The following is a 72,089-nucleotide window of genomic DNA, read 5'->3' on the forward strand; positions in this document are numbered from 1 at the left end:
TCTCCTTTTTGCTCATGTTTGTATCATTAGAGCTATTGGATGCTTATAGTTATTCTAGAATAAATAAATTATAGTGGTTCAGGACCTTTAGGGAAGGCACAGACTGTCCCCCTCTTGGGGCCATAGTGTGCATTAGATTATTTTTAAAAAAATTTTATTTAAATTCAATTTGGTTAACATATGGTGTATTATTAGTTTCAGGGATAGAATTTTGTGATTCGTCTGTTGCCTATAACACCCAGTGCTCATTACATCAAGTGCCCTCCTTAATGTCCATCACCCAAATACCCAATCCCCCCTCCAGCAACCCTCAGTTTGTTTCCTATAGTTAAGAGTCTCTTATAGTTTGCCCCCTCTCTGTTTTTATCTTATTTTTCCTTCCCATCCCCTATGTTCATCTGTTTTGTTTCTTCAATTCCACATATGAGTGAAATCATATGGTATTTGTCTTTCTCTGACTTATTTCACTTAGCATAATACCCTCTAGTTCCATCCATGTCATTGCAAATGGCAAGATTTCATTCTTTTTGATGGCTGAGTAATATTTGATGGCTGAGTAAGTAACATCTTCTTTATTCAATTATCTGTCAATGGACATTTGGGCTCTTTCCATAGTTTGGCTATTGTGGACATTGCTGCTACAAACATTCTGGTGCATGTGCCCCTTTGAATCACTATGTTTGTATCCTTTGGATAAATGCCTAGTAGTGCAATTGCTGTGTCATAGGGTAGTTCTATTTTTAACTTTTTGAGAAACCTCCATACTGTTTTCCAGAGTGACTGACTATTAAGGGCTCTGACTCAGAAGCTCTGTGGTACCTGAGACCCTGTGTCTGACTAGAGTTTCCCAAATGTTTCTTCTGCATGGAACTCTTCTTTTGAAGGACATCTACTACTAGTCAATGAATACACAAATGGAAATGGTGTTCAGTACCAATACTCTCTGAAGCATAAAAAAAGCACAAAATCCATCTTTTTGCTTCCTTATCAGCATTAGCTTCTCTTACATTTGTCCTCTTGTTTCTCTCTTCTCTTCTTCAGAAGTTTTTGCCTCTGAAGGTAGAAAGTGACTCTAGCCACTTTGCTGGAAGCTTATGATGTGAGTGATGGCCCTCAGGGGACTGGTGGCCAGGGTCTATGCTTACAATGTACTGCTTTTGAATCCAGCTGATTCATGGCTTGCTAACAATTTGCAGTGTGGTTAGCTAGTATGCTATGGTGCTATTTCCTTGATTGTATGTGGGTCACCATTTTAATCCATTAGTGACTTAAAAAACACTGTGAATAGATGGCAAACACGTATGTAAGATTCAAGATGCATGAAGATTTTATGGGCTGGAATGAAATGATGTGAGAATTTAATAGGAGCCATTTAAATAAGGATAAATGTTAAAACCTGAACTTGGGACTAAAATAGCAATATAAACACAAGATAGAAAACATGTATTTTGGCAGCAATATGTGTAAGAGACTGTGTGTGTGTGTGTGTTTATGAGCGAGAGAACGAGATAGACGTAATAGCTTAAAATGAGCTGGTCATGTTATATGGTGTCCAAAAAGGTCCATGTAATTTTTTTAAAAAGATTTTATTTATTACTTATTTGAGAGAGAGGAGAGAGGGAGCATGACCGGGGGGAGGGGCAGAGGGAGAGGGAGAAGCAGACTCTCCACAGAACAGGGAGCCTGTTGCGGGGCTTGATCCTAGGACTCTGGGATCATGATCTGAGCTAAAGGCAGATACTTAACTTACTTGAGCCACCCAGGTGCCCCAAGCAGATGCCTGAACAGGGACATGAACCCTGGACCCGCAGATTCAATTTTTGAGCACATTTATAAAAGTATAGTATCTAGACAAAGGAGGTAGTATTCTTTTTCCATTCCACACTAGTAAAACCTTACCTGCAGTGGTGTGTTTAATGGTAGTTGCTGCTTTTTTAAAAAAATATATATTTTATTTAAATTCAATTAATTAACATATAGTGTATCATTAATTTCAGAGGTAGAGTTCAGTTATTCATCAGTTGTGTATAACATCCAGTTCTCATTAATCACATGCCCTCCTTAATGCCCATCACCCAGTTACCCATCCCCTCACCCACCTCCCCTTTAGCAACCCTCAGTTTGTTTCCTTTAGTTAAGAGTCTCTCATGGGTAGCTGCTGCTTTTAAAGAGGGCTGTAGACACTGAAGCATGCTCAGTCTGGATGTCAAAGGTGAGAACAAACACCACAGATGGCAGATAGAGAGCAGGTACAGAGAAGGAACTTACAGAGGTAGGGTGCAAGATACATGTGACCCTGCAGACTTCTGTCACTTGTGAAGAGGCATGCTTGGGCCAGGTGCAGCTGGAGGCACCATATGTTTTACTTCAGGAGGAGAGCTCAATTGCCAGCTGCCTTGCATATTTATGGAGGGGATGGGGGTAGAAAAGGAACAAGGAACTTGCATTTAGAGTTACAGCTCTGGTGGTGTCAGAAGCATCGTGTTTATTGATGCAAATCACCTTGTGAGTGTTGCTGCAGGTGGAAAGAGTCATAAAGAAGAGCTGGAAATCATGAAGGACTCTCCTGCCTCCCTGCCAAGTCCCGGGTGGAGCCATGTTCTGGAGGCATCAGTTCAGTTCTGTGTAATTGAGAGGAATTCAATGTAGGAAAAGAATCTCAGTATCCAGGGGTCATCAGTTCATTCAGAAGCATATTTTGAGGGCCTACCTCATGCAAGACACCAAGCTAGTCATTGGGTTACAAGTGTGAAGAAGACATGGTCTCTGCCCTCAAGGAGTTCATAATCTAATGCAGGGTGTAGACATGCAACAACCACCTGGAATATGAGGTAATGATTCTAATCCAGGTGTTCCCAAATTGCTGTGGAATGACAGATGAGGGAGTAACCCATTCTTCTCAGGAAGATCATGGACCATCTCTCAAGAGGTACCACAGAAGCAGGGCCTTGTTTGCTAGATTCTTCCATTCCTGTGTTTTCAGTGCTTTGCACAATGCTGAACACGAAGAAGTATTCAGTAAATTATCTGTTGATCATGCGTTCTAGGGCAGGGGGAATATCTTGAGGAGGGAAGTGATTCTAATGGTGTTGGTAACTATTGGTAGCCTAGACTGTCAATGGAATGGGAGTGTGGGAGATGTGCAGGTAAGGCCACATGAGAAAGGTCTCAAATGCCATGCTAAGGAATTTGGAGATTATCTGGTACTTCAGAGTGGAACAGGACTTGAAAAACTTTTTTAAAAGATTTTTATTTATTTTAGAGAGAGACAGCACAAGTGGGGGGTGGGGGAGAGGGAGAGGGATAAGCAGACTCCACGCTGAGTGTAGAGCCTGATGAGGGGCTCACAACACTGAGATCATGACTGGAGCCAAAATCAAGGGTCAGATACTCAACCGACTGAGCTACCCAGGTGCCCATTGAAATATATATATAATTTATTTAGTTATTTATTATTTATTTGACAGAGAGAAACACAGTGAGAGAGGGAACACAAGCAGGGGGAGTGGGAGAGGGAGAAGCAGGCTTCCTGCCGAGCAGGGAGCCCGATGCGGGGCTTGATCCCAGGACCTTGGGACCCGTGCCGAAGGCAGATGCTTAACGACTGAGCCACCCAATTGCCCCGAAAAAAATTTTTTTAAGATTTATTTATTTATTTTTAGAGAGAGAAGGAGAGAGAGGGGAGGGGCAGAGGGAAAGGGAGAGAGAGAATCCCAAGCAGACTCCCCGCTGAGCATGGGGCCTGATGCAGAGCTTGATCTCACAACATTGAGGTCATGACCTGAGCTGAAACCAAGAGTCACATGCTTAACTGACTAAGCCACCCAGGTGCCTTAGGACTTGAAATGTTTTTGAAATTAAATTAAACTAAAATCTTTTGAATAAATATATTCTCATGATTCAAAATTTAAAAGGCATAAAAGGATATACAGAGATGTATTTCACTCCTATCCCTATCACTGCTGAGTTTTACTTACCCAAAGGCAATCAGTCATACTGTTTTATCTGTAACCTTCCAGAGATAGTCTATGGACATCCAAGCAAATACTTACATGTAAATATTTTACCATTTTCCCCTACAAATTATGGCATATATAATTTTCTGGAACTTACTTTTCTTACTTGATAACACCTTTTGGAGATTGTACTAGCATGTAAAAAATGTCTTCATTCCTTTTTATCCTGGTTAGTATTCCATCATGTGGGTGTACCATAATTTATTTAACCAGTCCTCTATTAATGGACTCAAAGATTTTTAAAGCAGATAGTGCAGGATCATATTTCTGTTCAGGAAAACTAACTCTAAAAGCAATATGAATAGGGTGCCTGGGTGGCTCAGATGGTTAAGCATCTGCCTTCGGCTCAGGTCATGATCCCAGGGTCCTGGGATCGAGTCCCGCATTGGGTTCCCTGCTCGGCAGGGTGCCTGCTTCTCCCTCTGCCTCTCTCTCTCTCTCTCTCTGTCTCTTATGAATAAATAAATAAAATCTTTAAAAAATATAAAAAAATAAAAGCAATATGAATATTGGGCTGAAATGGGAGAGGCTATAGATGAGGCCCTGGTGGTCAGTCTGGAGGGCATGGAAAATATAAGATTTAGGAGGAATGTCCTATTGATGCATCAGTGTGGGGGTGGGGGGCACAGCAGGTGTGAGTTTAGCTGGGGTTGAGGGGCAGAGGCACCAGAGAAAGTAGACATTGGGTATGTGGGAGTCTGAGGTAAGATGGCTGGCAGCAGCTAGCAGCCCTGTAGGCACTGGACTGGGGAGACTGGCAAGAACAACAGCAAGACCTAATTCATGAGGGCCTAAAGCACATGAAATTAGGCAGAACCCCAATTACTATAGCCAGGGTACAAGGATCAGAGCATGATTAGTGGCAGTGGAAATGTGATGTGGGTGTAGAGACACTTATCCCTAAATAATTCCTGCCTAAGGTCAGAACCTGTCCCAGTTGACTGGGGGCAAGGAGTGGAGTGTCCTTTCATTTTGTTCTGCTTTCTCTGCTTTGACAGAGCCCCCCCCTCCCCCCACCGCCCCATCACTCCTTGTAGGAATCCTCACACTGGATTGTGGTTTTCTGGTCCCCTCTTTTCTTGCCTTTTGGTAGTTTACCATTTTCTCATCCATCATCTTCTACTATCTTTCACTCCGGCCATTCCCAGGACTGTGCCACACATTTTATCCCTAATCTTCAAGATTATTGATCCAGCTTTGCCAGGACTCTGTCTATGCCACGCCGCTCTCACCCAGCTTTGATAGGATTAGTCTGGAGGCCTGAGATAAGTGGAGAGAGGAGGATTATAGAGTTTAGTTGCTAACCTAATGATGACTGTTTTAATTGTGTGACCTTATGTACTTGTATGTGTTTCCAGTAAGAGGGGATCTAAGAATGTGAATGTCTTTTTCAAGGGCTTTTCCTTTAAAGTTTATTTTCCTGGAGACCTCAGGAAGAATGATGCAGTGGGCACAGTGTGATCTGGGTCCTGCCCCATCCTTCCTTCCTTCCTTCCTTCCTCCCTTCTTTCCTTCTTCCATTCCCTTCCCTTCCCTTCCCTTCCCTTTCCCCTTCCCCTTTCTTCCTTCCTTCCTTCCTCCCTCCCTCCCTCCCTTCCTTCCTTCCCTCAAGATTTTATTTATTTGAGAGAGAGAGCCTGAGAGAGAGCATGAGCAGGGGGAGGGGCAGGGGCAGAGGGAGAAGAAAGCTCCCCACTGAGCAGGAAGCCTGATGTGGGGCTCAACTCCAGGACCCTGAGATCATGACCTGAGCTGAAGGCAGATGCTTAACTGATTGAGCCATCCAGGCACCTATCCCCATCCCCTTTCTAAACTTCAAAAATCACCATAGATTTCCATGTCTCTTAGAGCATAGCTTCAGGGAAATTGTGACTTCTGAGTTGAGTTCCTCCAAGTAGTGTGTTGCTTTTAATCTGATTTTCTCTGTATTTCCAGATGCTGTGAATGAAGACCTTACTGGAAAAGCATAGCAAAAGAGCCAAGAACATGGTAAGGAGAAAAGAGTAGAGAAATGGGATGAGGGTGGGGGATGACTATGCTACTAAATGGTTAAAAACCCAAAATTGCATTTGTTCCTTCTTTTTGTCCCTGACTTCAGGTGTCCTATATAATGTGTTCTCCCTCCTCCAAGTGAAACGTGATCTGCTATATCAAGTCACATTGTAAATATTTAGCGAGACTTCATTTTGGGGGCACAGTTGGGTATCTGGCTGGGGTTGTGCGGTCCTATGTATAGGAACTTTTTAGCAGGAGAATGTGTGTCTGTAGGCCCTGGCCCCTGGGAGTCCAGCTCTAGCCAGCACCTGCAGCCTGCTCTGCTCCATGAGTGCTAATCTTCCTTTCTTTCTGCTTTTGGTCTCCAGTTATTCTCTCCTTCTTTTCTTTCAAGACCCTCAGAGGTCAGGGTCCCCAAACCTAATTCGCAAGTGCTTTTTGTCTTTCTTAGCTATCCTACCATCCTGGAGGGTTCCCTCTCATTCCTAAGATTATTTCACGATCTTGCTGGGTTAACTTTATTTTGTGCCTCAAACCTTTTGGCATCTTGAGGTTCTCAGCATTCAGGGCAATGACATTTAATCTTGCCAAGTGGGACTGAAGGCAGAATTAGAAAGTAATTATCAAGGAGTTCTCAAATGGCTACAGGATGTCTAGGAGAGGGTAGCATGGGAAGAATACAAGCTGGCCTTTGGTAGGGATGGCCAGTTGGATAGGGAGAACAGGGAAGAGGAGCAGGGGATTCTACTTTTTGACCTGCTGTCTATATCCTAATCTATTTGCTTCTGAGAGACTTTTATTGTGTGTGTGTATATATGTATATATATATACACACACACACATATATATATTCAAACATACATATGCATATATACAGAAAGGTACACAAATCATCAAGTGTACAAACTGATGAATTTTCTCAAAGTGAACTATCCATGCAACTGACACTCTAAGAAATAGAACATTACCAGCACCCCCAAAAAGCCCCCAGTTATGTCTCCTTCCAGGCACTCCTGACTCCCCAAAAGAGTAACCATCATGCTAACTCCTAACACCATAGATTAATTTGACCTATTTTTATACGTAGCCATTTTTGTTCATTTTCATTGTTCTATCTTATGCATTGTATGAATGTATTACAAATCACATATTCTCTTTATTGTTGGGTATTTGGGTAGCTTCCAGTTTTGTTTTCTTTTGTTTTGCTTCTCATTCCCCCTCACTGGAAGTTTATTTTTATTTATTATTTTATTTTATTATGTAATGTTAGTCACCATACATCATTAGTTTTTCCTTTCTTTTTTTTATTATTATGTTATGTTAATCACCATACATTACACCATTATTTTTTGATGTACTGTTCCATGATTCATTGTTTGCATATAACACCCAGTGCTCCATGCAGAACGTGCCCTCTTTAATACCCATCACCAGGCTAACCCATCCCCCCACACCCCTCTCCTCTAGAACCCTCAGTTTGTTTCTCCGAGTCCATAGTCACTCATGGTTCGTCTCCCCCTCCAATTTCCCCCCCTTAATTTTTCCCCTCCTGCTATCTTCTTCTTCGTCTTTTTTTTAAAACATATAATGTATTATTTGTTTCAGAGGTACAGGTCTGTGATTCAACAGTCTTACACAATTCACAGTGCTCACCATAGCACACACCCTCCCCAATGTCTATCACCTAGCCACCCCATCCCTCCCACCCCCCACCACTCCAGCAACCCTCAGTTTGTTTCCTGAGATTAAGAATTCCTCATATCAATGAGGTCATATGATACATGTCTTTCTCTGGTTGACTTATTGAGCTCAGCATAATACCCTCCAGTTCCATCCACGTCCTTGCAAATGGCAAGATTTCATTCTTTTAACGGCTGCATAATATTCCATTGTATATATACACCACATCTTCCTTATTCATTCAGCTGTTGATGCACATCTTAGGTCTTTCCACAGTTTGGCTATTGTGGACACTGCTGCTATAAACACTGAGTTCCACGTACCCCTTCGGATGCCTACATTACTATCTTTGGGGTAAATATCCAGTAGTGCATTTGCTGGATCTTATGGTAGCTCGATTTGCAACTTTTTGAGGAACCTCCATACTGTTTTCCAGAGTGGCTGCACCAGCTTGCATTCCCACCAACAGTGTAGGAGGGTTCCCCTTTCTCCGCATCCCCGCCAACAACTGTGGTTGCCTGACTTGTTAATTTTAGCCATTCTGACTGGTGTGAGGTGGTATCTCATTGAGGTATTGATTTGGATTTCCCTGATGCCAAGCGATGTTGAACACTTTCTCATGTGTCTGTTGGCCATTTGGATGTCTTCTTTGAAAAACGTCTGTCCATGTCTTCTGCCCATTTCTTGATTGGATCATTTGTTCTTTGGGTGTTGAGTTTGATAAGTTCCTTATAGATTTTGGATACTAGCCCTTTATCTGATATGTCATTTGCAAATATCTTCTCCCATTCTGTTGGTTGTCTTTTGGTTTTGTTGACTGTTTCTTTTGCTGTGCAAAAGCTTTTTGTCTTGATGAAGTCCCAATAGTTCATTTTTGCCCTCCCTTCCTTTGCCTTTGGCGATGTTTCTAGGAAGAAGTTGCAGCAGCTGAGGTCGAGAGATTGCTGCCTGTGTTCTCCTTTAGGATTTTGATGGACTGCTATCTCACATTTAGGTCTTTCAACCATTTTGAGTCTGTTTTTGTGTGTGGTGTAAGGAAATGGTCCAGTTTCATTCTTCTGCATGTGGCTGTCCAATTTTCCCAACACCATTTGTTGAAGAAACTGTCTTTTTTCCATTGGACATTCTTTCCTGTTTTGTCAAAGATTAGTTCACCATAGAGTTGAAGGTCCATTTCCAGGCTCTCTATTCTGTTGCATTGATCTATGTGTCTGTTTTTGTGCCAGTACCATACTGTCTTGATGATGACAGCTTTGTAATAGAGCTTGAAGTCCGGAATTGTGACGCCGCCAGCATTGCTTTTCCTTTTCAATATTCCTCTGGCTATTCGGGGTCTTTTCTGGTTCCATACAAATTTTAGGATTCTTTGTTCCATTTCTTTGAAAAAAGTGGATCGTATTTTGATAGGGATTGCATTGAATGTGTAGACTGCTCTAGGTAGCATTGACATCTTCACAATATTTCTTCCTCCAATCCATGAGCATGGAACGTTTTTACATGTCTTCGTGTCTTCCTCAATTTCTTTCATGAGTATTTTATAGTTTTCTGAATACAGATTCTTTGCCTCTTTGGTTAGATGTATTCCTAGGTATTTTATGGTTTTCGATACAGTTGTAAATGGGATCGACTCCTTAATTTCTCTTTCTTCTATCTTGTGGTTGGTGTATAGGAACGCCACTGATTTCTGTGCATTGATTTTATATCCCGTCACTCATATTCCTGTATGAGTTCTAGCAGTATTGGGGTGGAGTCGTTTGGGTTTTCCACATACAGTATCATATCATCTGCAAAGAGTGAGAGTTTGACTTCTTCTTTGCCGATTTGGATGCCTTTGATTTCTTTTTGTTGTCTGATTGCTGTGGCTAGGACTTCTAATACTAGGTTGAATAGCAGTGGTGAGAGTGGACATCCCTGCCGTGTTCCTGACCTTAGGGGGAAAGGTCTCAGTTTTTCCCCATTGAGAATGATATTTGTTATGGGTTTTTCATAGATGGCTTTTATGATATTGAGGTATGTACCCTCTAACCCTATACTCTGAAGAGTTTTGATCAAGAAAGGATGCTGTACTTTGTCAAATGGTTTTTCTGCATCTATTGAGAGGATCATATGGTTCTTGTTCTTTCTTTTGTTAATGTATTGTATCACATTGACTGTTTTGCAGATGCTGAATCAACCATGCAACCCAGCGATAAATCCTACTTGGTCGTGGTGAATAATCCTTTTAATGTACTGTTGGATACTATTGCTAGTATTTTGGTGAGAAGTTTTGCATCTATGTTCATCAAGGATATTGGTCTGTAGTTCTCCTTTTTGATGGGGTCTTTGACTGGTTTGGGGATCAAGGAAATGGTGGCCTCATAAAACGAGTTTGGAAGTTTTCCTTCCATTTCTATTTTTTGGAATAGTTTCAGAAGAATAGGTATTAATTCTTCTTTAAATGTTTGGTAGAATTTCCCTGGGAAGCCATCTGGTCCTGGGCTCTGGTTTGTTGGGAGATTTCTGATTACTGTTTCAATTTCCTTAGTGGTTATAGGTCTGTTCAGGTTTTCTATTTCTTGCTGGTTCAGTTTTGGTAGTTGATACATCTCTAGGATTGCATCCATTTCTTCCAGGTTATCTAATTTGCTGGCATATAATTGCTCACAATATGTTCTTATAATTGTTTGTATTTCTTTGGTGTTGGTTGTGATCTCTCCTCTTTCATTCATGATTTTATTTATTTGGTCCTTTTTCTTTTCGTTTTCATAAGTCTGGCCAGGGGTTTATCAATCTTGTTAATTCTTTCAAAGAACCAGCCCCTAGTTTCGTTGATCTGTTCTACTGTTCTTTTGGTTTCTATTTCATTGATTTCTGCTCTCATTTTTATTATTTCGCTTCTCCTGCTGGGTTTAGGCTTTATTTGCTGTTCTTTCTCTAGCTCCTTTAGGTGTAGGGTTAGGTTGTGTATTTGAGACCTTTCTTGTTTCTTGAGAAAGTCCTGTATTCCTATATACTTTATTCTTAGGACTGCCTTTGCTGCATCCCAAAGATTTTGAGCAGTTGTGTTTTCATTTTCATTTGTTTCCATGAATTCTTTAAATTCTTCTTTAATTTCCTGGTTGACCCATTCATTCTTTAGTAGGATGCTCTTTAGCCTCCATGTATTTGAGTTCTTTCCGACTTTCCTCTTGTGACTGAGTTCTAGTTTCAAAGCATTGTGTTCCAAAAATACACAGGGAATGATCCCAGTCTTTTGGTACCAGTTGAGACCTGATTTGTGACCTAGGATGTGATCTATTCTGGAGAACGTTCCACGGACACTAGAGAAGAATGTGTATTCTGCTGTTTGGGATGGAATGTTCTGAATATATCTGTGAAGTCCATTTGGTCCAGTGTGTCATTTAAAGTCTTTATTTCCTTGTTGATCTTTTGCTTAGATGATCTGTCCACTTCCGTGTGGGGGGTGTTAAAGTCCCCCACTGTTATTGTATTGTTGTCGATGTGTTTCTTTGCTTTTGTTATTAATTGCCTTATATAATTGGCTGCTCCCATGTTAGGGGCATAGATATTTACAACTGTTAGATCTTCTTGTTGGATAGACCCTTTAAGGAGGATAGAGTGTCCTTCCTCATCTCTTATTACAGTCTTTGGTTTAAAATCTCATTTGTCTGATATAAGGATTGCCACCCCAGTTTTCTTTTGGTGTCCATTAGCATGGTAAATGGTTTTCCACCCCCTCGCTTTCAATCTGGGGGTGTCTTTGGGTCTAAAATGAGTCTCTTGCAGACAGCATATTGATGGGTCTTGTTTTTTAATCCAATCTGATAGCCTGTGTCTTTTGACTGGGGCAGTTAGCCCATTTACATTCAGGGTAACTATTGAAAGATAGGAATTTAGTGCCATTGTATTGTCTGTAAGGTGACTGTTACTGTATATAGTCTGTGTTCCTTTCTGGTCTATATTACTTTTAGGCTCTCTCTTTGCTTAGAGGACCCCTTTCAATATTTCTTGTAGGGCTGGTTTCGTGTTTGCAAATTCCTTTAGTTTTTGTTTGTCCTGGAAGCTTTTTATCTCTCCTTCTAGTTTCAATGACAGCCTAGCTGGATACAGTATTCTTGGCTGCATATTTTTCTCATTTAGTGCTCTGAATATATCATGCCAGTCTTTTCTGGCCTGCCAGGTCTCTGTGGATAGGTCTGTTGCCAATCTAATATTTCTACCATTGTAGGTTACAGATCTCTTCTCCTGAGCTGCTTTCAGGATTTTCTCTTTGTCTCTGAGACTCGTAAGTTTTACTTTTAGATGTCGGGATGTTGACCAATTTTTCTTGATATTGAGAGGGGTTCTCTGTGCCTCCTGGATTTTGCTGCCTGTTTCCTTCCCCAAATTAGGGAAGTTCTCTGCTATAATTTGCTCCAATATACCTTCTGCCCCCCTCTCTCTCTTTCTTCTTCTTCTGGGATCCCAATTATTCTAATGTTTCATCTTACGGTATCGCTTATCTCTCAAATTCTGTCCTCATGATCCAGTAGTTGTTTATCTCTCTTTTTCTCAGCTTCTTTATTTTCCATCATTTGGTCTTCTGTATCACTAATTCTCTCTTCTGCCTCATTTGTCCTAGAAGTTAGAGTCTCCATTTTTTATTGCACCTCATTAATAGCCTTTTTGATTTTGACTTGATTTTAGTTTTCATTTCTCCAGAAAGGGTTTCTCTAATATCTTCCATGCTTTTTTCAAGCTCAGCTAGTATCTTTAAAATCGTCATTCTGAACTCTAGTTCTGATATCTGATATCTGATATCTTACTAACGTCCATATTAATTAGGTCCCTGGCAGTCAGTACTGCCTCTTGTTCTTTTTATTGAGATGAGTTTTTCCATCTTGTCATTTTGTCCTGAGTACAATAGATGAATGAGAGAACAAAATGCTAACAGGGTAACAACAACCCCAGAAAAATATACACTAAACACATCAAAAGAGACCTAAAACTGGGGGAAAAGAAAGGGAAAGAAAGAAAAAAGAGAAAAAAAAGGAAAAGATAAAAACAGACAAACAAAAAAGAACAGAATATGATCAAATATGATCAGGCTGGTGCATAGATCAGTGCCACACTCTAGATTTTGGGCGTATTTTGGTCTGTTAGAAGAAAGTGCCTCCCAAAATTTTAAAGAAAGAAAAACTTATATGTACAAAAATAAGGGTAAATACGATGAAGGGATGGAATATGAATGTAAAGATGAAAATTATAAAAAATTTTATAAAAGGAATTAATAAGATAAGAAGTTGGTTGAAAAAAGAAAGAAGATTTTTAAAAAAGAAAGAAAAGGTTGAGAATATGATCAGGCAGGAGACTAGAACAAAGCCATACACTAGAGATTCAGGGTATATTTTGGTCTGTTAGAAGAAACTGTATCCCAAAATTTTAAAGAGAACAACTTATATATATATACCAAAAATAAGTTTAACTACTATGAAGGGATAGAATATGACTCTAAAAATGAAAACTAAAAAAGATTTTTTAAAAAGTGATTGATAAGATGTTGGTTGAAAAAGGGAAAAAGAAAAATTCAAAAAAAAAAAGAAAGTAAAAAAAAATTAACTTTGAAAGCCTAAAGAATCATGGGGAAAAAAGCCATGAATTCTATGTGCTGTATTCCCCTAGAGCTGGAGTTCTGCCATTCTCATTGATCGGTAAACTTGGGCTTGGCTGGCTGTTCTCGCTGACCTTCTGGGGGAGGGGCCTGTTGCCATGGTTCTCAGATGTTTTTGACAGAGGCGGAATTGCCCCCACCCTTGCAGGGTCAGGCTGAGTAATCTGCTCAGGTTTGCTCTTGGGAGCTTTTTTTTCCCTGCAAGCTTTCCCTTCAGCTTTGGAGGATGAGTGAAAATGGCAGCCTCCCAATCTCCACCCTGGAGGAGCTGATAACTCGGGGCCCCACTCCTCAGTGAGCCCCCAGAGAAAAGCAGTTGATCACTCCCGTCTCCCCTGTCTCCGGCCGCACTTTGTGCTCACCTGGCCTGTGACCGAGCATTTCTATCTCTGGCACATGACCCTGTGTGGAGTCTCCAAACTCAGCAGATTCCTGCGGTGCACTCCTGTGCCACTCCTCCCAGGGGAGGAAGGGGAGTCTCCCCAGATCTGCTGATTGTTGGGTCCCTGCTGGAAGAGCAGTGGCCCAACTGTGCCGTGGATCACAGTTTATGGCAACCCCGAGCTGAGAGCCCACTCCTCAGCTGCGTCTCTGCAGCCAGCTTCCCTGCTCCAATACCTGGGAGCTCTGCCGCACTCAGGCACCCCCAGTCTTTCTGTGACCCCGAGGGTCCTGAGACCACACTGTCCTGCGAGGGTTCCATCCCCCGCTTACCCACTGGAGCAATGTCCCTCAGTGGAGCGGACTTCGAAAAGTTCTAATTTTGTGCTCCACGGCTCTATCACTTGCCAGAAGCGGCCGACGGAGGCTCCCTCCCCCACCGTCTATCCTCCTGAATATCATCTCGGATTCACTTCTCCGCATGTCCTACCTTCCAGAAAGTGGTCGCTTTTCTGCTCAGAGAGTTGCTGCTATTCTTTTCTTCAATCTCCTGTTGAGTTCATAGGCGTTCAGAATGGTTTGATCCCTATCTAGCTGAATTCCCGGGACCAGACAAAATTTAGGTCTCCTACTCCTCTGCCATCTTGCTCCTCTAATCCTATTTATTTATTTTTAATTTTATTTTATTATGTTATGTTAATCACCATACATCATTAGTTTTTGACGTAGTGTTCCATGATTCATTGTTTGCATATAACACCCAGTGCTCCATTCAGTAAGTGCCCTCTTTAATACCCATCACCAGGCTAACCCATCCCCCACCCCCCTCCCCTCTAGAACCCTCAGTTTGTTTCTCCGAGTCCATAGTCACTTGTGGTTCGTCTCCCCCTCCGATTACCCCCCTTCATTTTTCCCTTCCTGCTATCCTTTTTTTTTTTTTTAACATATAATGTATTATTTGTTTCAGAGGTACTGGGTATTCTCTTTTAAACTCTTCATCTCTTAGCTCCACGACTGGGGACACTCACAGCTTGGCCTACCTTCTTTCAAAATACCTACTATTCACAAAATTCTCTGCAAGCTCAGCTTAGAGGGTGATCACTCCATGCCCCTAAGTGCATATGGATCAGTCAAAGCATACACCAATTTTGCTGCAGAGCATGATGCTCTGAACATTGAAATGGCCATCAAGACCACAGGTGTGAATGAGGTCACTACTGTTGACATTTTGACCAACACAGCAATGAACAGAGACAGTATATTGCCTTCACCTATGAACTATGGACCAAAAGGACTTTGGACCAAAAGGAACTTGCATCAGCACTGAAGTCAGCCTTGTCTGGAAACCTGGGGACCATGATTTGGGGCCTATTGAAAACACCTGCTCAGTATGATGCTTCTGAGCTGAAAGCCTCCATGAAGGGGCTGGGGACTGATGAGGACTCCCTCATTGAGACCATCTACTCAAGGACCAACCAGGAGCTTCAGGAAATTAACAGAGTCTACAAGGAAATGTACAAGACTGATCTGGAGAAGGACATCTTTTCTGACACATCTGGTGACTTCTGCAAGCTGATGGTTGCCCTTGCAAAGGGTAGAAGAACAGAGAATGGCTGTCACTGATTATGAACTGATTGACCAGGACACCCAGAAGCTCTATGATGGAGTGAAGAGGAAAGGAACTGATGTGCCCAAGTAGATTAGCATCATGACCAAGCAAAGTGTGTGTCATCTCCAGAAAGTATTTGAAAGGTACAAGAGCTACAGCCCATATAACATACTGAAGAGCATCAAGAAGGAGGTCAAAAGAGACCTGGAAAATGCTTTCCTGAACCTGGTCCAGTGCATTCAGAACAAGCCCCTCTATTTTGCTGACCAAATGTATGACTCCATGAAGGGCAAGGGGACTCACAATAAAGTCCTGATTGAATCATGTTCTGTCCCAGGAAGTGGACATGTTGCAAATTAGGTCTGATTTCAACGGAAAGTATGGCAAGTGACTATACTACTGCATCCAGCAAGACACCACAGGCAACTACCAGAAAGTGCTGATGTACCTGTGTGGTGAGGATGACTGAAGCCCAGGACAGCATGAGCATCCAGGAGTGGTGCTCCTTTGTTTCCAGCTAACAGTTATAGAAAATAGCTTGTGACTAGCAGTCCCCTTGTGCCCGTCCCTGTGAGGATGACATTAGCACTGCCCCCTCCCCATCCTTATTTCAGTTGCCTAAGCATTACCTGCCTCTCATGTCTAGTCTCTCCTTTTAGCCAAAGAAATGAACGTTCCAAGGAGTTGGAAGTGAAATCTATATGTAAAACACTTTGCCTCTTCTGTACTGTGTCATAAACAAATGAATAAACTGAATTTTTACTTTATAAACAAACAAACCAAAAAACCTCTTCATCTCTCTTGGATTTCAGATCTCTCTTGCATGGACCTGTTCTACCACTCTCAGTTCAAGGATCACTGCTATTGAGCAAATATACATCAAGGATCTGTTAAGTCAATATGGAAGACACAAGACAGTTTAAGGGATGATAGATGTACACAAGGAACCAGTGATTGCAAAAAGACCCTTCTCTGAAATTTATTTTACATAGGACTAATGTCAGTTTAAATGTGTAATTTAGGAAACAAAACAAATGAGCGAAGGAAAAAAAGAGAGAGAGACAAACCAACAGACTCTTAACTATAGAGAACAAACTGATGTTTACCAGGGGGAAGGTGGGTGGGGGGGATGGGTTAAAGAGGTGATGGGGATTAAAGAGTACACTCATCATGATAAAAATAAGATAAAATAAAATAAATAAAATTGGAAGTTGCTAACACAAGCAGAAATAAATGCTTGGAAAGGCTGGGAAATAAACAGTAAAGAAAGGTGGAGATTCGATAGATCAGAATATGATTATAAATAAATCAGACCATCTCATGAAAGGTGGCTCCTCCTGAGCATGTCTCTTCAGCTGACTGCTATAATATAATTACTCTCTTGACCTCCAGTATCCTGCCAGATCCACTGGTCCATATCCTACTTGTACCTTTGGTAAACTGGGTAAGAAGGAATTCATCCAACTACTCCTATTCAGTGTAAACCAAGTAGAAATCTAGAAATGTGCTCTAAGGCATAACACTACTAGATGCTTAGATAATTTTTCTTTATTTTAGGTCCTCTATTATCACAAGGTTCTATATAAAGAGGAAATTGGGGACAGAGATATGCCTTCTCTGAGATTGCTCTGTATTCTCTTGCACTGCTGCATTATACAGCCCTAAGACATGGTAGGTCAAAAGAGGGTCAGCATTACTGATAGTGTCTACTATGTTCAGAGAGCTTTATCTAAATATCATATTGCTCTTACTATGGAACAGATGAGTCATACTGCCTCTTGTACTGTTGAATCTAAAGATGCAGTAAATTCTTGTGTCCTCCTACTCCTTTTGGATATATGTTAATTTAGACAAGTCTTCAGTGAGATAGAAGCTGATCTAAGGAGACCAATTCTATGATTCTCCATTATCTAGATTAGTGATGGCCAAATTCTAATCCAGTGATTCACCGAATTCTAATTTAATGATTCCATTTATTCAGGTAATATTTATTGAATTCTACCATTAAGTGCTTTGATACATGCTAGAGACACAAAGATGAATAAGCTGTGGAGATACAGAAATGAATATACTTCCCTCACAAAGATTATTCATCACATGAGATAATCCCATAAATGCCAACTATAATCTAGTATATTCCATGACATATGTAGAACAATGAGCTAAGCATGCAAAGGAAACAATGTGAACAATGTGCTAAGGAAAAATGAGGGACACTTTACAGAGATAAAAATATTCATTTGTTCATTCATGCAACAGATATTAATAAGTGCCTACCTACTATAAACTAGACTTTATTCTAGTTTCTGAGTTTACAGTAGAGGACAAGACAGACAAAATCACTCTCTCAGAGAGCTTACACATTCTGTAAGGGGAGACAGACACTAAACAAATGACAAATGGTAATAAATGCTATAAAGAAAATAAAAGTGTCAGCATGTCTAGGTAGGAAGGAAAGTTACTTGTATGAGGCACCATTTGAGCAGAGACCAGAATTACAAACAGAAGTCAGCAATGCAGAAAACAAAAAACCAACAATCAAGTCAAAGATCAACGTCCTCAGGAAGGTACAGGCTGAACAAACAGGACATTATTTTGAGCTGAAAAGTCAGTGTGTCTACAGCATGATCAACAAGGGGAGTAAAGGTACAAAATAAGATCAAAGAGTTTGATGGAGGTCAAATCACAAAAAGAATAATAGCAAGAAGTTTGTCTGCTATTCTAATACGATGAAAAGCTCCTGGAAAGTTTTGAGCAGAAAAGTAACACTGTTGACTTGCATGTTTAAAACTTCAGGCTGATTGCTGTGTGTACAGCAGATTGTGAGACAAGGCAAGAATAAAAAGGAGACTAATTGCAATAGTCTTTTTTTTTTTCGTTTTTATTTATTTTTTTATTATGTTATGTTAGTCACCATACAGTACATCATTAGTTTCTGATGTAGTGTTCCATGGTTCATTGTTTGTGTATAACACCAGTGCTCCATGCAATACGTGCCCTCCTTAATACCCATCACCAAGCTAACCCATCCCCCGACCCTCCTCTCCTCTAAAACCCTGTTTGTTTCCCAGAGTCCACAGTCTCTCATGGTTCATCTCCCCCTCTGATTCCCCCCCCCACTTTATTTTGCAATAGTCTTGATAACTCAGGGTCTCATGAAAGTCATGCAACTGTTTGTGGAGAGTCTGATTCTTTCTGTGGACTATCAAGATCAAGTATAAGAGAAAGACAAAGATCCTTCCATGAACACACAGGACACAGATCTAGAGACTCGGCCTGGACGTGGACAATCATCATCTGGGTGCAGAGCAAGCAGACATCAAAGATCCAGTTTTGTTCACCCAATCAGGCCAGGAAGAGTGAAGGACAATCAGAAGATTCAGAGAGAGCATCAGCAGCAACTCATGGACAGTGGATGTAGACATGTGAAATATGGGTCTAGCACAGAGGAAGACAAGGAGATAGGGCCATACAGTCAGAATTTAATTGGGGCCAAAAAGTCACTCATGGGCAGTCAGTATTCAACCCAACAAGCAGACAAGCCTCTCACTTGGGGCAGACAGGAAAGTACACTAGATAGTGAGGATCTCATCATGACCAGACATCCACTAAAGGGGTTTGGGTCTACGAATGAGGAATTTAGGTCTGGCACAATAGGAAGACATGTGTCAGCCACCAACAATCAGAAAAGAGCTCCAGACACTCATGGTCAGCTTATAGACAAACTTCATCTACACAGTCTGATCCTAGTAAAAAATAGACAGTGCGGGTACAGTTATTGTCAGTTTAAAGGTAATAAAGGAGATTCAAGTAGAGAGTCAACATCAACCCATGCACAGTCTGAGGAGAGCCACAGATAACTGGAAATTAGTAAAATAAGCCAAAAAGGATCCATCCATGAATATTCTGAAGACAAAGCATTAAATTCAAGGTCTAGTCAAACAGATGATGTCAACACATGGGCAGTCGGAATCCAATACCAAAAGAATAATTTATACAGCAAATTCTCCCCAGGAACAAATTAGTCATAATTATAATCAGACAGGAGATGCCATACTCAGAAGCCAGACAATTCAAACCCAAGAGTAATTTGGGTCTAATAATATCCAGACAGTAGCATAAACAAAAGCGGATTGGGTTATAGCTACAAACATGTTAATTATGAAAGTGCTAGATATGACTATACATGGTGTGAAAACAATAGAAACTCAGCCTTGATTCCAGTCTACTGAAATCTAGGAATAGAAGTACAAATAAGCTTAGTCTTGAACAGTCAAGGTCTACCTCTGATCATGCAGGGTCCAGAGCAAAGATTTAACTTTGGATACTCAAGGATAAGCTATAAATTTAATTTGACACTCATGGTCAGTCTAGATCTAACACAGGTGGAAGACCACCAACTACTTATACCTAGTCCCCTGAATGACAGACAATAAGAATCCTGTCATTTTTTTTTATCTATGTCTTCCTCTCATGGTCCATCATCCATTTCAACTAGAAATCAGGCACCCAGCAATGTACATTCTAGTGACTCTGAAGTTCAGTCAGGCTATTCAAATAGAAAATGCTCATCTACTAGTGGACAGATGACTTCTGGCCATGAAGGACCAGGATTCAACTCAATGATACTGGAAGACAGAAATAAAGTAATATCCACTCAAGTGACTATATATATATACATATATATATATATATATACACACACACACATACACACACACACACACACACATATACATACACACACACATATATATATACATACATACACACACACACATACAATCAGCTCAAGTCCAGTACAGATAGAAAGCCAGGATGATAATGTCCAATGTCTGGGTGACCTTGGTATGAACAAAGGCAATCAAGTTCACAAAAGTGGGGACGCCTGGGTGGCTCAGTCAGTTAAGCATCTGCCTTCGGCTCCGGTCATGATCCCAGGGTCCTGGGATTGAATCCTAAATCAAGCTCCTTGCTGAGTGGGGAGCCTGCTTCTCCCTCTGCCTGCGGCTCCCCCCTGCTTGTGCGCTCGTTCTCTCTCTCTTTCTCTCACTGACATATAAATAAATAGTTAAAAAAAAAAAGTTCACAAAAGTGGCGATCACATCTCCAGTTCTTACCAATCTGGTGACAGCAAAGGCCCAAAAAGAATAGGAGAATACAGCTATTACGAGTCATTTAGTACCAAAACCAAGGGGCTTAGTGGAAGGTGTAGATAGGAATCTGGCCATAGTCAGCTGAGGGACAGTGGAAGGTACCGACAGGATGAGGATATTTATCAAGATGGCAGCTCTGAGACAACAGGTAACAACGAAAGCAAGCAAAAAGCAGGATTTGACTATTTTTGTACCAACATTCCACTTTATAAATACATCCACGAACAAAAGGATCATTATCTTAAGACACCAACAGAAGAGGAACTAAATGAAGACATGAGAAGAAAAACATAAAGCACAGGAATTTATTGTAAAAACTTCTTTTTGAGGACAGTTATCTCTCCTTTTCTTTAAATATGTAAATCTACTTTAATCTTTCTACTTAGTGTTAATCTTCTTTTAAAGGATAGTGTGTATTTGTCCTCCTCAGTTAGCATATGTTAGCAGTGTAAGTTTAAATTTTAATAATATTATTAAAAATGTCGTGTGGGGTTCATTAGAGTGTTAAAGATGAGAGTTCAAGTTCTAATGTTTCTGCAAATTTTGATATTACACATGACTCTTTAAGGAGATGTATTAGGTGTTACAGCATCATCACATAACTGTGACAGAAATTCCTTTGAGTTTATAAACCAAGCGTCCAAGTCTCTGGTTTCAGACTATGCAGATGCGTAAAAATTGCCAATAAAAATTTGTGAACAATATGTCTTGCCTCTTTCCTGCTCCATTACCCAACTTTATAAATGGTAAGACTGGACACTGGTCCAAAAATGCAGAGAACTAATGACAGAGCTCTGGAGAACAAAAACATTTAAGCACTGGCCAAGAAAGAAGAGCCCCCAAAAAAGCCTGAAAGAGGGTGTGAAAATCAGATTGTAATTGAAGAGTTAAAGAAAAATCAGATTGTGTTGAAGAGTAAATGGAAGGTGAAGGACAGGGAGTGCTCAGTGCTCTTTTAAGGAGTTAGGTTATGAAGGAGTGGAAAGAGTTAGATGATGGACATAAATTAGATGACAACTTATCATCACTCCCCTCATCTCAAGCCTTCTCTTTCTCTTTTATTGCTTTTCCTAGTGTGTACACCACCATACACACAGTCATCCAAGCCGGAGCCTTGATTACATCCATTCCCTTGCCTCTCACCTAACTGATCTTCCTTGTTCACCTCATCTCCCTATGGTCAAGCATCACCATAGCAGTGAGTTATATCTTGTCTCTCCTCTACTCAAAACCCTGCAAAATAAATAAGCTGACTATGCAGTGCGTTAGAAGTACATGCGAAATTGAGTGGTCAGGGAAGGTGATACTTGAACAAGCACTTGAAGGACATAAAGGCTAAAACGAAGTGAATATTTGGGAGGAAAGCATTCCTGAAAACAGTCCTAAGGAAAGAGTATGCCTGGAGGTTTTGGTGAATAACAAGGAAGTACTATGGCTTCAGCAGAGTCCATGATGAGAGAGAGAGCTGGAGGAGAGAAAGTCAAAAGGAAACAGGACCTGATCAGTGTCATACTCATCACATTCACACTAAAGTATCCAACCCTCTTGGAAAAAGAGAGAGAGAGAAACCAAGAAACAGAAACAGACTCTTAACTATAGAGAACACACTGGTGGTTACCAGAGGGGAGATGGGTGGGGGGATGGGTGAAATAGGTGATGGGGATTAAGGAGTGCACTTGTCGTGATGAGCACTAGGTGATATATGGAAGTGTTGAATCACCATATTGTACACCTGAAACTAATATTACACTATATGTTAACTAACTAGAATTTAAATAAAAAGTTTTAAAAAGTATCCCTCCCTCTCTCTCTCTCTCTCTGTCTGTCTCTGTCTCTCTCTCTCTCTCTCTCTCTCACACACACACACACACACACACACACACAGGCAAAGGCTCTATATCTGACTCCCAACAACCAAGGGCTCTATATCTTAGCTCTTCCTTCCCCATACCTGAAGCTCAGCTGTCACCCCAATATCACCCATGCTAACCGGTGTTCTGCATCACCTTTATAACACTTGGAGGGTCCTTGAGAACCACTTTCATCACTCTCCTCCAACTGCTTGCTATGATTGACCAGATCTACATGCAGAAAGCCTCAGGTAGGCGCAACAAGAGATACAGACTATGAACGGTCATGCCAACAAGAGCATTAAAAGGCAAATTAAGGAGATGAACACACACTAGAGAAAGATATTGACAGAATAAATAAGAGGATACAAGTAAGAATGAGCTCTGGGTTCTCAGCATCTGAAGCATTTTTTAGAACTTGGAGGAGCAAAGGGAAAATACCAACAGGAGAGAGAGAAACAGCTGAAGAGGAAGACCAATACTCAAGCAGAGTATGTTCCAGGGCCTGGGGCTGGAGCTAAAAGATATATCACCATGCCTGCCCCACTCCCTAGAGAATAGATACTAAGCTATAAAATTATATTACATTTATTTTTTTATTTTTTCAGATAAGAGAAAAATGACCATACCTAGAAAGAACAATATGGAGGGAAATGCCTACCGACCGGTTTTAGCTAATTTCTTTTGACTTCCCTTAACCTAAAGTCATGAGCATCAACATTCTCTGTTTGTTATGTCCCTGGTTTTTATGTAGTTTCCTCATTCATAAAGACTAAGCTATGAAGAATTGCCAGGAAAGGCACGGGAGATGTGAGAGAAGAGTAAAGAAAGAGCAAGGAGGAAAAGAGTTTTCCTAAGACCCAGCAGATGGTGCTATAAGAACATTACCTTCTGGACAAGGGTGAAAGTGAGTGCCCTGGGGCAGGAAGAGAACTTCACTGTTTTGATTCTTGGTTGTTTTTTTGTTTTGTTTTAAGATTTTATTTATTTATTTGACACACACAGAGAGAGAGAGCACAAACAGGGGAAGCAGCAGGCAGAGGGAGAGGGAGAAGCAGGCTCCCCACTGAGCAGGGAGCCCGATGCGGGGTTCCATCCCAGGACCCTGAGATCAGGACCTGAGCCGAAGGCAGACACTTAACGACTGAGCCACCCAGGCGCCCCGTGATTCTTGGTTGTTTTTTCTTGTTGTTTGTTGTTGTTTTAGGTCAAACACTTTATTCTTCAAGAACAGCCCCCCAAACCCTGCCTTTTCTAAGACATGAATAGTCCCGTATTCCCTGGCTATTCCTAGGAAGAAGCAGATTTGAGTGTGAATCCCATCTTTTCCACTTAATAACTAAGTGACTTAAAACAAGTTACATATTTTCTCTGAGCCTCAGTTTTATCATCTGCAAAATGGAGGTAAGAACCCTACGTCATATAGTGGTTGTGAGGATTAATAAAATGATGAACATAAGTGTGCAAAGCACTGTGCTTGGCATAAAGGGGAACGTAATTTTCTTTCTTCTGCCAAAATGCGGAGGTACTAAAAAACCTAGAATGTGGCACATAGCATAAGAAATTTCTTTTCCTGGGGCGCCTGGTGGCTCAGTCATTAAGCGTCTCGTCTGCCTTCAGCTCGGGTCATGATCCCAGGGTCCTGGTATGGAGCTCTTCATCGGGCTCCCTGCTCGGCGGGAAGCCTGCTTTCCCTCTCCCACTCCCCCTGCTTGTGTTCCCTCTCTCACTGTCTCTCTCTCTCTCTGTCAAATAAATAAATTAAATTAAATTAAAAAAAAAGAAATTTCTTTTCCCAAACACTGTCATCTCCAAGGGGAAAACCATGAACCAGACTTATGAGGAGGGAGTCTTCATGCTCACCCTTTTACTGTGGAGTACATACTCTGGTAAAATCATGACTCTCTGTTTGGGAAAGGATTTTTGTGATAATCTAGTCCAACTCTTACATTAGTAATGTTCAAAAGGGAATGAAGATGCCAAAACACACAATAATATGCCTGTTTTCAGGACATGAAGCCCAGAAATAAAGCCCAACAAATCTCTGGTTAGTGACATTGGAGGATATTCAGAAAATGTAGCCCGAAAGGGTTAAAACTGTTTCTATGATACATGGAAATATCTTTAATGCCCATCACAATAAATTCAATTACTTTGCAAAGAGCTCAATGCATTTTCAGTCAATGCAGAGGTTAAAACTTCCTTACATAAAGTCAAAATTTACCTCTCTTTCACAAGTGCACAAAGGTCCCTTGTTCTGTTCCCTTTACCTACCACCTCATGCACACTGACACAAACAGACCTGCACACTTCTCTCTCCCACAGGAATTCATGGTTCTGCTGCGCCACACTTCCCAGCCCTTCTCTTCCCTCTGAGACTCTCCTCTCCTGGGGAATCTTCCTGACAAGCAAATGCAGAGGAGGGTCAGGATTCACATTCATCCATTGTGACATGTGAAAGTAAGAAATTTAAATTGCCTATCATATGATCTCATTGATATGTGGAATTTGAGAAACAAGACAGAGGATTATAGGGGAAGGGAGGGAAAAATGAAACAAGACGAAACCAGAGAGGGAGACAAACCATAAGAGACTCTTAATCTCAGGAAACAAACTGAGGATTGCTGGAGTGGAGGGGGTGGGAGGGATGGGGTGGCTGGGTGATGGACATTGGGGAGGGTATGTACTAGGGTGAGCGCTGTGAATTATGTAAGACTGATGAATCACAGATCTGTACCCCTGAAATAAATAATACATTATATGTTAATAAAAAAAGAAATTTAAATTGTCAATAATTCAGTGTCAATAAATAAGTTTTACTGAAACACAGGTATGCTTATCTGTTTACACATCATCTATGAATGCTTTCATGCTACCAGAGCACAGCTGAGTAGCTGCAAAAAAGACTGTCCCACAAAGCCTAAAAGATACACTATCTGGCCCTTTACAGAAAAATTGTGCTAACCCCTCATTTAGGAGAACACTGGCTCCAAGAGCATGTTTCACCTGGAATAGTCTTTACCAGCAACCCCCTCTTCCCTCTGTGGCAACAACTGTTTCCTACAGGAAATTAGTCTTCACTCAGAAAATTCTACCTCCCCTCCATTCCCACAGTCTCAGTCACACCTTCAAAAAGCTCCCTCCTCTGACAGAAGCATGACAATCTGGCCCAAATTAGGCATCCAGAGGAAACACAGCCACAGAATGGATACTGACTCTGCAGCCCTCTGAGTGTCATAATGGTTGAATTTGGAATCATGCAATTTATCATTTACTAATAGTTGCTACCACTCCTTCCCAAATCCTAATGACTATATTGCACAAGCTTCAAGGCTATGTGACTTCACCCAGCTTCAGTAACATTCGTGCTATACATACAATTCACAATGGATGAAATGCAGAGTAAGGTCGCAGGGATAAGCAGAAAGCCACTTGTTGATTCCCAATGTTAAGATTCAGTTTCTATTTAGGTGAAATCATGTCCTCTGAGGTAAAGATGGCAATAGAGAGGGTAGACCCCAATCCTATGAAAAAGTAGAAGTTGGTCAATGCCAAGTACTATAGTCATGACCCTCACTCTTCTTTCAATTCAATTTGACAAACATTTACTAGGAACTTTTACGTGCCAAGCAATGTGCTGTGTCCCCCAGTGATATAGGTAATAATAATGCCCATTCCCTATTCTCAAGGAACTCACAGGATAGAAGTGATATAAACACATAGACAGATACATATGGTGTGCATACACATCCACTGGTAAGAAAGGATATACACCAAATAACTACTGTTGTAGCTATTTCTGGGTAGTAAGGTTATTTCATTTGCTTTGCTTTGCTTATCTGTATTTTGTAATTTTTTATATTAAACAATTACAATAGTAAAACAATTTTAAAAGATTTTATAATATAGAATGATTGATACTACAATAAAACTATGAATAAGGTACACAATTATAACTCTCTTGAGTAATTCAAGAAGTATTTCCTCCAGGATGTCTAAAGTAGATTTTGAAAAATGAAAATGAACTGCTGTTCACTAGGCAGATAATGAGGAAAGATATTCCAAGAAAAAACATGAAATAGGATGGTATATTCAGGAAGGCTTAAGTAATTAATTACTGGTAAAGCATAAAGAACAGGGAGAGAAGCCACAGTCCAGATCATGAAATACCTTGGATACCATGCTAAAGAACATGGATTTCTTTCTAAGGTTATATAGTGGTTAAAATGAAAGCTACATTGAGGAATGGCCACTAAGGTATAGTAAATAAGATTAAGTAAAGAGACAAGAAGGGCTCTACAGTCATTATCGATTCAAAAGGAATGGTAATAATATCATGGGTAATAATATCATGGATGATACTTTGGCTGGAAATCCATACAAGAAAATGTAGCTCAAAATGAGAGAGTTTGACTGGATGATCCTTAAGGTCCCTTTTAAACATCAGATTCCATGATTCTTGGACATTCGGTCCCTGATATTCCTGCACACATTCCATTCAACTTCAATTAAAGTCCATATAATTGGTTATCAATGCATTATGCTAGATACTTTGTTGAATATGCAAAGAGGTCTTTCTGCAGTGTCCAGAGACTCTGGCAGGTGGGGCTGATACTAGCCCAGATTTGGGAACTGCTAATGCAATCTCAGGTGAACATGTAAGGAAGTAAGAAGGCAAACAGCTGGGAGGTGGAGATGGAGGTGGAGGTGGAGCTGGGCTTATTTGGAAGTGAATCAGAACATCTCAAAGAGGAGCTCCTCCCTAAGATGGACCATTATTTCCCCTATAAAAAGGCCACTCTCCCCAACTAGCAGCACCCTGTAAGCTGCTTCAGTCTCATCCTACTTGTTTCTCTGGTGAACTAGGTAAGTGAACAGGAGTACTTTGGGCTACAAATTACAAGAATCCAGTATGTGCTCTAAGGCAAAAAGGCACTGGATACCAGGCTTCTTTTTAATGTACCTTGGGGACTTTGATATAATTTTAACTTTATTGAGAAGGAAAATAAAGAGATGACTGGGAATGATAGTACCTTCTTTCTTCAGGGTCATTTCCTTAAAGATCATGGGGCTTTAATGATCACTAGGCAGGTTGCTTCCTGAACTACTGAGCTTTTTCTCTCTGTTGTATAATCAGTAAAGCCTGAGAGTCAGTCCCTGTTTGTAGAATGAAAACAGAAGTGGGCCCGATAACACCTGCCTCCAGCTCCATATCACCTAGGCCTGTGTTGCCCACTTTGTGTACTTTCTCTGGCCTACAAGTTTTGAGGGTCTAGCTTAGCCACTGGTATCCCTTGGTTGGAGTCAGACATACCATGTGGATGACAGACCTGTCCCTCTTCAGTGATGGTTGGCACCTAGAGAGGAATTGAGGAAGTGGGTAGATTCGCATACCCAGGATTTCTCTAGCTCCAGAACAATGCTCATAAAATTATCCCTGGTAGAGGTGGGGAGCTCAAAACAGAAAGTCTTTGCTCCTACATTCATTCAGGAATGAAAATAAGAGATATAGATTCTGTTCCTAATTTCATCACTCTCTTGCTACATGGCTTGAACAAGTCTTTCAACTCTAGATTGGTTCTTGATTTCAAAAGATGAAATTAAACATGCTTGATTAATTCTGAACAAATATTACAAATGACTGGAACTATTTATGTATTTAAGCAAGAAAAAGGAATAATAAAAGGTGGGTCTCTCTCCTTTTTTTCCTTTAGGTTAAATTTACAAAAAAATGCCTAAACTCCTAAAAAGTATCGTCACTGTCATTGAGCTTTTCTACCAATATGCCACCCAGGATGGGGATTGTGACATGTTGAACAAGGCAGAACTGAAAGAACTTTTGGAAAATGAGTTTCATCAAATTCTGAAGGTAAGAACTCCAGGTCAGGACTGAAGACAGCTGCAATTCTCTTTTTCACCCCTTTGTACCTTTTTGTCACATGTGTCAAACTCCTATAGGACTCTCTCTACTTGGTGATAGAGAACAGGGTTTGGTAAAGGCTTGAAATATGATCAAAAGTTGACACACATGGTTTCCAAAACATGACCAAGGGATGTGATCCTACTGAACAGACAAAATCCATAGATTATATAATGTCCTATCTGTGTGAGTAATTCTTATGGAATAAAAAATTAAGATGGTTCTCAGGGGGAAAAAAGTACGTAAAGTGCATCTTCTTTCCTTTATTTGTAGTTCTTCAGCCCAGAACATCCTGACCACTGCCCATTTCTGAGACTGTGACACTACAAGTCCTCAGTTCAGGAAGTTAGCATCTTACTCCTAAATCATAAAATATCGTGACCACCATCTTAAAACGTCAGCTCTGAAAATAAATATTTGGGAGCTTAGATCTAGCTCTTGATTGTCAATTCATTATATTCAGCTGCCTACTAAATGTTTCTTATTTGGACTCCTAAGGGTGTAATTCAGTGTGTCAGATATGAAACCATTTTCCCTCCAAACTCTATCCTCCTATTTGCCCAAGGCAGAAATCTGGTTCCATTCATGGCTTCTTCTCTCAGCAAGCACCTCCATCCTCCACCCTCCATCTAATTCATCAATAGTCTCTCAAAACAGCCCATTTCTCTCCATCACTATTGCCAGTCCTCTAGCTCAGGCCACCTTCTATTTCTAATCTCAGCCATAAGTGTAAATCTAATCTTTTCACAGCTCAATTCAAAATCCTTCAAAAGCTCCCACCTTTTTTTTTTTGACAGAGAGAGAGAGTGCTTACGCCAGGGGGTAGGGGGGAAAGGAGAGAGGGGCTGGGCTCCATCTCACAACCCTGAGATCATGACCTGAGCTGAAACCAAGAGTCAGATGCTTAACCAACTGAGCCACCCAGGTGCCCCCAAAGCTCACAGCCTTTAAAATAAATAAAGTCCAAAGTTCCTTTACACAACTTAGAAGGCATGATCTGATCTCTGTTTCTCCAGCAATATCTCTTGACTATTGAGACTCAAAATTTAATAATCCTGAATTTCTTTCAGTTCTTCATATGAGCCATACATCCTCTAACCTCCAGCTTTGTTCATATTGTTCCTTCTGCCTGGAACAATCTTTTGCCCTCTCTCCCTCCTTTCCTACCCCTTCCTTTGGCTAAGTCTAACCCATACTTCAAAATACATCACTTTCTCCCATTAACCTTCCATGAACCCCCACTGGTTCTCCTGTGGTATACTTTCAGAAACATTATCACAATACACTGTAATTTTAAGTTTGTGTGTCTGTGCCACTAAACTTTAACTTCCATTTTGTCATAAAACAAACTTGTTCACTGCTTTATCCCCTGTACCTAACTCAATGCTAAGCAGATAGTAGGTGCACAATAAATCTTTGTTAAATGAATTAATGATAATAGCTAGGAAAATTTAAAAGTCATATATAATTATGCTAATCATATCTGACCTATTCTTTTTTCATTTTTTAAAATTCCTATTTATAAATTAGCTAATCATATCTGACCTATTTCTTACAAAATATAATCGATTTCCTTGTTCCCTAACATCTTCCATTTGCATCTTCTAACAATTTCTCACTGCATTGTTCATTACATATTTCTTTCTTTCTTTCTTTCTGCTCAAGATAGAGCAGTCCTGCCTAAAGGACTAGGTGGCTGAGCTCCACCTAAGTAAGCCAAACTTCACATTTCTACAATCTTCTTTCAAATGGTTAGCTGGGTATGTAGTCCATAGTGACATAGCTGCCCCTTGTACCTTGTTCCTATACAGAATCCAGATGATCCAGACACTATAGATATCATCATGCAAAATCTGGATCAAGACCATGACAAGAAAGTGGATTTTATTGAGTATCTTCTGATGATATTTAAACTGGCTCAGGCTTGTAATAAAATCATCGGCAAAGATTACTGCCAAGCTTCAGGGTCAAAGCAGAGAGACCACCATCACCAGCACCAAGAGGAACAAAGTGAAACAGAAGAGGACAAAAGGCAAAGTCATTCAAGGTCAAGTACAGGAGAGAATAATTCCTATTCCAGGGGCTCCAGAAGAAGCATTAAACACAGGTCTGGGTCCAGCACCAGAGAAAGAGAGCATCAAGGAGGCTTATCTAGTTCAGAGCATAGGCAAAGCTCTGGGGAAAGAAGGAGAGAGTCAAGTTCAGGCCACTTCAAAGACAGTAAGAAAAACAGGCATGGCTCTCATCAACAAGAGAGGTCTGAGAGTCATTCTTCTGGTCAGAGGCAACATAGATCCAATTCAAGCGGTCAATCAGGACTTAGTAGACAACAAAAACAGTCTTCAAGCTATGAGGGATATGGGTCTGAATCAGGCCAGTCCATAAGCAATGGCAAAAATCAATCAAGCTCCTATGAGTCCTCTACTCAGAGAAAACATAGCAGCAACCCTAGTCATCAGTCAGGAGGTTATGGAAGAAAAAATCATGGCTCTGTGTCAGGCCAGTCCTCTAATTATGGAAAATATGGACCTGGTTCTAATCAGTCTTCTAGTGAGAAATACCATGAGTCTAGCTCAAGATCCAGTTTAGGTGAGTCATCAAGCTGTGGACAACATGGATTTAGATCAGGTCAGTCCTCTGGCTATGAACAACATAGATCTGGATCATATCAATCTTCTGGCTTTGGGCAACATGGGTCTGGCTTAGGTCAATCTTCTAGTTATGGACAAAACAGTTCTACCTCAGGACAGTCATCAAGCTGTGGACACTATGGATCTGGCTCAAGTCAATCTTATAGCCATAGCCAACACGGGTCCAGCTCAGGGGAGTCTTCTCGCTATGGACGACATAGGTCTGGCTCAAGTCAATCTTCTGGCCACAGCCAACATGGGTCTGGCGCAAGAGAGTCTTCTAGCTACGGAAAACACAGGTCTGGCTCAAGTCGATCTTCTAGCCCCAGGCAACATGGATCTGGAACAGGCCAGTCTTCTGGCTTTGGGCAACATGGGTCAGGATCAAGTCAGTCTTCTAGCCACAGCCAACATAGGTCTGGATCAGGCCAGCCTTCTGGCTATGGACGACACAGATCTGGCTTAGGTCAGTCCTCTAGAAATGGTCATCACGGGTCTGGATCAGGTCAGTCTTCTGGCTTTGGGCAACATGAGTCTAGCTCAGGAGAGTCTTCTGGCACTGAGCATGGATCTGGCTCAGGTCAATCATCAAGTTCTGGACAGCATAAATCTGGATATGGTCAATCCTCTAGCTATAGACAACATGGTTCTGCTTCTGGACAGTCATCAAGCTGTGGTCAACATGCATCTGGATCAGGACAGTCCTCTAGCTATGGCCAACATAAGTGTGGCTCAGGCCAGTCTTCTGGCTATGATCAACACAAATATGGCTCTGGTCAGTCTTCTGGATATGATCAGCATAGATCTGGATCAAGCCAATCTTCTGGTTTGGGGCAACATGGGCCTAGCTCAGGTCAGTCTTATGGCTTTGGGCAACATGAGTCTAGCTCAGGAGAGTCCTCTGGCACTGAGCATGGATCTGGCTTAAGTCAGTCATCAAGCTCTGGACAGCATGAATCTGGATATGGTCAATCTTCTAGCTATGGACAACACGGTTCTGCTTCTGGACAGTCATCAAGCTGTGGTCAACATGCATCTGGATCAGGACAGTCCTCTAGATATGGTTATCATGAATCTGGATCTGGTCAGTCTTCTAGCTATGGCCATCAAGGGTCTGGATCAGGTCAATCTTCTGGCTTTGGGCAACATGGGTCTGGATCAGGTCAATCTTCTAGCTATGGTCACCATAGGTCTGGATCAGGACAGTCTTCTGGCCATGGTCAGTATGGTTCTGGCTCAGGTCAATCCTCTAGCTATGGACAATACGGTTCTGCTTCAGGACAGACATCAAGCTGTGGTCAACATGAATCTGGATCAGGTCAGTCTTCCAGCCATGGCCTACATAGATCTGGCTCAGGTCAGTCCTCTAGATACGGTTATCATGAGTCTGGATCAGGTCAGTCTTCTGGCTGTGGGCAACATGAGTCTGGATGCAGTCAGTATTCTAGCTATGGCCAGCATGGGTCTGGATCAGGTCAGTCTTCTGGCTATGGCCAACATGGGTCTGGATCCAGTCAGTCTTCTAACTATGGTCAGCATAGGTCTGGCTCAGGTCAGTCTTCTGGCTTTGGGCAACACGGATCTGGTTCAGGTCAGTCTTCTGGCTTTGGGCAACATGAGTCTGGATCTAGTCAGTCTTCTGGCTTTGGGCAACATACGTCTGGCTCAGGTCAGTCTTCTGGCTTTGGGCAACATGGGTCTGGATCTGGTCAGTCTTCTGGCTTTGAGCAACATGGGTCTGGATATGGTCAGTCTTCTGGCTTTGGGCAACATGGGTCTGGATCCAATCAGTCTTCTAGTTATGGCCAACATGGGTCTGGCTTAGGTCAGTCTTCTGGCTTTGGGCAACATGGGTCTGGATCCAGTCAGTCTTCTAGTTATGGCCAACATGGGTCTGGATCTGGTCAGTCTTCTGGTTTTGGGCAACATGGGTCTGGATCTGGTCAGTCTTCTAGTTATAGCCAACATGGATCTGGCTCAGGTCAGTCTTCTGGCCTTGGGCAACATGGGTCTTGCTCATCAGGTCAGTCTTCTGGCTTTGGGCAACATGGGTCTGGATCCAATCAGTCTTGTAGTTATGGCCAACATGGGTCTGGCTCAGGTCAGTCTTTTGGCTGTGGGCAACATGAGTCTGGATGCAGTCAGTATTCTAGCTATGGCCAGCATGGGTCTGGATCAGGTCAGTCTTCTGGCTATGGCCAACATGGGTCTGGATCCAGTCAGTCTTCTAACTATGGTCAGCATAGGTCTAGCTCAGGTCAGTCTTCTGGCTTTGGGCAACACGGATCTGGTTCAGGTCAGTCTTCTGGCTTTGGGCAACATGAGTCTGGATCTAGTCAGTCTTCTGGCTTTGGGCAACATACATCTGGCTTAGGTCAGTCTTCTGGCTTTGAGCAACATGGGTCTGGATCTGGTCAGTCTTCTGGCTTTGAGCAACATGGGTCTGGATCCAATCAGTCTTCTAGTTATGGCCAACATGGGTCTGGCTTAGGTCAGTCTTCTGGCTTTGGGCAACATGGGTCTGAATCCAGTCAGTCTTCTAGTTATGGCCAACATGGGTCTGGATCTGGTCAGTCTTCTGGTTTTGGGCAACATGGGTCTGGATCTGGTCAGTCTTCTAGTTATAGCCAACATGGATCTGGCTCAGGTCAGTCTTCTGGCCTTGGGCAACATGGGTCTTGCTCAGGTCAGTCTTCTGGCTTTGCGCAACATACATCTGGCTCAGGTCAGTCTTCTGGCTTTGGGCAACATGGGTCTGGATCTGGTCAGTCTTCTGGCTTTGGGCAACATGGGTCTGGATCTGGTCAGTCTTCTGGCTTTGAGCAACATGGGTCTGGATCCAATCAGTCTTCTAGTTATGGCCAACATGGGTCTGGCTTAGGTCAGTCTTCTGGCTTTGGGCAACATGGGTCTGGATCCAGTCAGTCTTCTAGTTATGGCCAAAATGGGTCTGGATCTGGTCAGTCTTCTGGTTTTGGGCAACATGGGTCTGGATCTGGTCAGTCTTCTAGTTATAGCCAACATGGATCTGGCTCAGGTCAGTCTTCTGGCCTTGGGCAACATGGGTCTTGCTCAGGTCAGTCTTCTGGCTTTGGGCAACATACATCTGGCTCAGGTCAGTCTTCTGGCTTTGGGCAACATGGGTCTGGATCTGGTCAGTCTTCTGGCTTTGGGCAACATGGGTCTGGATCTGGTCAGTCTTCTAGTTATAGCCAACATGGATCTGGCTCAGGTCAGTCTTCTGGCCTTGGACAACATGGGTCTGGCTCAGGTCAGTCTTCTGGCTTTGGGCAACATGAGTCTGGATCTAGTCAGTCTTCTGTCTTTGGGCAACATACGTCTGGCTCAGGTCAGTCTTCTGGCTTTGGGCAACATGGGTCTGGATCAGCCCAGTCTTCTGGCTTTGGGCAACATGGGTCTGGATCAGGTCAATCTTCTAGCTATGATCACCATAGGTCTGGATCAGGACAGTCTTCTGGCCATGGTCAGTATGGTTCTGGCTCAGGTCAATCCTCTAGCTATGGACAATACGGTTCTGCTTCAGGACAGACATCAAGCTGCACTCAACATGAATCTGGGTCAGGCCAGTCTTCTAGCCATGGCCAACATAGATCTGGCTCAGGTCAGTCCTCTAGAAATGGTTATCATGAGTCTGGATCAGGTCAGTCTTCTGGCTTTGGGCAACATGAGTCTAGATCCAGTCCGTATTCTAGCTATGGCCAGCATGGGTCTGGATCAGGTCAGTCTTCTGGCTATGGCCAACATCGGTCTGGATCAGGTCATTCTTCAAGCTCTGGGCAACATGGGTCTGGATCAGGTCAGTCTTCTAGCTATGGCCGACACAGGTCTGGCTCAAGTAGATCTTCTAGCCATAGCCGACATGTGTCTGGCTCAGGTCAGTGTTCTAGTTCTGAACAATATGGGTCTGGCCCATGCCATTCATCTAGCTCTGAGCAGTGTGGTTCTAGATTTGGTCAGTGTTCTAGCTCTAAGCAATATGGATATGGCTCATGTCACTCATCTACCTCTGGACAATGTGGTTCTGGATCTGGTCAGTATTCTGGCTCTAAACAGTACAGATCTGGTTCATGTCACTCATCTAGCTCTGGGCAATGTGGTTCTGAATCTGGTCAGTGTTCTAGCTATGAGCAACATGAAACACAAGGGAGATGTAGGTCAAGATCAAGTGGAACTCATGAGTACAGCAGACCCAAAATGCACTCAATCCCTAATCAATCAAGAAGCAATAGCCAGGAATGGTTAGAGTGTGGCCAAAAAGAAAGAGGTAGGAGTTATGGCCTACCAGGTAGTGGGCCTGATGGATATGACAGTATTCATGGACAATCAAGAACATGTAGGCAACAAAGCCAAGGATGGAGCCAAGGTCAATGGGAATCTGACTGTATCCATTCAAATTGTAATGAAGGGCAATCAAGATGCAGTTATAGACAAGTAGAAAGCTCCTCAAGTTGTGGCTCTGGACAATTTACACCCTCCTATGGACAGTCTAGATCCAACACTGCAAATACATTGTTAATTTGCAAGGAGGGTAATAGACAAGGTGACTATTGTTGTAAGAGAGGAGGAGATAATTGTGCAAGGGGAAGTACCGGCCCAAGTTCCCAGAGTTTCCCTAGCAGCACGCCACTCTATGAGTACATCCAAGAGCAGAGGTGCCAATTCTAAGGATGAATAAACAGAAGTGAAATTAATTCAAGTAGCCATTTAAGAACTGCAAAACTGTTACAGATAAGCAATCCATTATAAAACTGCTTTTAAAAGTGGGTATATCTATTTCTTCTTCTAAACATGTACTCTATTCCTTGTTATTAATCCCTCAGAAGAATGTAGGGTATGTGGGCATTTTGTTAGGAAACACTGAGTTGAACAAATTATGTGCGGGAGTCACTTTGAAAGAATAATACAAAGCATATGAGAAGCATGGGGTTTAGTTGAGGTATCTTTTTGAGAGCTCATTACTAAAGCTTTCATCTTAAGTCTAAAGAACAAAGTATTAGAAATGCATTACCAGTTCTGGGGCCAAAGCCTCTCTTATAGCAATATGGACCATAATTGTGGTATCCCCCACATTGGACAGTGACAGAATGGGGAATATTCTAAAAGCAAAAATGCAGCATTGATTGTCTCCTTACTTATCAAAACCACCAAGACCCTATTCTTGGGTAAATCTTTAATCAGTAAGTTAACAAGTAGCATTTAAAAAGTGGCCCCAGGAATTTCTCCCTTGCCAGTGAGGAAGAGCATTCTTTCTTAAAGAGCAGGGATGGACGTTTCAGGATTAAAGGATCCAAATGTGGACTCTAACTTGGTTTCAGCAAGAAAGTTCTTGCCCCCTGCTCCTAAGAATTTGCCCCAGGTTAAAAAAGGAAGAGCAAATGGTGAGCACTGTGAATTGTGCAAGACTGTTGAATCACAGACCTCTACCTCTGAAACAAATAATACAATATATGTTTAAAAAAGAAGAAGAAGAAGAAGAAGAAGAAGAAGAAGAAGATAGCAGGAGGGGAAAAATGAAGGGGGGGAAATCGGAGGGGGAGACGAACCATGAGAGACGATGGACTCTGAAAAACAAACTGAGGGTTCTGGGGGGGGGAGGGGGGATGGGTTAGCCTGGTGATGGGTATTAAAGAGGGCACATTCTGCATGGAGCACTGGGTGTTATACATAAACAATGAATCATGGAACACTACATCAAAAACTAATGATGTAATGTATGGTGATTAATATAACAATAAAAAATTTAAAAAAGAAGAGCAATAGCATGGAAATACAATGTCTCCAACTACTTTGGTCTTCCCACATAGGAAAATATCATTTGTGCCCAGATGGAAAGGAAGACTATCTGCCACTGCTATATAGTTCATTGGTTTTACTATAATGTATTTGTTTCAAGTCTTTGGATCTAAATAACTGGATTGCATTAATAATAATAAATAATGGTGATCAAATACTGAGGTCTGTGTCATCTCTGCTTCATTTCACTTCTCACACATAGGTGGTCAGACTAGAAATTAACTCAAAAAGCTTTTCTCCAAGGTCCTATCCTTCACAAACAACCCAGATTATATAGAGAATTTTTAAAATTTAAGGATAAGACAAATAACTCAATTTAAGAATGAGCAAAAGATCTAAATGAACACTTAACCAAAAAAAGCTGTACAGAGGGGCGCCTGGGTGGCTCAGTCGTTAAGCGTCTGCCTTTGGCTGAGGTCATGATCCCAGGATCCTGCTCCGCGGGAAGCCTGCTTCTCCCCCTCCCACTACCCCCACTTGTGTTCCCTATCTCACTGTTCTCTCTCTGTCAAATAAATAAATAAAAAATCTAAAAAAAAAATGATGTATAGATGGCCAACAGGCACATGAAAAGATGCATGATGTCATTGGTCATCAAAGAAATGCAAGTTAAAACATAATGAGATACTACTACACACCATGAGAATGGCCAAAAGTAAAAATGCCAGCAACACCAGGTGTAGATATAACAAGTGGAAAAACAAAATGGCATAGTCACTTTGGAAAATAGTGTGGCAAGTTCTTATAAGGTTAAATATACCTGACTATATTACCCAACAATTCTGCTCCTAGATGGGATGAAAACATATGTTCACATGAAGATTTTTACATGAATGTTCATAGCAGATTTAATAATAAGAGCCTGAAACTAGAAACAACCCAAAAGCAACCAATGAACAGATAAACAAACGTGGTGCAACGATACAATAAAACACTATTTAGGAAGGAAAAAAGAATTAACTATTGATATACATGATGGATGAACCTCAAAAACATTATACTGATCAAAAGAAGCCAGACACAAAAGAGTACATACAATATGATTCCATTTACATGAAGCTTACTAAAGATAAAAACAGAAAGTAGGTTAGTGGTTAACTAGGAATGGGGGTAGAACTTATGATTTATGAATAGGCTAGAAAGAGGAACACAAAGGAGCACAAGAGTGATGGAATTGTTCTACAAATGCACTTTATCATATGAAAGCTATATCTCAATAAAGTTGATTTTGTTTCAAATCTTCACAAGGCTTTTCGTGAAACTTGATACACTAATTCCAATTTTTTTTATATATAGAAGAACAAAGAATTAAAAATGACTTGGGTTGGCTCAGTTGGTTAAGCATCTGCCTTTGGCGCAGGTCATGATCCCAGAGTCCTGGAATCGAGCCCTGCATGAGGATCCTTAATCAGCGGGTAGCCTGCTTCTCCCTCTCCCTCTGCCTGCCGCTCCCCCTGCTTGTGCTCTCTTGCTATCTGTCAAATAAATAAATAAAATATTTTTTTAAAAATGACCAGGACAACGACATGGATGGAACTGGAGGGTGTTATGCTGAGTGAAATAAGTCAATCAGAGAAAGACATGTATCATAGGACCTCACTGATATGAGAAATTCTTAATCTCAGGAAACAAACTGAGTGTTGCTGGAGTGGTGGGGGGTGGGAGGGATGGGGTGGCTGGGTGATGGACATTGGGGAGCGTATGTGCTATGGTGAGCGCTGTGAATTGTGCAAGACTGTTGAATCACAGATCTGTACCTCTGAAACAAATAATGCAACATATGTTAAGAAAAAAGAAAAAGAAGATAGCAGGAGGGGAAGAATTGAAGGGGAGTATGTCAGAGGGGGAGATGAACCATGAGAGACGATGGACTCTGAAAAACAAACTGAGGGTTCTAGAGGGGAGGAGGGTAGGGGGATGGGGTAGCCTGGTGATGGGTATTAAAGAGGGCACATTCTGCATGGAGCACTGGGTGTTATGCACAAACAATGAATCATGGAACACTACATCAAAAACTAATGATGTAATATATGATGATTAACATAACAATAAAAAAATTTTTTAAAAATGACCAGGACAATTATTAAATAAGGAAGAGGAAAGTCATCAGATTTAAAAGATATTACAAAGTTATATTATTTAGGACAGTATGTAATTGTTGTAAGAACAGACACATAGAACAGTGGAATATCCAGAAACAGACCCATACACACCTCATATATAACAGTAATGACTCCACATCTCAGTGGGAAAAGACAAACCTTTCAATAAATAGTGCCACCATCTTTGGTTTTCCATGTGAAAAAAATTATACATCCATTTCATATGCCATACACAAAATCAATTCCAAGTGAATTAAAGACCTAAAGTGTGATAAGCCAAACATTTTTATATGTTAAAGAAAATATAGGATAATATCTTTATGACTTCAAAGTAGATTGAAGTCTTGAACAAGAAATATAAAAACCACAAAGAAAAAATTCATGAATTTTACTACAATTAAATTCTAAATGTCTGTAAAAGACATTTTACAATCAAAAGACACTCTCAAAATATAAAAAAGACAAGACAAGACTAGGATAAAACTTTTGCAATGCCTGTAGACAACTGACTAATAGCCAGATTCTACAAAGAACTTACAAATATCAAATTAAGAAAAAACAGCCAAACTTATAAAAATTCTCCAAAATAGAAATCTGAATGGCCAAGTGGCATTTTTAAAATGATTCTCAGGGGAACAGAAAATTAAAACACAATGAAATACCATTTCATAACCATCAGATTAGAAAAAACTAAATTCTGACCATATCCAGTGTTGGGGATGACATGGAGCAATAAGGTCCAAACTGGTAACCACTTAGGAAGCAATTTGGCAACCACACAAGAGTCACCAAAATGAGAAAGAAGATGTGGTATATATACACAATGGAATATTATGCAGCCATCAAAAGGAATGAGATCTTGCCATTTGCAACAATGTGGATGGAACTGGAGGGTGTTATGCTGAGTGAAATAAGTCAATCAGAGAAAGACATGTATCATATGACCTCACTGATATGAGGAATTCTTAATCTCAGGAAACAAACTGAGGGTTGCTGGAGTGGTGGGGGGTGGGAGGGATTGGGTGGCTGGGTGATAGACATTGGGGAGGGTATGTGCTATGGTGAGCACTGTGAATTGTACAAGACTGATTTATCACGGATCTGTACTTCTGAAACAAATAATGCAACATATGTTAAGAAAAAAAAAGAAGAAGAAGATAGCAGGAGGGGAAGAATGAAGGGGAGTAAGTCAGAGGGGGAGACAAACCATGAGACACGATGGACTCTGAAAAACAAACTGAGGGTTCTAGAGGGGAGGGGAGTGGGGGGATGGGTTAGCCTGGTGATGGGTATTAAAGAGGGCACATTCTGCGTGGAGCACTGGGTGTTATGCACAAACAATGAATCATGGAACACTACATCAAAAACTAATGATATAATGTATGGTGATTAACATAACAATAAAAAATTATTAAAAAAAAAGAGTCACCAAAATGTTGCAAACAACTTAAAAGTTCAACAGAAGAATAGAGAAATAGAGAAATATTTGTATACTAGAATGCTATACAGCAGTTAAAATTGATGGCATGTATATGGAGAGGGCAGAATACAACACCCCAAAATACGCCACTTTGGCATGTGGATGATTTTGAGCTGAAGGTAATCAAGGCCTAGCAGACTCAGGATGAGTTGTTTGTACCTCTCTAACTGTCTAAGAGAATTTAGATGGGAAACCTGTACCAGGGAGACAGCTATTACCAGAGACCACTTTTTGTATCAGAAAGACTTATCTGCATGGCATGGCAACCATTTGCTCTTCTTGTCTTTCCGTGAATTGCCTTCCTCCCCACTGAAGCCCCAGACCTGATCTCCTTAGCTCAGGATGGTATACAAACCTGAACTGCCTGACTGCTTTTGAGTCTCATATTTTTATGGGGCTCCCAAACATAGGAAATTAAATTTTTTTCCTGTTACCCTGTCTTATGTCAACTTAATTATTAGGGCAGCCAAAGAACCTAGAAGGGAAGAAGGGAAAAGTTTTCTGCTTCTACTTGATTATATATATATATGCATATATATATATTTATATTTATATATATACACACACACATACATATATATATCTCAACATGAACAAGTTCCCAAAATAGAATATTTAGTAAAATAGTTGTAAAACATGTATATATAGTGTGATACCATTTACTTAGCTTTACAACATACATAATAATCCCATACATTGTTTGTAGTTATTAACTACATAATTGGTAAATTATAATTTATTAATTTATTTATAATTTATAAATCCTTATGGAAATGTTAAAACACCAAATTCAGGATAGTGGTTACCTCTGGAGAGAGTGGTGATGGGTACTGAGGAGGGCACTTAAGATGAGCACTGGGTATTATATGAATCACTAAATTCTACTCCTGAAACTAATATTACACTGTATATTAACTAACTAGAATTCAAATAAAAACTTGAAACAAAAAAGAAAGGAAGGAAGGAAAAACTTCTTTCAAAAAAAAAGAATAAACAAGGCCAACAGTGTTCTTTTTCTTAAGATTCATTGATTGATTGATTGATTTGAGAGGGAGAGAAAGAATCCACAAGCAGACTCCCTGTTGAGTGCAGAACGCTACATGGGGCTTGATCCCAGGACCCTGAGATTGTGACCTGAGAGGAAACCAAGAGTCAGCCGCTTAACTGACTGAGCCACCCAGGTGCCTCATTAAGCAAAAAGATGTCTATTATATTATTCCCTACACTTATTTGTAAACCTCAAATTATTTCACAAGAAAAAGGAGGACACAAAGATCCATGTTAGAATGCCCATCAAGGACTGCTCAAGGGAGAAAGTACTCTACCAAGCTAGCCCATAGACTATCTGGTCCAGCATGTCCCAGTTGTTGAAATGTATCTATCAGTACATCAGTGCCTGATGATAGTCATCATCTGAATCACACAACCAAAACTGTCTGGCTCGACTTGAAACTCACCAGGGAGCCTTGTAATTTTTGGCTTCCTATAATTTTCCCAAAAAGAAAAGGCATTCACCAGCCATTCGCTAACATAGACACCTAGTGTTTCTGGCAGTGCATTTCTGACTTTCTTACTCTCTCTTGGCATTCTGGTTTTCTTACTTCAGTTCCTGGTGAGTTTAGTTACAAAGAAACAGCTTTCGTGAGTCTAATCAACTCTATGACAGTAGTGCAACCTATCTGAGTCTACAAGGATGATGACCAAACCCTGACCCCTTTTCCAGGCAACAGCCCAAACTTATTCTTTGCCTCTTCCAAATGTTGAGAGTTCTGGAGAAAAAAAATAAAAATTATTCTAGTAAGAGAAAGCAAAGAAATTTCATATAAATGCCTTGTTGTATAGCTAAGCCCATTTTTCATGTGTTTCTCTTCTCTTTGTTATGACTACAGAATCTAAAGGTAGAAGCCAAAGGTCATTGTTTTAGGCAGGATCTTATAGGGTCTCAATTCCTTGTCCAGAATCTGGATCTCACTTTTGAAGGTGAAGAAAATCAACTATTTTTCTGTACACTCAGATGTAACCAAGCTCTGAAAGACAGAGTCATAGTAAGCAAAGTCTTAAGGATCTAATTTACTAACTACAAAATACATGCACATTGGGAACAGGAACCAGTTGTCTACCATGGGGTATTCCCTTCCAATGGATAGATTCATTTAAGAGATATCAGAGGTTGTTAAATGAGCTTTAGAGCAAAAGAGTTTTATTCTCAAAATGTTGCTCTATCATGCTATGATAACCTGACAATTTTAACAATTTGTCCTAAAAGGAAAAGAGAGTATGAAACTAACATCTTTATTGAGTACCATGTGAGCGGGGGAATATTAAATTATGTTTTATATATATTATTTAATATATTATTCATTGCTTAGTTTCATTCTCATAACAACCCTGTGACAAGAGGTGTTTTTATATTCATTTTATTGAAGAGGAAAAGAAGACTCGGAAAGGCTAAGTGACTTCCTTACATTAGTAGAGCCAGGTTGAGACCCAGATCTGTTTGACACTGAAGAACATGAGTTGCTACCAGAAAGGTCTTCCACTCTAGTAATATTTCTCTTTAAACAACTACAGTTAACCCTTAAACAAGATGCAGGTTAGGCGTGCTGACCTCTCCCCTCCATGCACAACTGCAAACCCGCATGTAACTTCTGACTCCTCCAAAAATTGTATTACTAACAGCCTACTGCTGACTGCAAGCCTTACCAATAATATAAACATTCAAATAACACCTACTTTGTATGTTATATGTATAATATACCATATTCTTACAATCAAGTAAGCTAGAGAAAATGTTAAGAAAATCGTAAAGAAAATACATTTACAGTACTGTGCTGTATTTATCCAAAAAAATCCACACGTAAGTGGAGCTGTGCAGTTCAAACCCATGTTGTTCAAGGACCATCTGTACAATTGAACACCTAAAACCAGAGCAGCACCCTCTTCTGGGCACCGCTGGGGACACATCAATTAATATTCCTCTGACTCTCCTTTCCTACCCTCAATACAAGGATACTTAATGTCCTTGAGGGACACTTGAGAAATACCCTAGCTCATTAGCAACACACTTAAGAACAATTTCCAAGGGAGGATCCCTGCTACAGAGAACTCACGTCCTCACATTTTATCTATCTCATCACATTTAATGGTCCTCATTAGCTTCAATTCCAAGGGGTGGCATTTCTGACCTAGTCCTCCTTAGTGCAGGCCTCATTTGAAGTTCACTGTGGACTAATTAAAAACAACAACCCACAGTCTTGCACTCTTTTTTAAAAGACAAAGACCCTATATCCACTGCCCCCAACAGCCAGAATTCCCTGTCTCCGCCCTGCCCCACTACCTATTCCTGTGCTCTCCAACCCCCCCACCCCGTGTGCTCTACCCCATGGATGAAAGATCCCTGAGCAGCCCTCCCAGCTGCTGCTTGGTCCTTATCTACAAAGCCTGAGCTTTCCAGGTATTGAAGATCTTAAATCAGCAGGCACTCTGAGGCACATAGCTGGGACAATCTGCTATGCAATACTGCCAGACTTCACAGCAAAGAAGGGGACTCCGTGTGCAGAGATATGGAGGAAATAGTATATTCAGGGACCAAAGAGAAGGTGTCTCTGGCTGAAGCATGTAGGGCCAAGAAAGAGTATTGGGAACTGTGGCTGGAAAACCAAGCTGGAAACAAGCTCAAAGGGCTCTAAAAGGAGTTGACATAAGCAGAAAAGCCAGTGAAGGACATTGATAAAGATGAATCAAATTTTGTGCTTGAAGACAAGCACAAAAAAAGGGGTGTTCCAGAAACCAAAATGAGAATTCCCGTAAGTAATGGGCATGAACATAAAATGTAGTTAATAAAGTTATAATAAACAAAACCGTAGGGTATTGGTAGAAAAGTACACATCAACATAACTGAATAAGTAGTCCAGTATCATATCCTGATATACATATTTTTTAACTGATATGTGGAGTATCAGCTACACAGTCAATATATGTAAAGCACTTAGAAGCGTCTGGTCCACAGGAATCAACCAGTATATGTTAGTGGCTATCCTTATTACTATTTGTTGTTATGGTGGTTGTAATTATTAAAAATCAGTATGGAAAGGAAAGATTCCTTCAGAGTTCAGTGGTAAAGAGGAGAAGAGCAGGAAAGAAGCAGGCTTTACAAAGAAGGAAATTAAACTATATGCTGGAAACATACAAGACACTAAATTAAAAAAGTTATCAGTGAATAATATTGATAAGCCAAGGGGAAGGAGATTGTGAGACAGTAGGTACCAGAGAAACGGAAGTCCACTGCTGGCTGGAGGACCAAGAAGAAATGACAAAATGCAATCAAGAGCACATAGAGAGAAATCAGCCCTGAAAAGGAATTAGTGTACCTCACACTCTTGAGATAAAAATAAGAGAAAATATAACTAAGTCAGTGTTTCTAAAAAGGGGTCCTTTGGACGAGCTGCATCAGAATCAGCTGAGGTAATTATTTAAAAAGCAAATTCTTGGACTCCACCCCATACCCACTGAATCCAAACTTCTAGGAGATGGGGCCCAGCAACCTGCATTTGAATGCCCTATGATCCAGTGGCTTCCTTAGAGAAAAATGGAATTTAGGAAACTTCACATCCATTGGCCCCTATGGAGAAAACAAAACTGACCCTTTGCCCAGCCACAATTATGACTAAGCCCACCGGGTCCCAGAGTCGGAGAGGAAAAATCTTCTTTATGCCCTGAAATAAGCTAAAAATAAGGAAGAAGCTTCTACCTAGAATTAGTCTCCCCAAATCAATGAAGCCTTGAGCCCTTTCCTGTAAATTACTGTCTCCCTAACATGAAAAGCTTTCTCCCTGACATCTGCAATACTAACTTCTACAAGTATGATAATCATGTGGAGGAACTGCTGTTTTACCCACATGAACACACTAACTGTAACCTTGGTAACCTTGTGGCTCTTTTCCCTTTAAATATCTACGGTGTCATTTATTCAAGGAAACATTCTTCTTGAGACTGGGCTCTTAATGTTTTTTCAATTATTCCACCACCTTAATAAAGGAGAAGTGAAGTGATCTCCTAAAAGGAAGATGGGAAGGGACGGAGGCTTGAAAAAGGCAGAAAAGGTGTGATACACCTGTTGAGGGTCTGAGAAAGGGCACCAACTAGGAATCAGAAAAGAGACTGCCAGGAAGTCTTCAGAGCCTAGATAAGGCTGCACATCATAAATGTGCAGAGAGAAGCTAACCCAACACCCAACAACCTGGCAGAAGCAGCAAAGAAAATGAAGTTAGGTTAACCACAGGTTTGGAATGGGCAGGGCAGGTGCAAGGAAAAGTGAAGGGTTTCAAGGACACTTAATGTACAGGTATGGGAAGACGGGAAAGACACCTGTAGGACCTCTCTTGGGCCCAAACAGTATGTGTGTGAAGAGAGGGATAAAGTTACAGGCAAATTTTCTTCTATATTCCATTTACTGTAGTAAGGATGGGCTTGCTAGTAGCAGCAACTTTTTGGGTAAAGGTAAATAACAATATGTAATATACTAGAAGCTATGTATCGATGTGAGGTTACCTATCCCTTTTTTACCTCACAACTCTTTGGAGCAGAGATCCTTAAACCAAGGTGTGCAAACTGAGATCTTTAAAAGTTGTCATGAGGCCAAGGACACACAATCTACCCATGATATAGTTCAGATTCAAATTCCAGTGTGACTTGACTGCAAAACTTGTTCTCAATCCATCCACTAGCCCACTGACCTCACCAGGAACAGCTAGGCTCCACTTTATAGGATAAAGGGAAACCAAATTTCTGGTAGAACAAGGGGTTGCAGGGAGTATTCTAAGAAAGAATTAAGAATATTGGGACTTTTTTAGCAACAGAAATGAAGAAAATGAGAGAAGCATAATGTGGGAGAATTAGCAGGGAGAGGAAAGCAAATAACACAGGCAGTAAGCAGCTGTTAATAAGAAATGTATCAGACTGTGGGCTGAAGAGTGTGTGCATGGGGAGGTGGGGGTGGAAAGAAGGAAGTGAGAGGAAGAAAATGAGCTCAGACCACTCGCCACTGTTATGTGAGACATCTCTCAAAGGAGGTGGAGGCCCTATCTAGATAAGAAGAGTCCTCATGACTGGCAGAAAGAGGTCACTCTTTTTTTTTTTTTAAGATTTATTTATTCATGAGCAACAGAGAGAGAGAGGCAGAGGGAGAAGCAGGCTCCCTGCAGAGCAGGGAGCCCAATGCAGGATTCAATCCCAGGACCCTGGGATCATGACCTGAGCCGAAGGCAGATGCTTAACCGACTGAGCCACCCAGGCATCCCAGAAGGAGGTCACTCTTACTGCACCCTTAATCCAAGCCTTTCCTTCTGCCCACTTTGGGGAGCAGCCTGGGTGACTTGGTTTGCTCCTCTTTGCGATGCTTTCCCATTGCTCTGAATAATTCCAATTCCCTATAACATGACTGCGGTCCACAGTTTCAAAAGTGTGATTATAGGATCCAGGCTGGATATGAAAGAAAGCAAGAGGGAGACTGATAGACTGAAAAAATAGGGATGGGATAAAGAACAGGTTTATTTCAAAGTGCATACCCTCCCGACCAGCAGCTATAGTCCTGCTGTTATACCATAAAGGAATTTGCACGTGTAAGAAAATAATAATACCTAACATTTATGTAAAACTTACTATATGCTAAATGCTACTATATATAACTTTCTGATTACCCCTACTATACAACCCATGGGAGAGAATTCCATATTCCCATTTTACTGATGAGCACAGTGATGCACAGATTTTAAGCAGTTTGCTATGGTCACAATAGCTAGCATTTAAACCCTCACAGTTTGACTCTAAAGTTTTGTTTTGTCTTAACCCAAGGCACCAAAGATGGCTGTGAAATATGTCCCCTGTCCAGAGGTGCCCACAGGGAGTAAGTCCAAGAAACCCAGTCCACATCCACTTAACAATTCATGCATCCTGAGCACAAAGCTGCATCCACCTGAGAACTTTACTCTTTGCCCAGGCCCCTCCATTTGTCAAGCTGTGTGTTCAGAGGACTAGGTCCATGCAAAGAGGAAGCCTTTCTAATGCACACAAGGGCACCATAGAGTCTAGTCCACTGTAGAGTCTACTAGGGTAGTAGTCCCAACTTGCCACAGAGCTGTACAGACTGTTCTGTGTGGGAAGATATTTACAAGGGTGTTTAATGCAGAACTCTTTGTAGTGATGAACTTGGAAAATGGATAAATTGCACTACATTCTTACATTGGGATACTATGGAGCACTTAGAAGGAACGGACTATTATGTACATGTAGATTTTCTCTTTTTAAGATTTTATTTATTTGTCAGAGAGAGAGAAAGAGCACAAGCAGGGGGAGCGGCGGGCAGAGGGAGAAGCAGGCTCCCCACTGAGCAGGGAGCCCAATGTGGGGCTCGATCCCAGGACCCTGGGATCATGACCTGAGCTGAAGGCAGATGCTTAACCAACTGAGCCACCCAGGCGTCCCTGTTGCACACATTTCTTAAAGATTTTATTTTATTTATTTGACAGAGAGAGCGAGAGAGCACAAACAGGGGGAACAGTAGAGGGAGAGGGAGAGAGAGAAGCAGGCTCCCTGCAGGGCTGGGATCATGGCCTGAGCCGAAGGCAGATGTTTAACTGACTGAGCCACCAGGTGTCCCAGTACATGTAGATTTTCAAAGATAACACTGAGTGAAAATCAAGTTGCAAATTATGTACAGGAACAAAAAAACAAGATTACTTTTTTTTTAAAGATATTCTTTATTTATTTAACAGAGAGGGAGCACAAGCAGACGGAGTGGGAGAGGGAGAAGCAGGCTTCCCCCTGAGCAGGGAGTCCGACGCAGGGCTGGATCCCAGGACCCTGGGATCATGATCTGAGCCAAAGGCAGATGCCTAACCGACTGGGCCACCCAGGTGCCCCAATATTATATTTTATATACACACACATACACATTCACCAAATTCATGATGGTGGTTACTTCTGATGAGGAAGGGAGATTAGAACAGGGGGAAGGGGACACCTGGGTGGCTCAGTCAGTTAAGCGTCTGCCTTCGGCTCAGGTCGTGATCCCAGGGTCCTGGGATTGAGTCCCGCATTGGATTCCCTGCTCAGTGGCGAGCCTGCTTCTCCCTCTGCCTGCTGCTCTCCCTGCTTGTGTTCCCTCTCTGACAAATAAATAAAATCATTTTAGAACCTGGGAAAGAGCACAGGAAAGAGACTTAAGTGTACCTTTAATGTTTTATTCACTTGAATAAGACTTGAAACAAATATTACAAAAAATGCTTATTGGTATTAATTCTGGGAGGCAGGCATGCAATTACTCAAAATAAAAATACAGATTATTTTTTAATAACAGACTTAGTGGGAACCTAGGAGTCACAGAGTTAGAAAGCTGTGCTGTGAGATCAGTAATTGGAATTTCATGGGGCACCTGAGTGGCTCAGTCAGTTAAGCATCCAACTCTTGGTCTCAGCTCAGGTCTTGATCTCAGGGTTGTGAGTTCAAGCCCTGCACTGGGCTCCACACTAGGCGTGGAGCCTACTTAAAAAAATAATAATAATAATTGAAATTTCAGGTTCATGGCTTTAGAGGTGGAACAATCGTGGGCGGCAGCAAGGTGTGGGGTGTGGCTGTTTGGGTGGCTGACGCAGAGTGGAGGTGGGAATCAATGGGGTAGAAGAAATTAAGGATCCAGATGTGTCATCAACATGGTTGTTGAAGTTTTCCAGAATGATGACAAAAGCCAGGGTGGAAAGAGACAGGTGCCAAAGTTCTCATTGAATATGGTTATAGGGCAAGGAGATTACTTGAGCTAAAAATGAGGATGGTAAGAGGGTGGAGTGTATGTGCGTCAGTGGAGGAGTGGCTGTTGAAAGAAGACACACGGTGCGCAGAAAGCATGCTTAGCCCACCTCCAGGCCGTACACAGTGCAGGGAGAAGGAGTGCCCTATACAGGAACTGCTGGAAAGCAGCGTCATTCAGGAACAGCCCGGTTTTAGTTAGGTGAGGAGATAAGTTACCTCAGAAATCCCACTGAAATTCTAATGGTATAATTCCATGATCCAAAACTATGAGTTCAACCAAAGAGTAATGGCAGGTTTTACTGGCAAACAAATAAGCAAAGAACTGGGTATGCTGTGTATTGGAAATAAAGCCACCAAGCACATCAAGGAGGAGGGAATGCTGAAGGAAATCACCAAAAAGCCAAAGGCCAGACAATCAGTGAAACTGTCAGGAAATCAGGTCAGCACTGAATGAATGAAAGGACCTGAGGGAGCAGGCAGAGAGATTCCAGAACATTGTCAGTGAAGAGGTGACTGGTTCAATGATGACTGTGACTCTGGAAACAGGTCTGCAGATGTATCAAGGAATGAATGGAGAGCGGGGCCTACCCAAGAAGAAACTTGAGGGTTAGAGTCCAGAATGGCCCCATGTGATGGGGAAAAACCAATATATGAGACTTAAATCCTCTTAGAGATAGAATTAGAAAAGTGACTAGACCAGAGTGTTGAAAAGGAAGACAGGCAAGAGCCCAGGAGGGGGACAGGGCTCGCTGGACACCCACGAATGCCCTCTCAGGCCATTTTCAGGCTAAGGCAAACTCAGCGGCTGAGTTTCTGCAACACTCATGCCAAGACATGCCTTCTACTCCACAGCACCAAAGCAACTCTCTACAGGGCTTGCAGGCACTGTGGGGACAGTAAGACAGGGAGGCACGTGTCCTCTCAGCTCCGGCATGCCCACATTTACCGAGTGGACTGTTCACTGATACTGGACATACTCATTTACAGAGACTCCTTTACCTATGGGCAGTATAAAATGTGCTATAAAGAGAGTTGGCCACCCTGATCAAGGCCTTATTCAGAAATACATCAATCCCTTTCTTTTTTTTACTATTATTATGTTCAGTTAGCCAACATATAGTGCATGATTAGTTTTTGATGTCATGTTCAACGATTCATCAGTTGCATATAACACCCAGTGCTCATCACCACATATGCCCTCCATCGATCCCTTTCTGGGAAAAAAAAAAATCACCATCCCTCACACTCAGTCTGGGGCAAGGGAGAGCTGAGCCTCACATGCTATATCCTACTCTTTATTTTTTCTCCAAACTCCCCTCCATCTGGGTTCAGGCAATCTTTTTCTATTCTGGATGGAAGTGTCCCATAGCATCTTCTCACAGACTTTTGTGTCTCACACCTGCTAATTGCCTTTGGCATTTAGAAGAGAAGAATGCTTGTGTCTGCACCCTCAGTTCCCTCAGTTTGGACTGAGGGGCCCCTAGAGGACACCTGTAGGAAGCCCAGAGGGCCTGGGAGAGACCTCATCAACACTGCACAGATCTGCCACAGTTGTTTCTGTAGCTCTTAAATGTTTCACCTCCAAGTATCTCAAAATTCAGCAAAAGAAAATCACTCTAAAGTGTAAAATAATTGGTTATCAAATCCACTGTTGCTGTTTGTTAGAGGAGGTGGTAAGAATACTGAGTACCTGAAATGGTGGGGCACAGGGACTCGGGGTGAAAAGGAACTTTTTTGGGGTAACCAGTTTGATAAAACCTCCAAACCCTCCTGTCCACCACGACTCTTGGAATGAAACATCCGATTATGTTCACTGAGGCAGACAGCCATAGTGAAGAGAGAAGATGGGAACGTAAAAGAGGGCTTTGACAAGGCACCAACCACCATGATCATAATTGGCCTGGCTTCAAACACAGCTGCTTTCTCCTCCTACAAAGCAAAAACAGGGTAGAAGCAGAGTTCTTTTAGATTTCTGTGCAGCCCGGCATATAGAGAGCTAAGTGGTAATATTTCCTTCGTTGTGTCAGGGAATTCATGTGCACGTTCTACCCAAAATAATCCCATCCAGACCTGGTGCTCTCCCTGGCCACTGCCTCTCCTGCAGAAACTCAGTCCTCACTCAACAAATTCCAATGTCCCTTCACTACCACACCCTTGGGCACATCTTGTAAAGATCATTCCCTGATGAAATGTGGCTGCCTGTTTCAGATCAGCAGCTCAAAATGGCAATAGATCATATATTAGCTTAAATGCTCAGTGAATGTTAATAGCTAACAATACCTATCCCTTGTTGAGCATTTACTATGTGCTAGCACTGCTCTAAGAACTTAATCACAATAATTCTGTGAAGTATTATTCTTGCTTGTATTTTGTGGATGAGAAAACAGAGCCACAAAGAGGTTAAAGCAGATTTTCCAAAGACACACGGCGAGTAAGTGGCAGAAGCAAGATCTGAGCCCAGGCAACCTAACATAAGCCAATACTATTATTAAACCACTATGTAATTCTGCCCCTTGAAGAGATCAGAATAATTAATATCATGGTTAGAAAAGACGTGATTTACGATTTGCCATTGGCCCTGCTTCCCAGTGAATTCTAACTTCTTTTCCCTCAATGTTTACATTTGATGCTTTCAGCCTTTGCATCTAAAATGCAACAGGGGGCGTTGTTATCTTATCATACTGGAGTCTGAAACAAGGTCTCAGTGGGACTACAGCCCATGTTCAGTTCAGGAGCAGTCAGGTTCTGTGTTCATGTCTGCATCAAGGCTGACTCCAAGTTCCCAACTGTGCAGACCACACAGATGGTGTTAGCACTAAGAGAATTCAAGTATCCAGAAGGTAGAGCAAGGTTTGAGAAACAGATATTTAGTTTAGAGTATTCATTCAGTCAACAATTATTTTTAGAGCCTTTAGTAGCTGATACTATGCTGCATCCTGGGGATACAAAAGGGAACCAGATGGATTCCCTGCTGTGGCAGCATTCATTAGAGGACACTCTAGAGGAGACTGAGAATAAACAAGCAAAGAATAAGAAACAGGAAACCATGACAAAATAACCAATGGGACCTCTTTTATACGGGGCATTCAAGAACGTAGTAAATTTAAGATGCTCAAAGATAAGCAGGTGGATATAGAGGTCCTAATGACATGTTGTCCTTAAGGCCTTTGGACCAGCTTCCCAGGAACTTCCATATTTAAGAATAGTTTATGATGTTGTAATACAAACTTCTTAACCTGGGTGCTCCAAGCCCTGCTCCAGCCCTGCCCTATCTACCATCTTCCCACAGCACTCCCAAACACACCCTCTCTGTTCTATTCAGGCTAATCTCTCGTTGTCCCACAACACCCCAAGTTCACCCCCACCCTGTTCTCTCCCCTACACATCTTAATTCTACCCATTCTTCAATACCAGGCTTCCTCATTCTTATCCTCTACAGGCTTACCAAGCTCCGCTCTCCTCCAAACTACTAGTTCTCAATTAATTACCTAAATACAGCTTTCTGTCCTTCATTGCTGTTCCACAAGCACCATAACCCAGGACTTTACCACCAAGTAACACAATATCCTCCCAGCAAATGTGGGCAGGAAGGAGACCCAGCACATGTCCTGAGTTCTCAGGGCCAGAGGCTGAGAGAGGTGACTCAGGCTCAGAGAGGCAGTTCAAGGGGACCAAGCAGAATGCCCAAGGAGTACAATTTCCAAGGAGGAGGACACAGAGTCTCCAATCAAGTGGACAGATCTCAGCAACGGTGAATACGGGTGACAAAGAGACAGTTCTAGAGGGGCACTAAGTAAGGGGCATCTAATCAAAGCCTAGGACTAGAGTGCAAAGCATAAGCCTGGTCTCATAGACTCGTCCAAAACAGTGTAGAGGGAATGCAGAGTCATGACCTAGAGATAACCAGGGAGGGGCACCAGGTGTCAGCTGGCAGCAAAAGGAATCTGGGGAGAATCCGGGAATGGGTGACCAAGTTTGAGAACGAACTCAATTCCAAGGTGTAAGTAGAGACCATCAGTGGACTTGTTTGGGGGGAAGCAGGGAAAGCAGATAAAAGAGAGGAAATGAAGACCAAAAATGTTTATGGATAGATTATTAGGTCCCTTAGGTGCAGGGGCCATGCCTCATTTCTAGCCTCCACAGCACTCAAATAAATATTTACTGATTATGTAAAAGAGAAAGATCACAGGCAGTTTTGGTATTACCCAATGGGTGGAAATATGCCAAGCTGACCTGAGTCATCACTTAAGCAGGCTGTGTATCGTGCAGCTTTACAAGAAGGCGCCATCACCTCGGCAAACACAGAGTAGTAATGTGATCTTGTACATCAACACAGGGCTGGGAATGAGGCAGTAAAGCTACACCAACTTGCCAGTAACCCCCCATAAGACCTTAAACAATTCATTTCACTTCTCTGAGTCTCAGTTACCTCATTTATAAAAGGGGACATAATGTAACTGCTGCAAATTTTTCATAGTCTCTAGAACACCCTTCCCCCAGATTTCTGCCTGGCTAACTTCATTTCTTTTTAATCTTTGCTCAAGTGTTCGCTTTGGCAGCACATATACTAAAATTGAATCTTTGCTCAAATTTTGCTTTCCTCATGAGGCTTATTAGCCACCCTCTTCAATACTGCAAACTGCCCATCCCAAAAACCCCACCCCCACACACTCAGGTTTACACTTCTCTTTTTCATAACACTTCCAACAAACTATATAACTTATTTACTTATTATCTTTATTGCTGCCTACTAGAATGTAAGCTCCATGAGAGCAAGGATCTTTGTTCTAGCTCACTGATGTACATCAAGTCTTTGAATAGCATCTGGAACGGAGTAGGCATCCAATAAATACTTATTGAATGATTACATACATGAACCGATAAAGACCAAAATCTTGTGAAAGAAAAAGACCAGGATGATAAATCATTTATATTCTCCCTGAGGCCAGGGGCTCCTGCCCACATCTTCATGCATCCCTATACCCCACCCCCATACCTTGCACCATAATGTGGGGTAGATGTTCAATAAGCCCCTGTGAAATTATAGGACCCAAAAGGGCAAACACACTCACGGTGCTCTGGGGCCACCTGCTGGCAAATCTATTCAGTTGCTACCTAAGCAATTAAACTGACAAGACATTTCCAGTGGAGAAAATGGAATTGCAGGCAACATCTCCCTTGAGAAGTGAGGACGACCAGGCTACACGTAAAAACGGGAGGAAGGAGGCTAGTCTGGAAATCAGAAGTTTCCAAAAGCTCCTGGAAGAGAGAGTTAAAACCTTCTCTGAAGAGCCACATGTCCCAGTGTTTCCCAAAACTCCTTTTCCACCTACAGTGATAACAGTAATACCATATACTAAGCTGTTTTAAGCACTACCGGTATTATTTCATTTAATCAACCCCCTGATGCTGGTACCGTTGTCATCATTCTATAGATGAAGAAAATTTCCTTTAAAAGTAAAGATTTTCAAAACGGAAAAACAAATGTTTCCATTTAAGTAAAGTGGCGAAACCATTCACACCAAAATATGAATAAGAGACATCAGGCCCAGGCGTGCGCACGAAGCTTGGGAAACGCTCATGCACGTGCGCTGGCCGGCGTGACACCGCCACGGAGAACCCACAAAACGTCAGGGTGCTCACCAACCCGACAGTGCCCCAAAGCCAGCCGGAGATCCCTGGACTCCCACGGCCCCTTCCGGCCGAGCAGGCGGAAGCCGGGACCCCGACCTTCCCGGAAGCGCGGCCCTCTTACCCCCGGCACCGCGGCCAGGGCCGGTGCAGAGCCGGCGCCCCGCCGCCCCACACGCGCCGCCTGGAGGGCCCGCATGCAGCCCCGCCCTTACCTCCCCGGGGGACGGTGGGACTCAGCTCCGCGCCTCCCGGCGCCCCATTCGGGAGCGCTCGTTCGCCCTCTGGCGTGTAACGCTGCGGGGTCTCCCCGCCGCTGCAGCCCGCCTGGGCTCGAGCCCTGGAACGCCAAGCGCTTCCGGGACGGTGGGCGATGGCGCCCCCTGGTGGTGTTCTGGAGCTTCGGCGCCCTCCCCACAGCCCTGGTTGGTAGCTTCCCAAATGGAGTGTGTAAGACGGTTATAAGTGCTACCTACACTTTTAACAATGTTTGAGTTACTTATTCTTGTGCGTGTTAGAAAAAAAATTACAACTAGTGCAACAAATCCCATTTATCTCGAATAGTGTTTAAGTATAAGGGTAAGTTGTGTGTGTGTGCATATATAAAACCTGGGGTTTTTTTTTTATGGTATTGGAGATGAAACAATCCAGGGCTAAGCAAGTAAATGGGTACGTGCGACATCTGGCAATTGAACAGTCCCGCTTAGTAGCTTTATTTCTTTTAAATTTTTATTTTAATTCCAGTTACTTAACATAGTGTTATATTAGTTTCCGGTGTATAGTATAGTGATACATCACCCAGTACTGACACGGCAAGTGCCCTCCTGAATCCCTATCACCTGTTTAACCCATCTCCCCATCCCCTCCCCTCTGGTAACCATCAGTTTGTCTCTATAGCTGGGTCTGTTTCTTGCATTGTCTCTCTCTTATTTTTTCCCTTTGTTTGTTTTATTTCTTAAATTCCACAAAGGAGTGAAATCATATGGTATTTCTCTTTCTCTGACTGACTTACCTCACTTAGCATTATACTTTCTAGCTCCATCCATGTTGTAAAGTGAGTGGTTAGCATTGGTTTAAAGAAAGTATTAATAAATAATGCACAGATACTGCAAAAAAATCGTGAAAGGGATAGTCAAATAACTAACATCGGGGGAATGACCAACCCAACAAGGACAACCAAGGTGTCATGGTTAATTTTATGTTTCAACTTGCAGGGTGTTTTTGGATGAGATTAACATCTAAATCAGTGAACTCTGAGTAAGGCAGAATACCCTTCATGATGTAGGTGGGTCTCACCCGATCAATTGAAGGCCTGAAAAGAAAAAAAGACCCATTGCCCTGAGCAAGAGGGAACTCTTCAGCAGACTGCCTTGAGACTGTATCCACAACATCGGCTCTCCTGGGTCTCCTGCCTGCTGGCTCACACTGCAAATTTTCCATTTGCCAGCCTCTGTAATCATGTGAGCCAGGCCAGTCCCACACAATTATACATCATATATATAGTATATCACATATATACTATATATATGATATATAATACATAATATAACTATATATTATATGATAATATATAATATTGTATAATATATAATTATATATTGTATATATTATATATATTCATACACACATCCTATTGGTTCTGTTTCTCTGGAGCCCTGGTAATAAAGTGGATAATCTCAAATAGTCTCCAACTCTGACTCTTGGTGGGGCTGTAAGGAGATCAGCAGGGCAAAAGGGCTTGACTCCAACATCTGATGCTCTGAAGTGCTAAGGGAGTCACCCTATGCCCTGTTCACTGACCCAGTTATGTAGGCTTCACTGCTTCTGTCCTCCTTTGCCTTCCTACTACCTCTGCTTCCTCCTTGAAGGAGAACAGTGTAGTGCAATATAGATGGACCTCTGGACCCAAGTCAGGATGTCTGGTGTCCTGGATCATCTCCCTCACAAGCTTGGCAACACTCATTTATCAAAATCCTTTCCCCTCCCTAGAATTCTGTTGCATCTGTACAATGATGCAATGCATCTGTGCAACTAGATGATGTTTAAGGTTTCTGAGGGATGTGAGTGCCTTTTCCCCACCCCTAGCCTCTCTCCACTCCTTTCTTTTCTTTGCCCTGGAGATGGAAGAAGGACTGGTTGGCAAATTTTGTAAGAATAATTGGCTCGGGTCTGCCCGGCTTCTGCTCGGAAACTACAGATGCTCCAGGCCATAACGGGAACATATACCTATGCAGAGATGCCTGCCCCAGCCCAAGGTTGCCACTGGGTGGGCAAAATCTGCCTAATTCTGAGGTCTAGTATGAGCAAGCTTTGGCTAACAGACCTACAGCCATGGCCTATAATCTAGCCACTATCAGAAAAAAGGTGGGATCTTTTCTACTATATTTTTGGTTTAATTTTTTCAATCTTGTTCAGAACAAGAGCAGGGGAGAGATATACTATTTATTGAAACACATTTGAAGAATCCAGCAATTCCTTTTAGCCCCTTCTAGCATTTCCACTCAATAAGCAATGAAAACATCTAATGAATAAATTCACATCAGTGGGTTAAGGTAACCCTTCATAAGCTATCTACACCTTCAAAAACACTATAAGAAGAATATGCAATATGCAAAAGACAGTCTTTTCAACAAATGGTGTTGGGAAAATTGGACAGCAACATGCAGAAGAATGAAACTGAACTATTTTCTTACGGCATACAGGAAAATAAACTCAATATGGATTACAGACCTAAATGTGAGACCTGAAACCATAAAAATTCCAGAAGAAAACAGACAGCAATTTTTTTTGACATTGGCCATATCAACACATTTTTCTATATATGTCTCCTCAGACAAGGGAAACAAAAGAAAAACTAAGTTATTGGGACTACACCAAAATAAAGTGTTTGCACAGTGAAGGAAAACATCAAAAAAACAAGAAGGCAACCTACTAAATGGGAGAAGATATTTGCAAATGATATATCTGATAAGGGGTTAATATCCAAAATATATAATGGACTTATACAACTCCACAAAAAAAAATCCAATTAACAAATGGGCAGAAGACCTGAATACACATTTTTCCAAAGAAGACATACAGATGACTTCACGACACACAAAAAGATGCTCAACATCACTCATCATCAGGGAAATGCAAACTAAAACCATAATATGGTATCACTTTATACCTGTCAAAATGGATACAAACAAAAACACAAGAAGTAACAAGTGTTGGCAAAGATGTGAAGGAAAGTGAACCCTCTTACACTGTTGGGAATGCAAACTGGTACAGCCTCTGTGGAAAACACTATGGAGTTTCCTCAAGAAGTTAAAAATAGAGCTACCCTATGACCCAGCAATTGCACTACTGGGTATTTACCCCAAAGATACAAATGTAATGATCCAAAGGGGCACCTGCACCCCAATGTTTATAGCAGCAATGTCCACAATAGCCAAACTATGGAAAGAAATGAGATGTCCATCGCCAGGTGAAAGGACAAAGAAGATGTGGTAAACATATACAATGGAATATTACTCAGCCATCAGAAATCAACATGGATGGAACTGGAGGGTATTGTGCTGAGTGAAATAAGTCAATTAGAGAAAGACAATTATCATATGGTTTCACTCATATGTGGAATATAAGAAATAGTGCAGAGGATCATAAGGGAAGGGAGAGAAAACTGAATGAGAAGTAATCAGAGAGGGAGAAAAACCATGAGAGACTCTTAACTCTAGGAAACAAACTGAGGGTTGCTTTAGGGGAGGTGGGTGGGGGGATGGGTAATTGGGTGCTGGGCATTAAGGAGGGAATGTGATGTAATGGGGACTGGGTGTTATACGCAACTGATGAATCACTGAATTCTACCTCTGAAACTAATGATGTACTATATGTTGCCTAATTGAACTTAAATTTTTTTAAAAAGTTAAAAATAGAAGCACTATATGATCCAGTAATTCCACTACTGGGTGTTTACCCAAAGAAAATGAAAACACTAATTCAAAAAGATATATGCACCTTCATGTTTATTGCAGCATTATTCACACTAGCCAAGATATGGAACCAACCTAACTATTCATCCATTGATGAATGGATAAAGAAGATGTGGTATATATATATATATATATATATACACATACATGTATATATATATACACATATATATGTGTATATATATATGTGTGTGTGTATTACTCAGTCTTAATATATATGTATGTGTATGTATGTATATATACAATGGATATATATACATATATGTATATATATGTAAAGCTGTATATATGTGAGTAATATATTATACATACATATATGTGTATATATGTAATATATATGTGTGTATATATACACACACAATGGAATATTAAAAAGAATGAGATCATGCCATTTGTAATGATGGAGCTAGAGAGTATAATGCTAAGTGAAATAAGTCAGCCAGAGAAAGACAAATATCATATGATTTCACTCATATGTGGAATTTAAGAAACAAAACAAATGAACAAAGGGGGAAAAAAGACAAACAAACAAAAAAAAAAACAGACTGTAACAAATTGGTGGTTGCCAGAGGAGAGAAGGGGTGGAAGAATGGATGAAATAGGTAAAGGGGATTAAGAGCACACTTACTGTGATGAGCACTGAGAAATGTATAGAATTGTTGAATGATTATATTGTACACCTGTAACTAATATAACACTAGGTTAATTATACTTGAATAAAAAAGATAATTTAAAAATATTCAAAAAATCACTATAAGAAACTTCGAAAATGTGCAATGCCTGATGGTAAATATACAGCTATATACCCTTGGTGGAAAGTATATTTTGAAGTAAGATCTTTTTCAGGGTCCCTCAAGTAACAAACATGTGTATCAGTCAGTCAACTATTGTTTATTAGAAGTTAAAAGTAGAGATTATGGAGGGGGGAAAAGATGGTGGAGGAGTAGAGGACACTATTCCAACCAGTCCCCAGAATTGAGCTGGATACCTACCAGACCACTGTGAATACCCACAAAATCAGCCTGAGATGTAAGAAGATAGATATGGATCTCTACAAACAGAATATCTCAGGCGGTTGGTTTCAAGGTACGAAGCTGGGAGCTGTGGAGCCGTGATTCCGCGGGCAGATATCGGAGGATAAACGGCAGCAGGAGGGAGCCTGGCCATGGGGATCCTACACCGCCAGTGAGAGATAGCCTCCCGTGCTGGGGATGGGGCATAGACTCAAGGACCAGTAGCGGCGGGGAAAGGAATTTAAGGCAGCTTTCTGGATGGAAACCCAGAGCAGCGAGGTCACGCGTGTGAAACAGGGGTGGCTGGCGGTTTTAGAAGCACAAAGGGCAGAGACGTGCCCCTGTGCCCTGACCTGGCGGCAAGGACTGGGAGTGCTGCTGAGGGGTGTACAACCCAGGATGCTGCAGTTTATAGCAACACAGACAGAAATGGAGATAATGTGGCCTGGAGAGCTCACTGAAGAACAGACAGCGATCTCTCTGCTCTGAGGCAGAGGGTTGGAAATGGTCTCTTCTGCTCTGACTCTCGGAAGAGATGCAGAAAGCCGCCAGGGAAAGCCACAAGAGACTAAAGCCCCCCAAAAACGGTTTTCACTGAGCCCATCCCCCACCACAGGGGGCAGGGCAACTCTGCCCAAACAGGGTGCCTGAGTAACAGCGTGGCAGGCCCCTCCCACAGAAGACAGGCTGGGAGAACAAGAGGCCAGCAATCCTAAGGTCCCTAGAAAACAGGTGCATCTTGCTTGGGTTGTGGTCAATAATTTGGACTCTATACATTCCCTCAACCACCCATCAACAGAATGATGAGGAGGAGAAACCCCCAAAATAGGAAAGACTCAGAGATTATGATTTATGCCACAGATTTACAAATGGATTCAGATATAACCAAGATGTCGGAGATGGAATTCAAGCTAGCAATTGTGAAGACAATGGCTAGAATGGAGAAATCAATTAATGGCAACATAGAGTCTCTAAGGGCAGAAATGAAAGCTAAATTGGCAGAACTTAAAAATGCTATCAATGAGAGCCAATCTAATCTAGATAATCTAACAGCTAGGGTAAGCGAGGCAGAACGAATAAGCAACCTGGAAGACAATATAATAGATAGAAAGGGAAAAGAGGAGGCCAGGGAAAAACAACTCAGAATCCCTGAAAATAGAATCAGAGAAATAAGTGACACCATGAAACGTTCCAATGTCAGAATTATTGGAATCCCAGAGGGGGTGGAGAGACAGAGAGGACTAGAAGATATATCTGAGCAAATTGTAGCTGAGAGCTTCCCTAATCTGGGGAATGAAACAAACATTCGTGTCCTAGAGGCAGAGAGGACCCTTCCCAAGATCAAGGAAAACAGGCCAACACCCCGGCATGTGATGGTAAAACTCGCAAATCTTAAAACCAAGGAAACCATCTTAAGGGCAGTTAGGGGGAAGAGATTCCTTATGTACAGAGGGGGGAACATCAGAATAGTGTCAGACCTATCCACAGAGACCTGGCAAGACATAGAAGAACGAGAAGAACATGCAGCCAAGAATAGTTTATCCTGCAAGGCTGTCATTTAGAATGGATGGAGAAATGTAGAGTTTACAAGACTGGCAGAAGCTGAAAGAATATGTGACCACTAAGCCGGCCCTGAAAGAAATATTAAGGGGGGGTTCTATAAAAGGAGAAAGACCCCAAGAGTGATATAGAACAGAAATTTACATTTCTGTTCTTGAGAAATTTACATTTCTCAAATTATAAAAACAAGGCCTTCACAGGCAACATGATGACAATAAATTATTATTTTTCAATAACCACTCTCAAAGGGAATGGTCTAAATGCTCCCATAAAATGGCACAGGGTTGCAGATTGGATAAAAAGACAGGACCCATCCATATGCTGTCTACAAGAGACTCATTTTGAACCTAAAGATACATCCAGACTGAAAGTGAAGGGATGGAGAGCCATCTTCCATGCCAACGGACCCCAAAAGAAAGCTGGGGTAGCAATTCTTATATCAGACAAATTAGATTTTAAACTAAAGACTGTAGTTAGAGACACAGAAGGACACTATATCATTCTTAAAGTGTCTATCCAACAAGAAGATCTAACAATTGTAAATATCTATGCCCCCTACATGGGAGCAGCCATCTACATAAGCCAACTGTTAACCAAAATAAAGAGTCATATTGATAACAATACGTAAACTGTAGGAGACCTCAATACTCCACTCTCAGCAATAGACAGATCATCTAGGCAGAAAAGCGACAAAGAAACAAGAGCTTTGAATGACACACTGGACCAGATGGACCACAGGATATACACAGAACATTCCACCATAAAACAACAGAACACTCATTCTTCTCAAGCACACATGGAACTTTCTCCAGAATAGACCACATACTGGGTCACAAATCAGGTCTCAACTGATACCAAAAGATTGAGATTGTTCCCTGCATATTCTCAGACCATAATGCTTTAAAACTGGAACTCAATCACAAGAAAAAATTTGGCAGAAAGTTAAACACTTGGAAGCTAAAGACCAATCTGCTCAAAAATGTTTGGGTCAACCAGGAAATCAAAGAAGAACTTAAACAATTCATGGAAACCAATGAGAATGAAAACACATTGGACCAAAACCTATGGGATACTGCAAAGGCAGTCCTAAAGGGGAAATGCATAGCCATCCAAGCCTCACTCAAAAAAAACAGAAAAATCCTGTATTCACCAACTAACTCTACACCTTAAAAAACTAGAGAAAAAGCAACAAACAATGCCTAGCCACACATTAGAAGAGAAGTAATTAAGATTAGAGCAGAGATCAATGAATTAGAAACCAGAAACACAGTAGATCAGATCAACAAAACTAGAAGCTGGTTCTTTGAAAGAATTAATAAGATCAATAAATCACTGACCAGACTTATCCAAAAGAAAAGAGAAAGGACCCAAATTAATAAAATTATGAGTGAAAGGGGAGAGATCACGACTAACACCAAGAAAATGGAAACAATTATTAGAAATTATTATCAACAATTATATGCCAATAAACTGAGCAATCTGGATTAAATGGATGCCTTCCTGGAAACCTATAAGCTGCCAAGTCTGAAACAGGAAGAAATTGACAACCTGAATAGGCCTATAACCAGTAACGAGATTGAAGCAGTGATCAAAAACTTCCCCAAAAACAAGAGTCCAGTGCCTGACGGATTCCCTGGGGAATTCTACCAAACATTCAAAGACGAAATAATACCTATTCTCCTGGAGCTGTTTCAAAAAATAAAAACAGAAGGAAAGCTTCCAGACTCATTCTATCAGGCCAGCATTACCTTAATCCCCAAATCAGGCAAAGACCCCATCAAAAAGGAGAATTTCAGACTGATATCCCTGATGAATATGGATTCCAAAATCCTAGCTAATAGGATCCAACAATACATTAAAAGGATCATCCACCACAACCAAGTGGGATTTATCCCTGGGATGCAAGGGTGTTTCAACATTCGCAAATCAATCAATGTGATAGAACACATTAATAAGAGGACAGAGAAGAACCATATGGTCCTCTCAATTGATGCAGAAAAAGCATTTGACAAAATACAGCATCCTTTCATGATTAAAACTCTTCAGGGATAGAGGAAACATTCCTCAAGTTCATAAAATCCATCTATGAAAAACCCACAGCAAATATCATCCTCAATGGGGAAAAGCTGAAAGCCTTTCCCTTAAGATCAGGAACACGTCAAGGATGCCCACTCTCGCCACTATCGTTCAACATAGTACTAGAAGTCCTAGCAACAGCAATCAGACAACAAAAAGAAATAAAAGGTATTCAAATTGGCAAAGAAGAAGTCAAACTCTCTCTCTTCACAGATGACATGATACTTTATGTGGAAAACCCAAAAGACTCCACCCCCAAATTACGAGAACTCATACAGCAATTCAGTAATCTGGCAGTATACAAAATCAATGCACAGAAACCAGTTGCTTTCTTATACACTAACAATGCAACTGTAGAAAGAGAAATTAGATAAATGATTCCATTTACAATAGCACCAAAAACCATAAGATACCTCGGAATACACCTAACCAAAGAGGTAAAAGATCTATACTCTAGGAACTACAGAACACTCATGAAAGAAATTGAAGAAGACACAAAAAGATGGAAAAACATTCCATGCTCATGGATCAGAAGAATAAACATTGTTAAAATGTCTATGCTGCCCAGAGCAATCTATACCTTCAGTGCCATCCTGATCCAACTTCCAATGACATTTTTCAAAGTGCTAGAACAAACAATCCTAAAATTTGCATGTAATCAGAAAAGACCCTGAATCACCAAGGAAATGTTGAAAAAGAAAAACAACGCTGGGGGCATCACATTGCCCAATTTCAAACTATATTACAAAGCAGTGATCACTAAGACAGCATGGTACTGGCACAAAAACAGAAATATAGACCAATGGAACAGAAGAGAGAGCCCAGATATGGACCCTCAGCTCTATGGTCAAATAACCTTTAACAAAGCAAGAAAAAATATGCAATGGAAAAAAGACAGTCTCTTCAATAAATGGTGCTGGGAAAATTGGATAGCTATATACAGAAGAATGAAACTGGACCATTCTCTTACACCACAACAAAGATAAATTCAAAATGGATGAAAGATCTCAATGTGAGACAGGAATCCATCAAAATCCTAGAGAAGAATATAGGCAATAACCTCTTTGATACTGGCCACAGCAATTTCTTTCAAGATACATCTCCAAAAGCTAGTGAAACAAAAGCAAAAGTGAACTTTTGGGACTTCATCAAGATAAAAATCTTCTGCACAGCAAAGGAAACCGTCAACAAAACAAAGAGGCAACCCACAGAATAGGAGAAGATATTTGCAAATGACACTACAGATAAAGGGCTGGTATCCAATATCTATAAAGAACTCAAACTCAACACCCAAAAACTAAATAATCCAGTCAAAAAATGGGCAGAAGACATGAACAGACAATTCTCTGAAGAAGACATACAAATGGCTAAGACACATGAAAAAATGTTCATCATCATTAGCCATCAGGGAAACTCAAATCAAAACCACATTGAGATACCACCTTACACCAGTTAGAATGGCAAAAGTTGACAAGGCAAGAAACAAATGTTGGAGAGGTTGTGGAGAAAGGGAACCCTCTCACACTATTGGTGGGAATGCAAGCTGGTACAGCCACTTTGGAAAACAGTGTGGAGGTGCCTCAAAAAATTAAAAATAGAGTTACCCTATGACTCAGCAATTGCACTCCTGGGTATTCACCCCAAAGACACAGATGTAGTGAAAAGAAGGGCCATATGCACCCCAATGTTCATAGCAGCAATGTCCACAAGAGCCAAACTGTGGAAAGAGCCGAGATGCCCTTCAACAGATGAATGGATAAAGAAGATGTGGTCTATATATACAATGGAATATAACTCAGCCATCAGAAAGGATGAATACCCAACTTTTACATCAACATGGATGGGACTGGAGGAGATTATGCTAAGTGAAATAAGTCAAGCAGAGAAAGTCAATTATCATATGGTTTCACTTATTTGTGGAACATAAGTAATAGCATGGAGGACATTAAGAGAAGGAAAGGAAAAATGAAGGGGGGGGAAATTGGAGGGAGATATGAACCATGAGAGACTATGGACTCTGAGAAACAAACTGAGGGTTTTAGAGGGGAGAGCGGTGGGGGGATGGGTTAGCCCGGTGATGGGTATTAAGGAGGGCACGTACTGCAGAGAGCACTGGGTGTTATACGAAAACAATGAATCATAGATCACCACATCAAAAGCTAATGATGTATTGTATGGTGATTAACATAACATAATAAAATAAATTTTTTTTTAAAAAAGTAGAGATTAGGGAGCTAAGACAGTCTGGCTTCAAACCCTATCTCTTTCTCTGACTAGCTCTGTGACCTTGGGTAGGTTACATCACCTCTCTGCCTCAGTTTTTTCATCTATAAAATGCGGATAATAGTAGGAACCTAAAAGACACTTGGCAAGCACCAAAAAACTTCAGCTACCTTTTAGACGTTGTGTTAGTCCTTTATCCACAAGCATTTTACCTCTAGAATAAAATCTATGGAACTAAGAAAGGAAATTAATTGCAGATTGTAGAAATAGTAAAAATTAAACAAAATGTGAACATTTGGTCCAGTGACAAGGATAAACTTCTAGATAAACCTGACTTAGAAAACAGGCCCATCTTCCCAGGATGAACCCCTCAGACTGACTAACTTAGCCTCTAAACCCAGGAAGTGTTTTTAGGTGTCTGAGACACATCTAAGCAACCTACAGGGCTTTGCTCTGATAATACTGACTTTAATTCCTCCAAACTGCCACCAGGTGTCTATACACACTCACACTACCCCTGTTTGACTTCCGGGTCAACAAATGTGGAAGTTGGAACAGAGAGGGAAGTAGCCAGCCCAAGGACACAGGGTGTATCAGTAGAGGGCTTTGCACTAGAGACCCGGTTTGGGTGGCTGGTTAGTGCTCAGACCCAGTTAGAGCTCATGGAGCATGAACTCCATGAGCTAGTGCTCCAGGGCTGGGAAGGAGAAACAGATTTCACAGAAAGAATCATATGATTCCATCAAATCACCCATCCTCTACCTCTTCACAGAATAACACTTAAGTCATCCCAACCAAAGGAGAACCCTCTAGTCCACCAGAAAAGAGATTTTTTTAAAGGTTTTATTTATTTGAAGGAGAGAGAGAGCATGAGTGGAGGGGGTGGGCAGAGGGAGAGGGAGAAGCAGAAGCAGAAGCAGGGACTTGATCCCAGGACCCTGAGATCATGACCCGAGCCGGAGGCAGACACTTAACTGAATGAGCCACGCAGGCGCCTCCAGAAAAGAGATTTAAATCACCCCTCTGTTTCCCTGAACCTCCACCCCAGGCTCTGACCCTTTACACACCTGAGAAGTTCTTGGCTATGCCTTCAGATGCCTTCATTTCAGCACTAAAATGTCCAGCTTGCTCCAGCAGGCCCAAATAAGTTTTCCTCTTTGTGCCTTTAATATCTGTCTTCCATGAGCACAGGAACGCATTAGCATTGTTCAGCGTACAACAGGGGTCCCCAACTGCAAACTTCTACCTCTCTTTCCCCTGTCATCAGTTCCAGCTATTGATAAACCTGGAGGTAGATATTCACTTCTTTTTCCTCTGCACATACTTGGTACCTGCAGCTCAGGGGCCATCAGTATCATCCAGCATGTTCAGGCTCGCACTGCCTCTATTTATGTGTTTATCCTGTTTACACAAGTGCATACCACCACCGCTGGATCATAAATTCCTTCGCTTTCTTTTATTCCCAGCACCACACAAGGTAACTTACATGTAGTGATGCTCAGTAAATGCTTGTTGAATTAGCTCCAATGGTGACAAACTTGAGAGCTTTGTGTGAACTCTTAATATGGGATTTTATGTCCATATAAGGTGGTTGCCCCTCTACCCTAAAGAATGGCTTCCCTGAAAAATGGCAGACATCTCCCCAGTGGCAACACTAGCTCTTTTTGAAGACCCATATGGGTGGTATGATGCATAACATGGGGTGAGGCTTAGCTGAGCCAATCTGAGGAGGCCAAGGGTCACAGGCACACAGACTTCCACGGCCTGGGTTCCCCTGACTTGCCACAGCTACCCTAGGGGATCACCAGCTGCCTTTCCCACCTCTTCTCTCCCCCTCCTTCTATCTCCTCCTTTCTGCATTCTTCCCTCCTTTACACCTTATACACCCTCCTCTTACATCCCCTTTCCCTCTTCTTGCCATCCTTTCCCCTGTCCCCTCTTCTTTTCCACCTCCCTGCATTGCATAAACACCAGAGCTCCATTCCTAAGACTCAGGGCTGTAGCTAGAGGGGCTCCAAACACCAGCTCAACAGCAGCTCAAACACAGTGGCATTTGGAATCACCTGTCCTAAAGGGCTCTGCACCAGGGAGGACTCAGTGGAAAACCCCTGACTAGCTCTTGCACTCCCATCTGACATTACCTATATATGTTGTTCAGCCAGTCACTTGCCCCAGGTGTTGGCTTCCACCAAGCCCTCCAGCGTAGGGCCAATCCCACCCTGTTCCTTGCCACATGTGGGCCAGTCCACTTGCTGGGGTCCCCCCATTCCCATAGAGGGCACTCAGAGCACCACCAGGCCCACTGTAGGAGCCAGCCAGTATGTGCCTCCTCCATACCCAGAGATTGATGGCAGTACAGCAGCTTCAGCACCAGTCAGGGAGAAGCAAGCCTCTGGGCCTGAGGCAGACTCATGCCCAGGAATACAGTCTTGCAGTTCTGCTGCCCTGATTCCAACTCAGCACTTTTCCATGAAGCCCTGAGCAAGGTGCTGAATGACACTCTATGCTAGAGTAGAACTGACACACATCCTGTCCAGATCCAGTTAACCTGGTACCAACTGCGGCAGCTGCAGTGCTGCCCCACCACTACCTAGGGGCTCTTCCCCTCTACCTCCTTCATAGCTCAGGCCTTGATCTGAGAACCACTCTCATCCCGTGCACCCTTGCTAAGGGTCCCTTTAGTACCTGGTGAGCAACTGTGAGTGTTCACTGATTTCATTTTATTTCTGGCCATAATTTTAAGAGATGAAAACTGGCAGGAAAGGAAAACCACAGGGGAGAGATCCAGAGGGAGACATGTTGGAAATGCCAGATTCCAGAGCAACTCCATGAGCTTGTGCTGCTGATTAATGTGGAGGAACGGGTAACCCTCCCAGACATCTTAGAGCCAGGACTGACAAAGTTGAACAGGACCAATGCTCTCCTTAGTCCTTCCCACTCTTAGCTGTTGTGCACATGAGAAAACTAAGAAACACACAGGCAAATTGTCCTGGCCAACAACCCATGGTTCATCAATGCAAGAGTAGGGATGTGAGCCGGGTTTTTCTGACTCTTATTAGAAAGCCTATTTCCATAACAAGAAACTACAAGTGCCAAATGTAAGGGTGAACTTGTGGCAGCTTTCAGCTGAGGTCAAGCCAGCCAGAAAGCTAGAAAGCTAACATGCAATATAGCAGCCACCCTGGAGGATAATCTGAAGTATATTCCACTGGGAGGTTGATGGCTAAGGAGCCAGCTCATGGGTTCCCCCTGGGGTGTTGAGGCACCAGGAGTCTGATTCACAGGAACAACACTCAGATTTCCTGACTGATGAGCCAAACACCAGTACTCATGTATAACAGACACCAGTCATCCTCAGGCCAGGCACTAGGATGTGCCTATCACGTGTACAAGACCACTAAGGAGTCTGATACCACATATCACAAGTTTATAGGAGACAGGGAGTCAGCACAGAAAATATTTTCACGTTGAGAGAGATTTTAAATTAAAGAAACAGAATGCTCTTTCCTAGAATACTGCTAATTGAAATCTAATAATTCAAACTTCTTCCACTCTGCTCTTTTTTAAACATCATAGTAACCTCTTTGTTGGCCTTTGTTACTCCAACATCCCTCCACGCCATGTCATATAACTTCTTATAAGACAATTTCCAAGCCCATGGAATAGTTCCCATTGATTTCCCTTCAGGGTGGCTGTTTCCAGGCGCTTCCTTACTGAAGCACTGTAAACTCGCCCAACTGTCCCCCAAGCATAGCTGGATAAATATTTCCCGGAAGGCTTTCGGTGGAGCAAGCAGCCCACCTCCCTCCATTACACCTGACTTCAGGTTAACCTCAAAGAGGACTGAGGTGGGCTTCATGTTCTCTTCCAGACCTTTTGCCTCTATTTTGTCTTCAGCTCTTTGCACCTTATATCCCTCTTCCCTTCTAATAACTAGGTCCCACCCCAAACCCAGGTCTTCAGTGTCTAGGGCAAGAAAAAACATTGAGAGTGGGCCCCTTGCCCCCCTGGTCCACCATGTGGGCTGAGATAAAGTTCCTTTCAAGTCTATGCATTCAGCCATTCAACCTTCTCTTCCCCTGCCTGCCCCATCCTCTGCACAGTCAGAACTCTGCCACCTGTTCCAGCTCTTGTGCTGTCATTTGAGGGAGGCCTTACTCTTCGTGGCAGGCCTTTTCAATAATGCCTTCTGGCTACTTCTGACCCAGGGTGCTGGATGAGATGAAATTCTTCTTTAGATTTCGCTGTGGTCAGTGCAGTGCATAGTAATAACAACTATAATGGTAATATGGACAACAAGGTGACAATAATAGTAGTTACTGGATGAGCTCTTATCATTTGTGGGCCAAGGGGAGGAGACCAGGTTTCTGCAGAGTGGAGCCTCACTTCACTACTGTGTGCTATGGCGGGAGGAGCTATGCTGACCTCTGCCACTCTCCCAGCCACAGTGCACAGAGACTTAACCAGCGGGCCAGCCTGGGACAACTGAGCCAACCTTGGTCCAAACTGGTGTTCTGGAGCCAGGAAAGACAAGAGAGGAAACCATAGCTCTGCCTCTGCTTGATGAGGAGAACCAAGGCAAAAGAAGTGTAGATAAAGTAAATTTCCTTACAACCTGCAGCCCATGGATACATACCTGAGACAGGCAGAGCAGGACATTCCTCCAGGAACTCACAACTGCCTTAATGGTAATGCTTTGCTAGAGGGAAAAAGCAACCTCAGCTTGACAATAACCAGACCTCCAGGATCCTGGAAGTTTCCTTTAACACCTAAAATTCCCTTTAAAACTTCCTTTATCTCTACCCTCCATTCCCAATGTAAAGTATATAACCAGTTGCTCCTCACAAGCCCAGTGCAGCTCTTCCTACCCAGGGGTCCTGTTCCAGTGCTTTAATAAAATACCTTTTTGCACAAAAAATGTCTCAAGAATTCTTTCTTTTTTTTCTAAGATTTTATTTATTTATTTGAGAGAGAGAGCCAGCAAAAGCAAGGGGTGGGGGGAAGGGCAGAGGGAGAGGGAGAAGCAGGCTCCCTTCTCTGGGATCATGACCTGAGCTGAAGGCAGATGCCTCCTAACCAATTGAGCCACCCAGGCACCCCTCAAGAATTCTTTCTTCTTTGGAGAAGTGTCTGTTCATGTCTTCTGTCCATTTTTTGACTGGGTTATTTGTTTCTTGAGTGTTGAGTTTGAGAAGTTCTTTATAGATCTTGGTTATCAGCCCTTTATCAGTAATGCCATTTGCAAATATCTTCTCCCATTCTGTGGGTTGCCTCTTAGTTTTGTTGACTGTTTCCTTTGCTGTGCAGAAGCTTTTTATTTTGATGAAGTCCCAAAAGTTCATTTTTGCTTTTGTTTCCCTTGCCTTTGGAGATGTGTCTTGAAAGACGTTACTCTGGCAGATGTCAAAGAGGTTACTGCCTATGTTCTCCTTTAGGATTTTGATGGATTCTTGCCTCACATTGAGGTCTTTCATCCATTTTGAGTTTATCTTTGTGTATGGTATAAGAGAATGGTCCAGTTTCATTCTTCTTTATACAGCTGTCCAATTTTCCCAGTACCACTTATTGAAGAGACTGTCTTTTTTCCATTGGATATTTTTCCTGATTTGTCAAAGATTAGTTGACCATAGAGTTGAGGGTCCATTTCTGGAGTCTCTATTCTGTTCCATTGGTCTATGTGTCTGTTTTTGTGCCAATACCATGCTGTCTTGGTGATCACAGCTTTGTAATATAGCTTGAAGTCAGGCATTGTGATGCCCCCAGCTTTGTTTTTCTTTTTCATCATTCCCTTGGTGATTCGGGGTCTTTTCTGGTTCCATACAAATTTTAGTATTGTTTGTTCTAGCTCTTTGAAAAACTCCAATGATATTTTAATAGGATGGCATTGAAAGGGTAAATTGCTCTGGGCAAGATAGACATTTTAACAATGTTTATTCTTCCAGTCCATAAGCATGGAATGCTTTTCCATATTTTTGTGTCTTCCTCAATTTCTTTCATAAGTGTAAAAAAATTTAAAAAAAAAGAACTCTTTCTTGACCAAACATCACATCACGCTGAGGGGCAACTCTTGAAGTCTATTAAAAAATGAAAGCCACCCAGACAAAACATTTCCCAGAACTGGCTGAACCCTGAGAACCATGTCTCAAAACTCCACCAGAACCTTTCCCAAGACTCTTTTTGTGCAACTTTAGCTCATCTCTGCCTGTGTCTTTCCCAAAAGAGAAGAAAAGGGGGTGAGGCAGAGAGACTGGAGGTGAGAGAATGAGCCTGGCTACTAAGCATAAGGTCAGAAAGGACCTAAATGGCTCCTTCCTCTGTGGAAGCAGGTAGTCAAAGTGTGTCTCAGGTCCTCTGTGAAAGCCCAGGACTTGCCGTCAAGCCAGAGGCACCAGGATCATCCTAAATGTTGACTTCAGCAGCCAGGAATCTTCCCAGATATGCTACACTCCTTCACAGCATGTATTGCAGCTTGTTATTGTTTTTGGACTTGGTTATTTGAGTATTAATCAAGTACCACAAAGTCAGGAACCTTCAGACACTTGGCC

The 72,089-nt window shown here is 41.8% G+C and overlaps 1 protein-coding gene and 1 pseudogene across 1 annotated transcript; both read left to right on the plus strand.

The window, feature by feature from the left end:
• Positions 1-3,083: 3,083 nt before the first annotated feature.
• LOC114197294 (annexin A2 pseudogene) lies at positions 3,084-15,779 on the plus strand (annotated as a pseudogene).
• Positions 15,780-28,047: 12,268 nt separating this feature from the next.
• Positions 28,048-35,322, plus strand: HRNR (hornerin). Its single transcript, XM_088022231.1, has 3 exons — positions 28,048-28,185; positions 30,048-35,037; positions 35,198-35,322. The coding sequence occupies exons 1-3, from the start codon at positions 28,048-28,050 to the stop codon at positions 35,320-35,322; spliced, it is 5,253 nt and encodes a 1,750-aa protein (XP_087878357.1).
• Positions 35,323-72,089: the final 36,767 nt, after the last annotated feature.

Source organism: Eumetopias jubatus, unplaced genomic scaffold (genome assembly GCF_037043125.1).
Source record: "Eumetopias jubatus isolate StellerSeaLion01/CBP00866 unplaced genomic scaffold, mEumJub1_p1.0 scaffold_4, whole genome shotgun sequence".
NCBI lineage: Eukaryota > Metazoa > Chordata > Mammalia > Carnivora > Otariidae > Eumetopias > Eumetopias jubatus.

Bases quoted from the DNA above. Each gene is read 5' to 3' on its own strand.
- HRNR (XM_088022231.1), top strand. From the start codon at position 28,048: ATGCCTAAACTCCTAAAAAGTATCGTCACTGTCATTGAGCTTTTCTAC. The intron at 28,186-30,047 runs GTAAGAACTCCA...GTTCCTATACAG, and splicing joins AGTTTCATCAAATTCTGAAG to AATCCAGATGATCCAGACAC. The intron at 35,038-35,197 runs GTAGGTCAAGAT...TGGATATGACAG, and splicing joins ACATGAAACACAAGGGAGAT to TATTCATGGACAATCAAGAA.